This window comes from Notolepis coatsorum (assembly GCF_963971535.1).
Source record: "Notolepis coatsorum genome assembly, chromosome: 13".
NCBI classification, from domain to species: domain Eukaryota; kingdom Metazoa; phylum Chordata; class Actinopteri; order Aulopiformes; family Paralepididae; genus Notolepis; species Notolepis coatsorum.
Window position 1 is genome coordinate 24,786,484 of NC_140177.1, and position 64,961 is coordinate 24,851,444.

A 64,961-nucleotide genomic window follows, 5' to 3' on the forward strand; every position below is an offset into this window, starting at 1 on the left:
CCAGCTAGCTGTGCATTGCAGTAGTCGAGATGAGAGATGACTGTTGCAGGAGAAGTTGGGTGGCTACTTTTGTCATGAAGGGGCGGATCCTTCTGCTATTGCTATTTGCAGGGACAATGCACATGAATGAATAGTTATGGTCAGTTTTAGTTAGCCCGGCAAATTTTCAACTGCAACATTCTAATGATGATGAAACACTGGTTGCTGAAGTCATTGAAACCTATAAAGTTTTATAGAATTCCAAAATGGAAATTGAGGCAAATTAAATGGTGAAATGTCACTTATTACAACACAGTCTCATCAGAAAATGTAAATAATAAACTATTAGTACTAACAATCAAGTAACCATAGAAAAAAGGTACTTAATGTACGTTATGTTATAGCCATAAGTAATATATTTACATATTGCATAAGTAAGATATTTACGTTTCATATCGGTAAAAGTCCAAAACAGAGCTGGGAGTCAAACCAACAATGATTGTGGTCACAGGCGAGTGCTCTCACCCCTAGACACCCACTCTGATACAAACACAGCTCTCACCCCTAGACTAACACACCCACACTGATAGAAACACAGCTCTCACCCCTAGACTAAGACACCCACCCTGATACAAACACAGCAATACTATGATTATGGTTTGTTTTAACGTTTAATGGTTATGGTTAAGATATAAAGTTAGGGGTAACAGTGTGGTTAAGGTTAGGGTTTGGGTGAGGCTACCAGAAAAGTGTGTCTCAGTAGTCTTGAGGTAGAGGCACTTGCCTCCCATGTGAGCGCCCTGGGTTTGTTCCCCAGCAGGGGAACTCAAATGTTTTTTGAAAGCGGTAAAAGTTACATTTACTACATTACATTTCTGAATATGTAATATGTACTTATTAGTAATGCGTACAGTACACATTGTACATTTTCATCAATATATTACGTATGGCTATAACTTAACATACAATACCTTTTTCCTGTGGTTGATAAGTATTTTATTTACATGAAGTGAGATTGGGCTGAATTAAAGGGTTACTTTTCAGTCATGACTTTGAGTTCCCTGGAATCTAGAAAGGGGTCAGACTTCATATCGACATCCTTGTCATGATTAATGCTCTGAATTATCCTGAATTTAAATGAGGAGTCCTCTACCACCATTAAACAGACTACATGTAGGCAACATTTATATTAAAGGGGCACTTCACCAAAAAAACAATGCTGATGTCATGTGATGTCATTGGCGACATTAAATCCTTACATCATTTCATGGTGTTGTAATTAACACAACACAAGCATCCAATGTCCCCGATGACATAACCTTGTGTTATGTTAATTACAGCACCATGAAATGATGTAAGGATTGTCACATGACACCATGCAGCATTGTTTGCCCCTATTAATGTAGCATGTAGCCCCTTTCTAGATTTGATCGACCACAGGAAAAAGCTACATATTGTAGGTTATGTTACAGCCATAGGTAATATATTGATGAAAATGTACAGTGTGTATGTATTACAAATAAGTACATATTACATATATTACATTACATATTACACATTAAAAATCTTTAAACTTTTAATATTTTCAGTCGTGCAAAATAGTTTTGAGTTGTTCTCACATGTGTGAGATTATGTACAAAATAAATCAGCATTGTTTTTTGGTGATGTGCCTCTTTAAGAGAAAATATTCATAATTTCATAGTCTAGATTGAGTTACAATAGTATTTAACCTCTTTTTATTTTCTTCTAGTATAGCCTTGTGGGGGAAAAAAGCAATAACGTCAGCAGTAATTATAATTTATCAAAGGAGACCTTGTTTCTTTGATGGAGCTCAAGTGTCCTGTCCTTCCATTCAATGAACCCTGACCCATTAACCTGCTCATCATCATCATGCTAACATGACTGTATTGGTGTCACTTTTGATAGGATTACAATCTGCACCACGACTCCACGAGTCAAGTGTTGAATACTTGACTGTGCATACAGTAACTGTCTACTAGGAATAATAATAATAATAATAATAATAATAATAATAATAATAATAATAATAATAATAATAATAATAATAATAATAACTTTATTTGTATAGCACCTTTCATATTGCAGCTCAAAGTGCTTTACATATCAGTGTAAAACAAGCAGCAAGAGCAAAGCATAAAGTGGGATAAAATAATGCAGATATATTAATCAAATCATATCAGAACCTCACATTCCAATATGCTTCTTGAATTTCTGTAATCTGTTACAAAACATGATAAAAGTCAGAGTATGCACCCAGCGGATAGTGGGATGTAGAGATAAAAGTAAAAATAAGTAAAATAATAGCAAGGGTAAAATGAGCAGACATATAAAATCACAGTTTTTCACATTAGGATCTAACATCCCAACAGGCCACCTTGTTTATAGTTTGATTCAGTTTTAGTAGAATAGAAAATACATGAATGATGAAATGAGCACATAAAGTGCAGACATACTATAAAATCACAGTTGTTTACACTGTAAGAAAATAGTTCTGGATTACTGTTTAACAGTTCAAAGTCGTCTTTACCTTCTGTTTGGTATCCACAGTTTTAAACCTGACAGTCTTCCCTCTTGTTTGATACCCACTTTGACCCTTCGAACCTCCCACTCAGGGCAAACCTCCCTCTCAGGGCGCTGTTCCCTCTCTCAGGGCGCTGTTCTAGGCCTGGGAATGTCTGACTCCCACCTAAACGGACTACAACGTATGACGTATGACCGTGACGTATATCACGCCATACGTACCTTATGCATACTGCACCTGTGTATACTGTATACTAACTTACTCATAGTATATATTTAGATTCTAGTGTCTATTGTAACCATGTTTATTGTAATGCACAATATAACTGATACAGACCCTCATCTGCACCTTGATCACACTGCCTACTTGCTCATATGCGTATACTCAGAGATAATTATATTGTTTACACTGCCTATTTTTACCTACAGAGGTTGTACCCTGACTGGAGTGATATCCCTGGATGGGTCTGGGTTTTAAACAGTCTCTTGGGCCACATTCAGACTGCAGACAAAAGTGGCCCAAATCTGATTTCTTTGTTCATATGTGACTCAGATCTGATTCTTTCACGACAGTGTTCACAGCACAAATCACATGGAATCTGATCTTTTCTATTCAGATTTGGACCACTTTCATGTGTGGTCATAAATCAGATACATGTCTGCTTTTTTGCAATGCGACCTCAGTCTGAACAGTCACGGGCATCACTCTAGATTGAAATTCATCACAATTACTTTTTACGCCCATCTTTTGTATTGTTAATTTGTGCATGCAGGTCAGTTCAGGAGCATGACCAGTTCACTCTGGAATCTGATATTTAATTTAATTAAATCTGTATTTGTTCCGTTCATCAATGCATAGCTCCACAAAACCACAACAGCATCATTTCATAATAAAAACCACCTCCCAATTTGTACATTCCATGAGTGAAAAGGAGCAGGAAGAAGAAAACTTAGCCTGCCCCTTACTCAAAACAATAAATACACAATAGAAATAGATGGTCAATTACACATATTTAACAAGCAATACTTACAATAACATGAGAAAAAAAAAAGTATAATAAAAAAAAAAAAAAAAGTGAAAGCTATTACCCCTCAACTTCAAGTCTAAATGTTGAATGAATGAATGAATGACTTTTATTTATATAGCACCCTTCACAGCACGAATGCACAGGGTGCTTTACACTACAGAGCCTTGGTGCCGTCACCACGAAGGCTCGATCACCCCTTGTTTTTAGCCTGGACCTGGGGACCACCAGGAGGTGCTGATCGGCAGATCTGAGTGAGCGGGTGTTGGTGTAGGGATGGATGAGTTCAGTGATGTAGATGGGGGCCTGACCGTGAAGTGCTCTGAAAGTAAAAGTGAGGACTTTGAAGTGAATTCTATAGTATACCGGGAGCCAGTGCAGGGATACCAGAATGGGAGCGATGTGACATGATTTGTTTGACCTTGTGAGTAGCCTGGCTGCAGCATTTTGGACCATTTGTTTGTCTGTGGATGATTTGGTGAGACAGGTGAAAAGTGAGTAGTCAAGCCTAGAGGAAATAAAAGCATGCACGGACAGTTCTAGTTCAGAGTGAGATATGATGGTGCGTAGTTTTGCAATGTTTCTGAGGTTTCTGATGTTCTTTCTTTATACATTTTCTTGAACTGAAAGATATTTGTACAACTCTTTAAACCATTCTGTAGAGAATTCCATAGTATTACGCCACATACTGAAATACACATCTTCTTTAAAGTGGTCCTACATACTGATGCTTTAAAGTGGTCCTACATACTGATGCTTTAAAGTGTCCCTATATACTGATGCTTTAAAGTGGTCCTACATACTGATGCTTTAAAGTGGTCCTACATACTGATGCTTTAAAGTGTCCCTAAATACTGATGCTTTAAAGTGGTCCTACATACTGATGCTTTAAAGTGGCCCTACATACTGATGCTTTAAAGTGGCCCTACATACTGATGCTTTAAAGTTGTCCTACATACTGATGCTTTAAAGTCATCCTACATACTGATGCTTAAAATTACATTTCCTTCTATGGTTCTCGTCCTCAGAACTAGAAACAAACAACTTCTGCAAGCTTTCTGGCAATACTCAGTTTTGTCTCAGTACATAAATAATAATATTAATAATATTAATAATTTACTAATAATTTAAGTTAAATAATTCCTGACTTAATAAACAGACTGTTGGTGTGTTCTCTTGAATCCATATTATGAACCATTCTTACAGTTTTCTTCTGTAATATAACCAATGACTTTATGTTGTTCATGTATGTGTTGCCCCACAATTCTACACAGTAACTAAAATATGGCTAAATAAGTTAACAATACAGAATTCGCATTGCCTTTTAGTCTAACACATACTTTGCTTTGTTCACAACTGAAATATAATTTTTAGTTTTTACATAAATATACTATGTGAGATTTTCATGTCAAATTGTCAACCATTATTACACCCAAAAATCTAAATTCAAATACTCTTTCTATATAAATTCGATTTATAGACAGTAAAACCTTTTCATAGTTTTTTTTATTAGCAAAAACCATACACTTAAAGATATACCTATATTCAAACCATGTTTTAAGTTTGGTCATTTCATTTACAATGCTTTCTGCCAAAACCTATTATTATTATTTTACTCTGTACTACTGCTGCTAGAATTATTTTTTACACTAAGCTCAGTTTAGCAAGTTTTTCATAATTACTGTTTATATTGTACATATCTCACAGTCCTGTATATTGTGTGTTGTATATTGTGTCCTATATTTTTACGTTTGTTTTATTTATATACACCGTGGGGATGGGGGAACGCATTTGTATCGTTATTAGTTGAAGTTAGAATTGTATTTATTTATTTATTAAAATATTTTTTTATTTTATTTATTTATGTATGTATTTATATATATATATATATATATATATATATTTAAATATATATATACATATATATATACATATATATATATATTTTTTTTAAGTGTTATGTCATTGTGGCAGGACTCAGAATTTGTACTTATGTGATTTGATGCAACAATCTGAGTGGGGTGAAAATTCAAACCAAGAATAATGTAAAAATCTACTGATCTATTTACATTTACATTTAGTCATTTAATGCTTTTATCAAAAGCAACTAACAAATTGTGAACAACAAGTAATCTCTGGCAGCTAAGGCTACATCAGTACATTGTAATGTAGAGCTAAGCTCGTCAATGTCATTATGGAATACCTGGGTCAGGTGATAGGCCTCTGTCTAAGGGTCAAACAGACCTCTATAAAACCCTGTTATGGCTCCATGGCAGGATTAGGGGCTTGATACAGTGGCACTGCAGGATTACAAAACAAGGAAGACCAAGGAGGAGTGTGTCCCACCACAGCTCTCCACAGAAGACAGAGAGAGGAGGATCTTCATCCAGACAGCTGGAGGCTCGTCTGTCTGGAACATCTCGAGGAGTTATATCCTAATACAATCCATGTGAAACTTCTCACTGCGCTCTGGGCTCTGAAGGGGGGAATTGATATCCTCATAGTAAGAGACATGCAAGGGTCATGCAAGTGTCATTCGAGAAAGATCTTCAATAATTCAGACTCTGCTAAGGAGAGCAGAGAGTAATTTTTTGGTGAGCGGCCCAACTAACTAACCAACCATGTTTATGAAAAGAACCGACACCAAGCCGGAGAGCAACAAGAAGAGTCCAAAAGCAAAACCGCTATGTGAGTATGGGCATATCACTATACTATATCACTACTATATCACTATACTATATCACTATACTATATCACTATACTATATCACTAATTCAAAGTGAGTCAGAAGATCCTTAAGAACTTCTACTCATGCACAATAGAGAGCATCCTGACTGGTAACATGAATGAATGAATGAATGAATGAATGAATGAATGAATGAATGAATGAATGAATGAATGAATGAATGAATGAATGAATGAATGAATGAATGAATGAAAACTTTATTTAACAGATTGCAGAATGGGTACAATACAGTACGGCTCAATACACACAATTGTTAAGGGGATGCAGACCAGAGAAAGACGTTTGTCTTGTTTACATCAGGGTCCCCCATTTTCAATTCATAGTGACGTTTATGACATACACAACATACATTACATCATGACATTTATGGCATAGGGACATACATGACATACAGGTATATAGTACTGTTACATTTGTGACATATATGATATGCAAATATACAGTACTGTTACCCATAGATCCTGACAGTGAATATATACATATGATGGGGAGGAGACTGTACATTAGGAGGGGGTGGGAGGGTGGGAGAGAAATATACATACGGTGGGGAGAGAATATATACATACGGTGGGGAGGAGACTGTACATTAGGAGGGGGTGGGTGTGTGGGAGAGAAATATACATACGGTGGGGAGAGAATATATCCATACGGTGGGGAGGAGACTGTCTATTAGGAGGGGGTGGGGGTGGGGGGGTTTGGACATTTACGATGGCCAGTTTCGAATTGCAGCCTCCCGTAGGTGCTCTTTTAGAGCGGTTTTGAATGTGGGTAGGGATTCACATTCCTTTACAGCTTTGGGTAGGGCATTCCACATTGATGTGGCATAATTGCGAAACGTGTTTAGTCCCTTGTTTGAGACGAATCTGGGTTTAACATGATTTGTTGAGCTTCCTCTGGTGTTGTGGTCGTGGTATTCACTGACCTTTGGGAAGTATTTTGACATGTACATGGGTACCTTAGTCGTATAGTGTATCTTGTAGACCAGGCCCATTGCAAGTTGCTGTACTCTGTCGTCTACTCTAAGCCATCCTAGGTAGTCAAAGTGGGCAGGGGTGAGGTGGGTTCTAGGAGTAAGGTCAAGTAGTAGTCTGACCAGTTTGTTTTCTGATGTTTGTAATCTTGTTTTTAGCGCCTTTGAGGTGCTTTTGTACCATGAGGTGCAAGCATAGTCGTAGTACCCTTGAATGAGTGCTCCTGCCAGAGTCTTCAGGGTATTCTTGTTTACCAGAGAGGAGATCCGGTACAAGAATCTAGTTCGTTGGTTGACTTTTTTTATTACCTTGGATGCCATTTTGTCACAGGAAAGATTTGCCTCTAGGATGGAACCTAGGTATGTAATTTCATCTTTCCTTGTGACAATATTGTCACCCACTGTAACTGAGAAGCCGTCTGTCTTGTTGAGTTTGTTATTTGATCCGAAGAGAATGGACTCTGTTTTACCCAGGTGTAATGATAGTTTGTTATCAGCGAGCCAGGTGCAGATTCTGCTGAGTTCTGAGCTGAGGGTTTTTTCAACCTGTAACTTGTTCTTGTCAGAGACCAGCAGGGCTGAGTCGTCCGCGAACAAGAACAAGTTTCAGTCACAAGCTGACGACATGTCATTTGCATAAATTAGGAACAGTAGCGGTCCTAGTATGCTTCCTTGTGGAACACCACAGCTCACTGTGAGGGGGGGGGATAGAGTACCGTTTACCTCCACCATCTGTTCTCTCCCCTCAAGGTAGGATTGCATCCAGCTCACTGATAAACTGATCAAAACCAATTGCTTTTAGCTTGTCAATCGGAATGGAGTGTAGGTCCAGCATGACCATGCCACAGTATTTGCCCGCGTCCACCTCTTGTTTGATGTGGTCGTTCAAATAGAGAAGGCATGTGTGAGTGGAGTGGGATGTTCTGAAGCCAGATTGGAATTCGTAGATTCGATTTTTTTCCGCTAGGTACTTTTCAACCTGTTCGTAGACTATTTTTTCCATGACTTTCGAGATGGAGGTAAGAATAGAAACAGGGCGGTAGTTACCTGGGTCTAATTTGCTGCCCTTTTTGTGCAGAGGGGTCACTCACAATTTTGAAGTCCTTGGGGACGTGTCCCTGTTTCATGGAGAGGTTTATTATGTGTGTGATGACTGGGGTGATGGCGGCTGCTGAGTCTCTGAGGAATTTGGAGGGGATGTTGTCATGGCCAGTGGCCTTGTTAGGTTGGAGGGCACTCAGTTTTTTGAGTACCTCATCTGTTGTTACCATTTCCGGTTTGAAGTCGTCTTTGCGGACCCCTAGGTTTTTGTAGTATGCTACTATGTGTTCTACCCCATAATGCCCTGAGTGGGAGGGTAGTTTGTTTACATCACCTCCTGGTTTGGGAATAGCACCGTACACGGCCGCAGCAGACTGCAAAGAGTGGCCCGATCAACCGAATGCATAATTTTAAACTGGACTTTGAAGAAGTCTTTTATTCATTGCACACATTGACAATGTCGTCATGCAGTGAAACACAAATGCGATGGGCGGCACACACAGATACACACACATGCAATTTCTGGGTCGCCGATAAAATGTTCCTCTCTGCGTTTGACCAATCCCGTTGTCCTGCCCCCCAAGGGCAGCCAGGAGCAGACATGGGCTGCGGCGTGGGGCCGCGCCCGGGGACCAATCCCGGGGACCATAGAGTGACTCTTTCACTGCTTGTGCTCGGTATTCCGAGGGGCGGGACGCTCTTCAGGAAACATTTCCTGGATTTAAGGCGGCTTTTGGCTGGCACATGGGCGAAGAGAGGATGTCTTTGGTCAATAGACTGCTGTTGGCGCGCTTTCTTGCTTGCTGCATTTCGTCGTATCTCTGGTGGAGCTATGCCTGCCAGGATGTATAGACAGTCTGTAGGTGTTGATTTCAGGCAGCCTGTGATAAGGTGGCAGCTAACATTGAGGGCAGGATCCAACTTCTTGGCATGCGCAGCTCGCTCCCATACTGGGCAGGCATACTCGGCAGCTGAGTAGCAGAGAGCTAGTGCAGTTGTCTTCAGGGTCTGTGGGTTAGCAGTTAGCACCCCAGGTTGTGCCAGTGAGCTTGTGGATGATGTTGTTCCTCGCACTCACTTTGCACTTGGTCTTCTCAGTGTGGGTCTTAAAAGAGAGGCATCTGTCCAGGGTTACCCCTAGGTGGTAGACTGGGTGCTCACAGTGTTCAAGGGAGGTTCCTGACCAGCTGACCTTCAGTTGGTGCTTGGCTTCACGGTTTCTCAGGTGGAAGGCACACTATACTACTGTATATCACTATACTATATCACTATACTATATCATTATACTATATCACTATATGCTGAATCATTATGAATGAATGAAGTTTATTTCGAGCCATTTAGCATGTACAAAAAAAACAACAACACACAAATCAATTTACAAGTTAGCCCGAAAAGGTTAGGGCTGAAGCTACAAGCTTGTAAATGCCCTAACCCAGTGCATCATCTTAAATGTATCGCTGATCTTCGTTATCAACAAAAAATAAAATAATAATAATAATTAACAATCAAAATCAAATCAATCAAAATTTTGAACAATATTGATTCTAATCAATTTGTTTCTAAACACATGGTTAACGATCCATGGCATACTTCTCAAGACTAAGTTGCTTGTACATCCTTTTGAAATTAGCAGTATCTTTACTTTCTTTTAACTCCTCTGGTAGACGATTCCACAACTTCACCACACAGACAGATATGCACATGCTCTGGATAGTGGTGTGTACAGTCAGCTGTTTTAAGTTAAATCTCCCTCTTAAGTTATATCCCCCTTCTCTATCTCTGAAATATTTTGGATGTTGCCCGGTAGTAGATTATGACTTGCTTTAAACACAATTTGTGCAGTTTTGAATTCCACAAAATCGAAATATTTCAATGTCTGTGATTTAAAAAATAGCCCATTGGTGTGTTCATAATATCATACATTATTTACATTGCACTTTTTTGCATGGTGCTTATTGCCTGTAGGGTGCTCTTGTAGGTATTACCCCAAACCGCCACACAGTAATTTATTTATTTTTTATCTACTTTTTCTCCCATTTTCTATTTTTCTCACATCCCAATTTCGTATCGTCCAATTCTACCCTCCCCTGTCTCGAACGCTGTTAGGCCATGCCTCCCACAAGCCGGCTGCAATGTGGACGAAGCCTTACATCACATGTCCCCTCCGGTACTCGAGGAAGCAGCCGTCGCATCTTTTCACCTGCACAGCGCGATCTCTCAGTGGCGGGGGTCTGCGTGGGAGGGACACGCCGCCCCTGTCGCTTCCTGATTCTGCTGCGCAGGCGCACCAACCGACCTGTAGGAGTCGCTGTCCACAACGTCCGATCCCCACCCATCAGCTTCCCACCCCCTAATACTGCCCATTGTATTAGTATGAACGACCAGCCAAGCTGATAGCAATGTGGAGAGCTGGGCTCGAACCCAGCATCTCCTGCATTGGTGGCGAGCGCCTTGCCCACTACACCACCTAGCCGCCCGCCACACAGTAATTTAGATATGGCAGAATGAGCATGCAGTATAGTGTATGTAGTGATTTATGGTTCAGAATGTGCCTAGTTTTTCCCAGTATTCCAACACTCCTTAATGATGTGGCGAAGGCTGCAGGCAGCTCTCGGATCCACCTTTATGCTGATGACACCATCCTGTATGGTTCTGGCCCTTCCGCTGCCTCCACTCTTCAAGACAGTCTCACTTCCATCGAGCAGTCCTTTCATAACCTCCACCTTCGGCTTAACACTAAAAAGACCAAATGCATCTTATTCGATCGCAAAAAGAAAACCCCCAGCCCCCCCAAGATCCTTTGCGCTGATGACACCGAACTGGAGTTTGTCAAGTCCTACAAATATCTAGGGCTTTGGCTGGACTCTTCCCTTTCTTTCTCTGTTTGTTAGGGCAGCGGTGGCGGAGCCCAATAGCAGAACACAGGGAGAGAGAGAATGGAGCGTTTTAGGTAGGTTTTAATTCCTTTGGGTACCAAGCATACAAGGCAATAGAGAATATACAACGAGTAGTGACTCTTGCTTGAGGTTCTCAGGAACGTCCAAGCGGGTGGTACGTCAGGAGACAGCGTCGGCCGAGAGTGGTGGTCCTGGACACAGGGAGAACAGAGGTTAGGACATGGCAGGCAATACAGACAGAGCAGCAAGGTTGGGTACGTCCTCGTACCTAGGTTTGATAGGATAACACTGAGACGATCAGGAGCAGGATCCGTAGGGTTGATATCCGGGTTTGGTGATGAGCTGACGACTCTCAGCTGGGCTGATTGTTGCCAGATGACAGCGTGGGGATGATGGAGTCGGAAGCTGCCCATATAAGGGCGTGGAAGCAGGCGGAGAGATGGAGGCTCTCGCCGTGATTGTGACACTGTTCACATTAACTTCTTCAGTCTAAAGGGAAAGCCAGACTGGCATTTCTCTTCCGTAAGAAAGCTTCCTTCACACGCTCCGCAAAACTCACCCTTGTCTTGCCCATCCTGGACTATGGTGATGTCATTTATAAAATGGCTTCTTAGACGGCTCCACACAAACTGGACACTCTTCACCATTCTGCCATCCACTTTGCCACCAATGCACCTTTTAATACACATCACTGTGACCTTTACAAACTGGTTGACTGGCCCTCCCTCCACACCCGCCGACACCGACATTGGTTCCACTCCATTTACAAGACAATCCTGGGCAAGACCCCACCTTATCTTTCCTCCCGGCTCCACCTTTCTCATAGCACTTACGGCACAAGATCAAGCGAACTCATTAAATTAAACATCCCAAGATCCAAGACCACCTTCGGCTGAAACTCCTTTAACTTTGCAGCAGCTTATGACTGAACGCTTTTCAAGACACCCTTAAACTTACAGCTCTTACTTCACTGACTGCCTTCAAGAAAATACTCAACACGCTCTTAGTAGATCCCTCCTGCTCTTGCTGATACCCCAGTTTCACACTTGCATACACCGTCACACACAACATACAAGCACTCATTCATACTCGCACCTAGACACACGCATCTGTTTGCATGCACACGCACACACACACACACACACACACACACACACACACACACACACACACACACACACACACACACACACACACACACACACACACACACACACACACACACACACACACACACACATTCACATACTTTCACCCCCCCCTAATCCTCCCCTGTTTATTTCTGTTGTACATAGGCTGTGCATGTGTTTGTTTGTTATTTGCTTATGTGTATGATACTTAACTGTGTTTTTAATTTGTTATTGGTGTGTATGTGTATGTATGTGTATATATATATAATATATATGTATATGTATGTATGTATATATATATGTATATTTGTACTCCTGTTGGACCAGATCGACATTGTAAATAAGAAACCTGTTCTTCATTTTTTATCTGACTAAATAAAGGTTAAATAACTCGGACCTGACATGGTTGACATGGGGTTTCCAGCTGAAATTGTGGTCGATTATGTTCTAGTATACTCTTTCCAAGCTAACGCTATAAATGTTTAATTCCACCTGTCATAGTCACAGCACGAGCGTACTTCACTCCCCCTCCTTTTCCCCTCACATTCACCACACACTCCTCTTCCTCCTCCTTTCCATCCACCACGCACTCCTCCTCATCCTCCCTTCCTCCACGGAAGCCTCACGCCCTTATATGGCCAGCATCCCTTCACTTCCCGTCATTCAGCCCAGCTGCACCTCATCCCCCTGATTCACACGCTGTCACGCACCTCACTCCTCACAGCTGTATCCCATCCCCCGTTGATGAAGACCCTACTTCTACCAGACGACGCTGACCAGAAGTCGTCGTGGTGTTAAACATCACTACCTAGGTACAACGTCTCGGCCTGAAGCCCTGCTAACCTGCTCTTGTGATTATTCCTTGCTCTAATCTGTTTCTCTTGTGCCCCAGGACCCCCGTTCCAGTGCACCTTCCTGCCTGGACATCTCGTACTGCACAAGGAGTGCTCTTGCTCTCTCTCCAGACACAGACCTGTGTCTTCTGCCCACAGCTGCACTGGGAGTGCACCTGTCCTCACCCTCCAAGAACATTCGAACCCCTGTCTGTTGCACATTCTTGTTGTACTACTTGTCTGCTTGGGAAATACCATTAAAACCCCTTGAAACGCTCCATTCTCCTCTCCTGTGTTCAGCGATTGGGCTGTGTTCAAAACCCACTTCTCACAGAACACCATGACCAAGATGACAGAACCAGCTACACACAAGATCGAGGAATGGAGGAGATTTCAGAAGCAGTCCGTGAGTATTATCAACGGCCAGTCCGCTCGAGTAGACCAACTCGCCCTCTCCATAGACGCCGTCACTGCTCAGCTTACCGCTCTCACACTCGGCTCCGCGGAGCGAGATAGACAATACGACCGTTTCGAGGCATACGTCACGGCTCAGCAAGCCCCACCAGACTCTCCCCCCACTGCTGCGATTCCCCCGCACAGGGAGCCTCACGTCCCCGCGCCGGAGCGTTATGACGGAAGCGTCTCCAAATGCCGAGCTTTTATCTTTCAGTATTCGCTAGTTTTCGGACAACAATCACACACAAAGTCTTTGACCACCCTCCAGGTGGCTCGGATAGAGCCGCCGGCTTGTTTATGATCCGCCAAGGAAGTCGCAGTGTGAGCGAATACGCTATCGATTTTCACATCCTGGCAGCCGGCTCCAACTGGGGGGACACGCCACTGCGAGGGGTCTTCCACCAAGGCCTGAGCGACGTTTTGAAAGATGAACTTGCGTCCAAAGAGAGACCAAATTCCCTAGACGAGCTAATCCATTTGGCCAGGGAACTGGACATGCGTCTCCATGAACGCCGCCGAGAGAAGGCTAGCACCGCTCGTCCACCTATACCCTGCCCAACTCGCTCTCCCCGCGCCGTCCGCAGTGAAAGTAGTTCCCCCGAGCCCATGGACCTAGACCGCTCACGCCTCCCCCAACGAACGCCATCACAGGCTCGCTACGGGGGCATGCCTATACTGCGGCCAACTAGGTCACTCCGTTGCCTCATGCTCGCTTCGCCCAAACGACGGAGCTCGACAGTGACGCTGGGCGTCTGTTGGAGTCTTGACATCGCTCCCAGCTCCGGTCCAAACATGCTATTCAGCGCCACGCTGTGTCTCAATGGCCAATCACTCCCGCTGTCCGCCCTGGTCGACTCAGGGGCCGACGAGAACCTCATCGACGCTGGGGTAGTCTCCCGCTACCACATCGCTACGGACGCACTGCCGATACCCTGTGACGCCCGCGGGTTTAACGGAAAACTGCTCACGCGAATAACTCGCCACACCGTACCCCTCCGCCTCCTGTTATCCGGAAATCATAGCGAGAATATTCGTTTTCATGTTACCAGCTCTCCCCACAATCCCATTGTCCTTGGCATGCCTTGGCTCAAATTACACAACCCCGTCATCAACTGGCCTACCGACTTAGTGACCAGCTGGAGCGCTCACTGTCACATTGCGTGCCTACAATCAGCTCGGCCGCCACTAGGGATCGCTGGTTCCCACCTCCCCAACGAAACCATTGACCTGTCTGCTATTCCTCCTGTCTACCATGACTTAAAGGCAGTATTTACAAACAACAGGCTCTCTCCCTGCCTCCCCATCGCCAATACGACTGTGCTATTGATTTACTCCCAGGAGCGCCACTCCCCGCTAGTGGCCTGTTCAACCTCTCACGCCCAGAGAGGGAGTCGATGGAGAAGTACGTCCACGAGTCCTTGGCCTCAGGCATTATCACTCCCTCCTCCTCTCCTGTCGGCGCAGGATTCTTCTTTGTCTCCAAGAAAGATCGTTCCCTTCGCCCCTGTATCGACTACCGGGGTCTCAACAATATCACAGTCAAAAACAAGTACCCCCTGCCTTTAATTGACTCTGCTTTTGAGCCCCTGCAAGGTGCCACCATCTTCACAAAGCTGGACCTCAGGAACGCCTATCACCTTGTCCGCATCCGGGAAGGAGACGAATGGAAGACGGCCTTTAAGACACCACTCGGCCACTTCAAGTACAAGGTAATGCCCTTTGGACTGACCAACGCCCCTGCTGTCTTTCAGGCCGTTCTCCGTGATGTACTCAACCGCTTTGTTTTTGTTTATTTGGATGACATTCTGATCTTTTCCCGCTCCATGGAGGAGCACGTCCAGCACGTCCGCCGGGTCCTCCAGCGTCTTCTGGAGAATAAGCTGTTCGTCAAGGCGGAGAAGTGTGAGTTCCACGTCTCCTCCATCGGCTTCCTCGGCTACATCATTGAGGGCGGCAAGATCCGGGCGGACCCCGAGAAGATCAAAGCGGTGTCCGACTGGCCCCGTCCCACCAACGTCAAGCAGCTCCAACGCTTCCTGGGGTTTGCCAACTTCTATCAGCGCTTCATCAGGAACTACAGCCGGGTCGCGGCACCCCTCACCCAACTCACCTCGCCTTCCGTGCCCTTCGTCTGGTCCGACGAAGTGGACTCCGCCTTTGCCGAGCTGCGCCGGCGCTTCACCACCGTACCCATCCTCGTCCAGCCGGACGCATCCCGCCAGTTCGTGGTGGAGGTGGACGCCTCCTGTACCGGAGTGGGGGCGGTCCTTTCTCAACGCTCCGTCGTCGACCAGACACTGCACCCCTGCGCCTTCTTCTTGCGCCGCCTGACCCCAGCCGAGGTCAACTATGACATCGGAAACCTGGAGCTCCTGGCAGTCAAACTAGCCCTGGAGGAATGGAGGCACTGGCTGGAGGGATCAGAGGTCCCCTTACTGGTTTGGACGGACCACAAGAACCTCACCTACGTCCAGATGGCCAAGCGCCTGAACTCCCGCCAGGCTCGCTGGGCGCTGTTCTTCGCCAGGTTTATTTCACCCTTACCTACAGGCCTGGTTCCAAGAACACCTGTCATAGTCCACCTGTCATAGTCACAGCACGAGCGTACTTCACTCCCCCTCCTTTTCCCCTCACATTCACCACACACTCCTCTTCCTCCTCCTTTCCATCCACCACGCACTCCTCCTCATCCTCCCTTCCTCCACGGAAGCCTCACGCCCTTATATGGCCAGCATCCCTTCACTTCCCGTCACTCAGCCCAGCTGCACCTCATCCCCCTGATTCACACGCTGTCACGCACCTCACTCCTCACAGCTGTATCCCATCCCCCGTTGATGAAGACCCTACTTCTACCAGACGACGCTGACCAGAAGTCGTCGTGGTGTTAAACATCACTACCTAGGTACAACGTCTCGGCCTGAAGCCCTGCTAACCTGCTCTTGTGATTATTCCTTGCTCTAATCTGTTTCTCTTGTGCCCCAGGACCCCCGTTCCAGTGCACCTTCCTGCCTGGACATCTCGTACTGCACAAGGAGTGCTCTTGCTCTCTCTCCAGACACAGACCTGTGTCTTCTGCCCACAGCTGCACTGGGAGTGCACCTGTCCTCACCCTCCAAGAACATTCGAACCCCTGTCTGTTGCACATTCTTGTTGTACTACTTGTCTGCTTGGGAAATACCATTAAAACCCCTTGAAACGCTCCATTCTCCTCTCCTGTGTTCAGCGATTGGGCTGTGTTCAAAACCCACTTCTCACAGAACACCATGACCAAGATGACAGAACCAGCTACACACAAGATCGAGGAATGGAGGAGATTTCAGAAGCAGTCCGTGAGTATTATCAACGGCCAGTCCGCTCGAGTAGACCAACTCGCCCTCTCCATAGACGCCGTCACTGCTCAGCTTACCGCTCTCACACTCGGCTCCGCGGAGCGAGATAGACAATACGACCGTTTCGAGGCATACGTCACGGCTCAGCAAGCCCCACCAGACTCTCCCCCCACTGCTGCGATTCCCCCGCACAGGGAGCCTCACGTCCCCGCGCCGGAGCGTTATGACGGAAGCGTCTCCAAATGCCGAGCTTTTATCTTTCAGTATTCGCTAGTTTTCGGACAACAATCACACACAAAGTCTTTGACCACCCTCCAGGTGGCTCGGATAGAGCCGCCGGCTTGTTTATGATCCGCCAAGGAAGTCGCAGTGTGAGCGAATACGCTATCGATTTTCACATCCTGGCAGCCGGCTCCAACTGGGGGGACACGCCACTGCGAGGGGTCTTCCACCAAGGCCTGAGCGACGTTTTGAAAGATGAACTTGCGTCCAAAGAGAGACCAAATTCCCTAGACGAGCTAATCCATTTGGCCAGGGAACTGGACATGCGTCTCCATGAACGCCGCCGAGAGAAGGCTAGCACCGCTCGTCCACCTATACCCTGCCCAACTCGCTCTCCCCGCGCCGTCCGCAGTGAAAGTAGTTCCCCCGAGCCCATGGACCTAGACCGCTCACGCCTCCCCCAACGAACGCCATCACAGGCTCGCTACGGGGGCATGCCTATACTGCGGCCAACTAGGTCACTCCGTTGCCTCATGCTCGCTTCGCCCAAACGACGGAGCTCGACAGTGACGCTGGGCGTCTGTTGGAGTCTTGACATCGCTCCCAGCTCCGGTCCAAACATGCTATTCAGCGCCACGCTGTGTCTCAATGGCCAATCACTCCCGCTGTCCGCCCTGGTCGACTCAGGGGCCGACGAGAACCTCATCGACGCTGGGGTAGTCTCCCGCTACCACATCGCTACGGACGCACTGCCGATACCCTGTGACGCCCGCGGGTTTAACGGAAAACTGCTCACGCGAATAACTCGCCACACCGTACCCCTCCGCCTCCTGTTATCCGGAAATCATAGCGAGAATATTCGTTTTCATGTTACCAGCTCTCCCCACAATCCCATTGTCCTTGGCATGCCTTGGCTCAAATTACACAACCCCGTCATCAACTGGCCTACCGGCTTAGTGACCAGCTGGAGCGCTCACTGTCACATTGCGTGCCTACAATCAGCTCGGCCGCCACTAGGGATCGCTGGTTCCCACCTCCCCAACGAAACCATTGACCTGTCTGCTATTCCTCCTGTCTACCATGACTTAAAGGCAGTATTTACAAACAACAGGCTCTCTCCCTGCCTCCCCATCGCCAATACGACTGTGCTATTGATTTACTCCCAGGAGCGCCACTCCCCGCTAGTGGCCTGTTCAACCTCTCACGCCCAGAGAGGGAGTCGATGGAGAAGTACGTCCACGAGTCCTTGGCCTCAGGCATTATCACTCCCTCCTCCTCTCCTGTCGGCGCAGGATTCTTCTTTGTCTCCAAGAAAGATCGTTCCCTTCGCCCCTGTATCGACTACCGGGGTCTCAACAATATCACAGTCAAAAACAAGTACCCCCTGCCTTTAATTGACTCTGCTTTTGAGCCCCTGCAAGGTGCCACCATCTTCACAAAGCTGGACCTCAGGAACGCCTATCACCTTGTCCGCATCCGGGAAGGAGACGAATGGAAGACGGCCTTTAAGACACCACTCGGCCACTTCGAGTACAAGGTAATGCCCTTTGGACTGACCAACGCCCCTGCTGTCTTTCAGGCCGTTCTCCGTGATGTACTCAACCGCTTTGTTTTTGTTTATTTGGATGACATTCTGATCTTTTCCCGCTCCATGGAGGAGCACGTCCAGCACGTCCGCCGGGTCCTCCAGCGTCTTCTGGAGAATAAGCTGTTCGTCAAGGCGGAGAAGTGTGAGTTCCACGTCTCCTCCATCGGCTTCCTCGGCTACATCATTGAGGGCGGCAAGATCCGGGCGGACCCCGAGAAGATCAAAGCGGTGTCCGACTGGCCCCGTCCCACCAACGTCAAGCAGCTCCAACGCTTCCTGGGGTTTGCCAACTTCTATCAGCGCTTCATCAGGAACTACAGCCGGGTCGCGGCACCCCTCACCCAACTCACCTCGCCTTCCGTGCCCTTCGTCTGGTCCGACGAAGTGGACTCCGCCTTTGCCGAGCTGCGCCGGCGCTTCACCACCGTACCCATCCTCGTCCAGCCGGACGCATCCCGCCAGTTCGTGGTGGAGGTGGACGCCTCCTGTACCGGAGTGGGGGCGGTCCTTTCTCAACGCTCCGTCGTCGACCAGACACTGCACCCCTGCGCCTTCTTCTTACGCCGCCTGACCCCAGCCGAGGTCAACTATGACATCGGAAACCTGGAGCTCCTGGCAGTCAAACTAGCCCTGGAGGAATGGAGGCACTGGCTGGAGGGATCAGAGGTCCCCTTACTGGTTTGGACGGACCACAAGAACCTCACCTACGTCCAGATGGCCAAGCGCCTGAACTCCCGCCAGGCTCGCTGGGCGCTGTTCTTCGCCAGGTTTATTTCACCCTTACCTACAGGCCTGGTTCCAAGAACACCAAGCCAGACGCTCTCTCCCGGCAGTTTGTCCCCGAGGAGGGTCCCGCACACCCCGACACCATCCTCTCCACATCCTGCTTGGTGGCCGACGCCACCTGGGAGATCCAGTCCATCGTCAGGGAGGCTCAGCGTGCCCAGCCGGACCCAGGTAATGGCCCACCTAACCGGCTTTTTGTCCCCGACCTTGTCTGCTCCCAGGTGCTCGAGTGGGTCCACGCCTCCCGGTTCGCCTGTCATCCTGGGATCAACCGTACCTTGTCCCTGCTGAAGCGACACTTCTGGTGGGTCACCATGAGGGAGGACACCCGCGACTTCGTCCTTGCGTGCACCGTCTGTGCCCGTGGAAAGGCTTCCCACCAACCACCAGCCGGGCTCCTCAGGCCGCTCCCTGTTCCCGGTCGGCCTTGGTCGCACGTCGCCCCCTGGACTTCGTCACCGGACTGCCTCCTTCACACGGTAACACTGTCATTCTCACCATCGTGGACCGGTTCTCAAAGGACGTGCATTTTGTCGCTCTCCCCAAACTCCCCTCTGCTACAGAAACCGCGGACCTGATGGTGCTCCACGTCTTCCGTCTCCACGGGATCCCGGTGGACATCGTCTCCGACAGGGGCCCGCAGTTTATCTCCCAAGTATGGAAGGCTTACTGCCGGTCCCTGGGGGCCACGGTCAGCCTCTCCTCCGGGTTCCACCCGCAGACCAACGGTCAATCGGAGCGGGCCAACCAGGACCTGGGATCCGCCCTCCGCTGTGTGACCACCCGGGACCCCTCCGGCTGGAGTACGTTCCTGCCGTGGATCGAGTACGCCCACAACTCGCTGTCCTCCGCGGCCACAGGTCAGTCTCCCTTTGAGTCCTCCCTGGGCTATCAACCCCCACTGTTCCCTGCACAGGAAGAGGAGATCGCCGTGCCTTCGGTGCAGGACCACCTTCGCCGCTGCAGGAGGATATGGGAGGACACGAGGGCTGCGCTGCTCCGCACCGCTGAGCAGAACCGTCGCTTCGCCGACCGCCACCGGACTCCGGCTCCCGACTACCAACCAGGTCAGATGGTTTGGCTCTCATCCCGAGACCTTCCACTCAAGTCCTTGTCCCGCAAACTCACCCCCCGTTTTGTTGGTCCATATAAAATCCTGTCCGTTATCAACCCCTCGGTCGTTAAGCTTCAGCTCCCCGCCATCATGCGCATTCACCCCTCCTTCCATGTGTCGCAGCTGAAGCCGGTTCTCTCCAGTCCCCTGTTTCCTCCTGCTCCAGAGCCTCCTCCTCCGCTGATCATCGATGACCACCCGGCCTACATCGTCCACCAGCTGCTGGACGTGCGTCCCCGTGGTCGTGGGTACCAATACCTCGTGGACTGGGAGGGCTACGGCCCAGAGGAGCGCAGCTGGGTCTCCCGAGGGATGATCCTGGACCCTGAGGTTGTCCGGGATTTCCATCGCCGTCACCCGGACAAGCCTGGGGGTCCGCCAGGAGGCGCCCGTCGAGGGGGGGGTCCTTTCACGATCAGAGCTCGTGTCTGTCAGATGAGGAGCAATCAGCGCGGCTGCAAGAGATCACCTCATCAAGCGTTCCCTACTTCAACTGGCAGAACCCGTCATCCAACGTTGCAGTGTTAAACTGCCTACCGAGGTACGACGACGCTACCTGAAGACCAGCTGTAACTACCCCTGTTTATGCTTGCCCTAACCTTCTGTTTCTTGTGCCCCAGGACTTCGCTCCAGCGTCCTTCCACCCTGACATCTCGAGCTCCAGCGTCCTTCCACCCTGACGTCTCGAGCTCCAGCGTCCTTCCACCCTGACGTCTCAAGCCCCAGCGTCCTTCCACCCTGACGTCTCGAGCCCCGCAAAGAGGACTCCTGCTCGCTCTCAAGCGCAAGACCTGTGTCCTCTCTCTCTGGCTGCCGACAGCTGCACTGGAGTGCACCTGCTCTCATTCTTCTCCCCCCCAAGAGCATTATAACCTCTGTGTTGTTCACATTCCTGTTTCACATTCCTGTTATACTCTGCTTGGTTGGGAAGAATAATTAAAGAACCCTAAACCGCTCCATTCTCTCCTCCTGTGTTTTGCTATTGGGCTCCGCAAGAACCCCCCATCCTCACAGTTCTTAATTTTTTATCTGGCTAAATAAAGGTTAAATAACTTGGACCTGACATGGTTGACATGGGGTTTCCAGCTGAAATTGTGGTCGATTATGACTCCTAAGAATGTGTTCTAGTATACTCTTTCCAAGCTAACGCTATAAATGTTTAATTCCACCGGGTTATTCAAATGTAGGTTCCGTTTATAGTATACTATATCACTATACTACTGTATATCACTATATTATATCAATATACTACTGTATATCACTATACTATTTCACTATACTATATCACTACACTATATCACTATACCTATCACTGTACTATTTCACTGTACTACTGTATATCACTATTCTATATCACTATTTCACTATACTATATAACTATACTATTTCACTATACTATATCACTATATTATATCACTATATTATTTCACTATACCTATCACTATACTATATCACTATACTATATCACTACACTATATAACTATACTATTTCACTATAGTATATCACTATACTATATCACTATACTATATCACTATATTATTTCACTATACCTATCACTATACTATATCACTGTACTATTTCATTCTTTGCACAAACACATTATCTTGATCCAGTAATCTTCTTAAAATATCTTCATAGACACTGTTATAAGTGTGAGTATGCTTTCCAGTAGCGGCCGCTGGGTACTTCGCCACTAGGGGCGCTATACCAAATATTTTGTACAGTACAGTACAGTACCACGCAACACTCATGGCAAGACGTGAGCGATTCGACTCACGCTCACTGCAATGAATCGGCTCTTATGAACGAGTCGCTCAGCTGTTACTACAACAACACACAACCAGTCAAATAAAGTATAGTCTAGACTCTAATTCACAACTTGAAACACAATATATAAATAGAAAAGTTAGAAACAAAACTCGCCCGTCTACAAACACAGGCAGATCTCTCCCTCTCTCCTTCTCTCTCTCACACACAGCGCGACGTGGAATCGATTCGTTACACAATCAGACCTATTATATACCAAGAATAACTTCAGTATGAGTACAGGGCTGTACACATATTTTGCATATTGTTAAACGAGCCAAGGCTAGCTATTAAACTATCGATATGAATCGAAAATCTGGGACCCTGATGTAAACAAGACAAACGTCTTTCTCTGGTCTGCATCCCCTTAACAATTGTGTGTATTGAGCCGTACTGTATTGTACCCATTCTGCAATCTGTTAATAAAGTTCTCATTCATTCATTCAAACATAGACGATATTGAACAAGCCATAATCCACGTATTTTCAATCCGAGAGAGCTGCAGTAGTTAAATCAATGAGCCATCGATAAATAAACAATCAGCAATGTCTCGCTTCATGAATGGCCAGCAGTAGTACTGCTCCTAAAAAAACGATTTACAAACGTTAACGTTAAGCAGAGAGAGAGAGAGAGAGAGAGAGAGAGAGAGAGAGAGAGAGAGAGAGATTTCTTCAACCTCGAACCTAAATTCCTTAGCAACCCGTGTTACCAAGTAAACAAATCACGGAACGATAGCCTAGTACTACTAACGTTAGCTCCCAGAACGATAGCCAGTTAGCCCGCACCAGCCTAGTACTAGTACTAACGTTAGCTGCCAGAACGATAGCCAGTTAGCCCGCACCAGCCTAGTACTAGTACTAACGTTAGCTCCCAGAACGATAGCCAGTTAGCCCGCACCAGCCTAGTACTAGTACTAACGCTAGCTCCCAGAACGATAGCCAGTTAGCCCGCACCAGCCTAGTACTAGTACTAACGTTAGCTCCCAGAACGATAGCCAGTTAGCCCGCACCAGCCTAGTACTAGTACTAACGTTAGCTGCCAGAACGATAGCCAGTTAGCCCGCACCAGCCTAGTACTAGTACTAACGTTAGCTCCCAGAACGATAGCCAGTTAGCCCGCACCAGCCTAGTACTAGTACTAACGTTAGAGAGAGAGAGAGAGAGAGACTCACTGTTTAGTTGAAACGTCCAGGGCAGGAGAGCTTGATATCCGCCATATAGCTTGTTAGCCAAGTGTTAGCTCAGCTGAGCTCGTCGACGTTAGCACAACACTCAACAAGTACATTCCTTTGTCCATTTCCGCTCGAACAGACTGCAAACTACCTGGCGTTCTATCGCCATGCTCTAAGACAAACTCTAACCTTAACCAACTTTGAAAGAGTGCCTAAGCTTAACAGTCTAAAGAAAGAACTTGCAGTCACGGCACGGCACGCTCTAAGACAAACAACAGTCCTAGTACCAGGAACCAAGCTAGAATCTAGAATTGGAACATTAGAAATTGGATTCGGCCAATCAGAGATCGTCTCTGTGAAATTCTGCCATGGAAAAAAATACTGGCGTCGGCCAATCAGAGAGCGTCTCCGCGAAATGCGGCTATGGAAATTCTCACGGAAGTTCACGCTGCTTTCTAGACCGCTTCAAATCGCGCTCGGATTCCAACATAATAGTCATATTTCAACGCACAGCGCCGTATGCACTGATTGGCTGTGACGGAGACAGCGATCAAACTGTGACGCGCACTCAGAGCGCTATTGCGTATAGCCCGGGCCGAGAAATACAAAAAAAAAAAAAAAAAAAAAAAACGTGATGTCACTTCCTGCTCTGGAAAACGATGTTTTTTTTATTTAGATAATAACGTTATATTGTGCATTGGAAATACAAACATACTTAAAATGAGTAAATATTATTAATTTTAAACATGTTTATATTATTTATAGGGCTATAAAACACAAAAACGAAAAAGTTTTATTGTCTTCTTCTCTGATTTAACAGCAGCTGGCCAGCAGGTGGGTCGGCGCCCTAGCGCCCCTAGTGGTAGAGCCGCCACTGATGCTTTCCCATTCTGATCTTTTCTCTCTGTCCGCGCTCCAGGGAATAAGCCTCAAACGAAGGTGGGATGTGGAGAGGTCCTCAAGCAGATGCCCCCAACGGAGAAGGCGAAAAGGGAGACGGGAGGGGAGGCGAACCAGGGGAACCACGTGAAGTCCACCATGGTGGAGGAGAACCAGGGGAACTACGTGAAGTCCACCACGGTGGAGGAGAACAGGGGAACCACGTGAAGTCCACCACGGTGGAGGAGAACAGGGGAACCACGTGAAGTCCACCACGGTGGAGGAGAACATGGGGAACCACGTGAAGTCCAGGGGTCAGACTTCTTATCGACATCCTTGTCATGATAATGCTCTGAATTCTCCTGAATTTAAATGAGGAGTCCTCTACCACCATTAAACAGACAGACTACATGTAGGCACAATTTATATTAAAGGGGCACTTCACCAAAAAACAATACTGATGTCATGTGATGTCATCGGCGACATTAAATCCTTACATAATTTCATGGTGTTAGCACAACACAAGCATTCAATGTCCCCGATGACATAACCTTGTGTTATGTTAATTACAGCACCATGAAATTATGTAAGGATTTAATGGCCTGGATGACATCAAGACATCACATGACACCAGCATTGTTTTTTGGTGAAGTGCCCCTATTAATGTAGCCTACATGTAGCCCCTTTCTAGATTCTATCGACCACAGGAAAAAGCTACATATTGTACGTTATGTTACAGCCATAGGTAATATATTGACGGAAATGTACAAGGTGTATGTATTAAAAATAAGTACATATATTACACATACAAAATCTTTTAACTTTGAATATTTTCAGTCGTGTGCAAAATTGTTTAGAGTTGTGGACGTGTGTGAGATTATGTACACAATAAATCAGCATTGTTTTTTGGTGGTGTGCCTCTTTAAGGGAAAATATTCATAATTTCATAGTCTAGATTGATTTACAATAGTATTTAACCTCTTTTTATTTTCTTCTAGTGTAGCCTTGTGGGGGGGGGGGGGGCAATAACTTCAGCAGGAATGATAATTTCCCAAAGGAGACATTGCCTCTTTGATAGAGCTCAAGTGTCCTGTCCTTCCAGTCAATGAACCCTGACCCATTAACCTGCTCATAATCATCATGCTAACATGACTGTATTGGTGTCACTTTTGATAGGATTACAATCTGCACCATGAGTCAAGTATTGTTGAATACTTGACTGTGCATAACTGTCTACTAGGAATAATAATAATAATAATAATAATAATAATAATAATAATAATAATAATAATAATAATAATAATAATAATAATAATAATAATAATAATAATAATAATAATAACTTTATTTGTATAGCACCTTTCATACTTTCATACAAATTGCTTTACATCAGTAAGAAATAAGACATAAAATCAGTGTAAAACAAGCAGCAAGAGCAAAGCATAAAGTGGGATAAAATAATGGAGATATATTAATCAAATCATATCAGAACCTCACGTTCCAATAGGCTTCTTGAACTTCTGTAATCTGTTACAAAACATGATAAAGGTCAGAGTATGCACCCAGCGAATAGTGGGGCGTGGAGATAAAAGTAAAAATAAGTAAAATAATAGCAAGGGTAAAATGAGCAGACATGTAAAATCACAGTTTTTCACATTAGGATCTAACATCCCAACAGGCCACCTTGTTTATGCTTTGATTCAGTTTGAGTCAAATAGAAAATACATGAATGATGAAATGAGCACATAAAGTGCAGACATACTATAAAATCACAGTTTTTTACAGTGCAATAAAATAGTTCTGGATTACTGTTTAACAGTTCAAAGTCGTCTTTACCTTCTGTTTGGTATCCACAGTTTTAAACCTGACAGTCTTCCCTTTTGTTTGATACCCACTTTGACCCTTCGAACCTCCCACTCAGGGCAAACCTCCCTCTCAGGGCGCAGTTCCCTCTCTCAGGGCGCTGTTCTAGGCCTGGGTGTGTCTGACTCCCACCTAAACGGACTACAACGTATGACGTATGACCGTGACGTATATCACGCCATACATACTTTATGCATACTGCACCTGTGTATACTGTATACTAACTTACTCATAGTATATATTTAGATTCTAGTGTCTATTGTAACCATGTTTATTGTAATGCACAATATAACTGATACAGACCCTCATCTGCACCTTGATTACACTGCCTACTTGCTCATATGCGTATACTCAGAGCTAGGGATGCTCAATATTGGCTTTTTTTTTACCGATATACCGATATTGTCCAACTCTTAATTTCTGATACCGATATCAACCGATATATGCAGGGTTTCCCCCCCCCCAAAAACTGAATAATTTCAGGTAATTAACATTACATATCTCTTGTTGTGTAATTAACACAACATTATGCATACTTTGACAATAAATAAAATAATAATTTGTTCTTACTTGCTTGCCTGGGTAAATAAAGGTTAAATAAATGTAAAAAAAAATCAATCATTTTTTAAATTTTTTTTTTGAAAACCGATACCGATATTTTCCGATATCACATTTTTATGCCAATATCGGCCGATAATATCGGTAGGCCGATAATATCGGACATCCCTACTCAGAGATAATTATATTGTTTACACTGCCTATTTTTACCTACTACAGAGGTTGTACCCTGACTGGAGTGATATCCCTGGAACAGTCTCTTGGGCCAAATTTTATTTCTTTGCTCATAATGTGACTCAGATCAGATTTTTTTCACAACAGTATGAACAGCACAAATCACATGGAATCTGATCTTTTCTATTCTGATTTGGACCACTTTCATGTGTGGTCCTAAATCAGATACATGTTGCAATGCGATCTCAGTCTGAACAGTCATGGGCAGGGACATGCACAGGATTTTTAAGGGCGCTTTTCGGGCGAGGGGGGGCCCTTTTTATGCTTTTTGGGGGTTTTGGTGATCAAATATTGAATATTGAACTATAATAATCAGTGCAGGAGCTCACTTATCCTTGAAAGACACTTTTATCACTGACTTAAAAGGCCCATACATCTCCATAAATGTTCAGGGGGGAGGGAATAAGTGCTTACCCTACAGACCCCAAGAAGTGCTGTAGGCCTATATTCTGTATTGTTTAATATAAATGCATTTTTTTATTTCAATCCCGATTTGTATTTGAGATTCCCAAATCCCATCGGTCTTGATTTCTTTGTGTCCCTCAATGAGTGTAATACCAGCATTCAACTGTATGCGCCACAACGGTTTCTATCATCATCATCATCACCACCCACGCTATGCATAAAATATATACGTCCGCGGAGAGGCACGCTGAGGAGGCCGTGCAAACTGCAATGGAATATGGGGCATCTCTCTCTCTTTACCTAATATTTTGATTCTATCCTGACATTTTTCAGTTGGAAGGGCAGTCTATATGCGTAACGGTAAAAAAATATATATATATATATATATTTTTTTAAAGGGCACTTTTTTATGAGGCTCAAAAGGGCAGGTGCTCAAGCACCCCTTGGGCTCTATGTGTGCACATGCCTGGTCATGGGCATCACTCTTGACATTTATCACAATGACTTATTACGCCCATCTTTTTTATTGTTAATTGTTAATGTTAAATACAATTTGGGTATTTGTTCCATTCTTGGCAATGCATAGCTCCACAAAAACACAACAGCATCATTTCATAATAAAAAGCACCTCCTAGCCTGCCCCTTACTCAAAACAATAAATACACAATATAAATAGATGGTCTGTCAATTACACATATTTAACAAGCAATACTTACAATAACATGAGAATTATTATAAAATAAGTTAACAATACAGAATTTGCATTGCCTTGTAGTCTAACTAACACATACTTTGCTTTGTTCAAACAGAAATATTATTTTTAGTTTTTACATATACTATGTGAGATTTCCATGTCAAATTGTCATCCATTATTACACCCACAAATCTAAATTAAAATACTCTTTCTATATCAATTCCATCTATAGACAGTAAAACCTTTTCATCCTTTTTTTGATTAGCAAAAACCATAAACTTAAACTTATTCAAACCATGTTTGGTCATTTAATTTACAATGCTTTCTGCCAAAACCTATTATTATTATTATTATTTTACTACTGCTGCTAGAATTTTCTTTTGCACTAAGCTCATTTTAATTACTGTTTATATTGTACATATCTTGCAGTCCTGTATATTATGTGTTGTATATTGTGTCCTATATTTTTACTTTTGTTTTATTTATATACACCGGGGGATGGGGGAACGCATTTGTATCGTTATTAGTTGGAGTTCGAATTTTTTTCTTTCTTTCTTTCTTTCTTTCTTTCTTTCTTTCTTTCTTTCTTTCTTTCTTTCTTTCTTTCTTTCTTTCTTTCTTTCTTTCTTTCTTTCTTTCTTTCTTTCTTTCTTTCTTTCTTTCTTTCTTTCTTTCTTTCTTTCTTTCTTTCTTTCTTTCTTTCTTTCTTTCTTTCTTTCTTTCTTTCTTTCTTTCTTTCTTTCTTTCTTTCTTTCTTTCTTTCTTTCTTTCTTTCTTTCTTTTTATTTATGTATTTATTTATTTTATATATTATATATGTTTTTTAAGTATGTCATTGTGGCAGGACTCAGAATTTTTACTTATCTATTGGTGATTATTTGATGGAACAATCTGAGTGGGGTGATAATTCAAACCAAGAATATTGTTAAAATCTACTGATATCCATTATGAAACATGACATAAATATCAATAGGTCTTCTTCAAAATCCAAACAAATGCTTACAGTAGCCCATCCCCCAGACTCTGACTCCAGACCAACGTGAGGATACAGTATTCACATTTACATTTAGTCATTTAGCTGATGCTTTTATCAAAAGCAACTAACAAATTGTGAACAACAAAGTAATCTCTGGCAGCTATGGCTAAGTGGCATTGTTCGTCTGACAGTGTTGAACATCAGTGCATTGTAATGTAGAGCTAAGCTCGTCAATGTCGTTATGGATTACCTGGGTCAGGTGATAGGCCTCTGTCTAGGGGTCAAACAGACCTCTATAAGACCCTGTCTTGGCTCCATGGCTTGATACAGTGGCACAGCAGAATTACAAAACAAGGAAGACCAAGGAGGAGTGTGTCCCACCACAGCTCTCCACAGAAGACAGAGAGAGGAGGATCTTCATCCAGACAGCTGGAGGCTCGTCTGTCTGGAACATCTCGAGGAGTTATATCCTAATACAATCCATGTGAACCATCTCACTGCGCTCTGGGCTCTGAGGGGGAGAATTGATATCCTCATAGTAAGAGACATTAGGGTCAAGCTTAGCAAGTGTCATTCGAGAAAGATCTTCAATAATTCAGACTCTGCCAAGGAGAGCAGAGAGTAATTTTTTGGTGAGCGGCCCAACTAACTAACCAACCATGTTTACCGACACCAAGCCGGAGAGCAACAAGAAGAGTCCAAAAGCAAAACCGCTATGTGAGTATGGGCATATCACTATACTATATCACTATACTATATCACTACTATATCACTATACTATATCACTACTATATCACTATACTATATCACTATACTATATCACTAATTCAAAGTGAGTCAGAAGATCCTTAAGAACTTCTACTCATGCACAATAGAGAGCATCCTGACTGGTAACATCAACTCCTAGTTTGGGAATAGCACCCCACACGACCGCAGCAGACTGCAAAGAGTGGCCCGATCAACTGAACGCACAATTTTAAACTGGACTTTGAAAAAGTATTTTATTCATTGCACACGTTGACAATGTCGTCATGCAGTGACACACATGCGATCGGCGGCACAGACAGATACACACTAGTGCTGTCAATCGATTAAAATATTTAATCTGATTAATCGCATGATTGTCCATATAACTCGCGATTAATCGCAAATTAATCACATTTTTTCTTTTCTTTTCTAAATCTACCTTAAACAGATATTTTTCAAGTTTTAATACTCTTATCAGCAGCCATTTAACACAAAAGGATGACCCTCATGCATTGCAAATTTGCATCAAATTCAAAACAGAGTGATGCACAAAATAACTTAAAAGAAAATAATAATTTAAAACAATGAATAAAGTGTGCATGAAATAATAGGGGAAAGAAAACATTAGGACCGTGTTACATTCACCCACACAAGGGCTGAGGAGTCAGACTCACCGCCCCCTCTCTCTCTCTCTCTCTCTCTCTCTCTCTCTCTCTCTCTCTCTCTCTCTCTCTCTCTCTCTCTCTCTCTCTCTCTCTCTCTCTCTCACTCACTCACACTTTGAGTCAGAAACAAACATAGTACCAAGAAAATAGTGGCGGTAACAGAATTGTGCGTTAACGCGTTAACAACGCGTTAACTTTGACAGCCTTATACACACACATGCAATTTTTGGGTCGCCGATAAAATTGTCCTCTCTGCGTTTGACCCATCCCGTCGTCCTTCCCCCCAAGGGCAGCCAGGAGCAGACATGGGCTGCGGTGGGGGGCCGCGCCCGGGGACCAATCCAAGTGCTCCTGTCCGTCTTCGCCAGAGACTCAGCATTAGCGATCTGTTCTGCATGTTTTTCCATTGGGTTTATCTTATTGGGAGGGGAAACCGAGCACGGGAGGAGAACATGCAAACTCCACACAGAAAGGCCTGGGAGATACCCCACCTGGGTAACTGGCGACGCCGCAACCAAGCGGGAATCGAACCCTGGACCTTCTAGCTGTGAGGCGACAGTGTACTATTATTTTCACTATACTATATCACTATACTATATCACTATATATCACTGTACTATTTCATGCTTTGCACACACACACTTTACCTTGATCCAGTAATCTTCTTAAAATATCTTCATAGACACTGCCATAAGTGCATAATATGCTTTCCCATTCTGATCTTTTCTCTCTGTCCGCGCTCCAGGGAATAAACCTCAAACGATGGTGGGACGTGGAGAGGTCCTCAAGCAGATGCCCCCAACGGAGAAGGCGAAAAGGGAGACGGGAGTGGCGGAGAACAGGGGGAACTACGTGAAGTCCACCACGGTGGAGGAGAACCGGGGGAACCACGTGAAGTCCACCACGGTGGAGGAGAACCGGGGGAACCACGTGACGTCCACCACGGTGGAGGAGAACCAGGGGAACCACGTGACGTCCACCACGGTGGAGGAGAACCAGGGGAACCACGTGACGTCCACCACGGTGGAGGAGAACCAGGGGAACCACGTGACGTCCACCACAACAGAGGAGCAGAACACGAGACAATGCAGCGTGTTCAAGGAGGCCATCTACAACCTGACGCACTCCAAGAGGGCGATGGACGATCTGGCGCATGGGCGTCGGGTGGCTTTCTACGAGCTGAGAGGGGAGATCGGCTCCGGGCACTTCTCGCACGTCAAGCTGGGCGTTCATGACCTGACAAAAGGTGAGATGTTTGACCCTTTTGTTACATGTGGCGATCTGCGGGCCATCGTAGATTTTTTCCGATGTGATCAATTTCAAGGATTTTATTAAGTGAATGCTGCTGCAAAGGCAGTTGCTTTGGTCCCAGACTAATTATTGTGTTAATTACAGCTCGATGAAATTATAGGGTAGCAGTCCCCTATAACACAAGGCATTGCTATCATCTACACTGTATAAGTAGTAGGTATATAGAAAGATTATATGCAGGTATAGTCAGACAGATATGGATATATATGTGGTATATACAGCACTATTGTACATGCTATCATACAGAGTTATGGTAATACGTAGAATATTCTAATCTGTAGATGCTTCGTCGCTATGTCATTTCCGTCCATGTAATGAGTTTACGTAATTGGGAAACATTGTGTTGCCCTGTGATGAGGCTTCATCTGACATCATCACTGTACTGGTCATGTGTCCTGGGGGTGGGGGTTCATCATGACCTGATGGCCTCTCACAGCGGACACTGGAGCCTATGGAGGTCAATGGCAACGTCCATACTTGCCTTGTCAGTCTAGTGGAGTCCAATCTAGGTCGTTCCAGATGTCAGAGGACAAGGCTAATCTCATCCAGCAACTAGATTAGACGCTAGATTGTCTTGAGCCTCCGGCCTGTGGCCTGTGTGACACACTGTACTGTAGGCTGACGACGCTGCTGACTGAGCAGATGTGGACTGATTAAAGCAAGGAATAACGAAGGGAGAAAGAAAGAAACATAGAAAGAAACATAAAGAAAGATAGATAGATAAAAAGATAGAAAGAAAGATAGAAAGATAGAAAGAAATATATAAAGAAAATGAAGCCCAGTGAACACTTCTTCATATACCATGACACCTCACTCTGTGCATCTCCTTGTCTCCTCATGTATTATAACAGAGAGAGTCGCGGTTAAGATCCTACACAAGATGCGGCTGGACAAGCAACAGGGGAAGCACGCGCTCTTCGCCTCCGAGGCCTCCTGCATGGAGAAGCTGTCCCACCCCAACATAGTGCGCCTGTACGAGGTGGTGGAGACCCCCAAGAGGCGCTACCTGGTGATGGAGTACGCCAGCGGAGGAGACCTGTACTCCCTAGTCACCACCCGGGGGCGCCTGTCGGACCTGGAGAGCAAGCTCATCTTTGCCCAGGTCCTGTCTGCAGTCGAACACATGGTGAGTCAGAGTACAGTGATTGATTGATTGAACATTTTATTAACAGATTGCAGAATGGGTACAATACAGTACGGCTCAATACACACAATTGTTAAGGGGATGCAGACCAGAGAAAGACTTTCGGGTAGGCGGGGTGGGGAGGGGGGGTAACTGTACATAGGATTATCGACTAAACCTTACTTGGTCCCAAGAAGAGGGTCTTGTGTATTATTGGGTTTAATAGGACATTTATTGTACATTGGAGGGGGTTGCATTAGGACATTTACAGGGGCCAGTTTCGAATTGCAGTCTCCCGTAGGTGCTCTTTGAGAGTGGTTTTGAAAGTGGGTAGTGATTCACATTCCTTTACAGCTTTGGGTAGGGCGTTCCACATTGATGTGGCATAATTGCGAAACGTGTTTAGTCCCTTGTTTGAGCCAAATCTGGGTTTAACATGATTTGTGGAGCTCCCTCTGGTGTTGTGATCGTGGTATTCACTGACCTTTGGGAAGTATTTTGACATGTACACGGGTACCTTAGTCGTGTAGTGTATCTTGTAGACCAGGCCCATTGCAAGTTGCTGTACTCTGTCGTCTACTCTAAGCCATCCTAGGTTGTCAAAGTGGGCAGGGGTGATTTGCATAAATTAGGAACAGTAGCGGTCCTAGTATGCTTCCTTGTGGAACACCACAGCTCACTGGGAGGGGGGGGGGGATAGGGTACCGTTTACCTCCACCATCTGTTCTCTTCCCTCCAGGTAGGATTGCATCCAGCTCACTGATAGACTATCAAAACCAATTGTTTTTAGCTTGTCAATCAGAATGGAGTGATTGACAGTGTCGAAGGCCTTTTGTAGGTCCAGCATGACCATGCCGCAGTATTTGCCCGCGTCCACCTCTTGTTTGATGTAAGTAAGTAAGTATTTATTTATAAAGCACCTTTCATACATGTCATGCAGCTCAAAGTGCTGTACACAAACATACGCATACCGTACTTTTCGCACTATAAGCCGCACCCGAACACACACATCCGGGTACAGTAGGTAGCAACGTTAGCTCTCATAACGTTAGCCAGTTAGCAGTGCCGGGTACAGTAGACAGCAATGTTAGTTCTCATAACGTTAGCCAGTTAGCAGCGCCGGGTACAGTAGGTAGCAACGTTAGCTGTTATGGTTTGTAACCGACCCCAATCGCACAACACAAGACAGGTATGAGAGTAAGCCAAAACAGGGCAAAACTTTATTATAGAACAAAAGGCGGAACAGTCCCTTTATGGGAGAACACAAAAAACACTAGAGTCAAGGAAAACTGGAAAATGCGGCACTGAGCCTTTAAGAGGCGAACAGGCTAAGGGACTAGGGCTAAAGGACAGGGCCAGGGCTAAATGTCAAGGACCAGGACCAGGGGCACTGGAGAGGGGAACAGGGGAGAACACAAAACACTAGAGTCAAGGAAATAAGGAAAATGCGGCACTGTGCCTTTAAGAGGCGAACAGGCTAAGGGACAGGGCTAAGTGTCAGGGACAAAGGCTAAGGGCCAGGGCTACGGGCCAGGGCTGCTTACAGGAATGAGGACAGGGTTCCGACGGCGGAGGCCTGGCAAGGGGACAGGGGCCCGACGGCGGGGGCCTGGTACGGAGACAGGGGCCCGACAGCGGGGGGGCCGGGCACGGAGACAGGGGCCCGACGGCGGAGGCCTGTCACGGGGACAGGGGCCCGACGGCGGAGGCCTGGTACGGAGACAGGGGCCCGACAGCGGAGGCCGGGGGGAAGAGGCGCCATCCTCCCGTGGAAATAGGGAGCGATGACGCGCCGGCTTGATGTCTGGAGTGGGAACACTGGCAACCTCCCGTAGAGAATTAGAGAGCGAAGGCGGTGTCCCACTCCAGGCACGGAGATCCTCTTCCTCCTCCTCGGGGGGGCCGGGCACGGAGACTTGACTTGACTTGACTTGAGACAGGGGCCTGACAGCGGAGGCCGGGGGGAAGAGGCGCCATCCTCCCGTGGAAAATAGGGAGCGATGACGCGCCGGCTTGACGTCTGGAGTGGGAACACTGGAAAACCTCCCATAGAGAATTAGAGAGCGAAGACGGTGTCCCACTCCAGGCAAACGGCGACAGGTGGTGATGGCTGCCACATCGTCTCACGCCGGAGACGCGGCAGGTGATGGTAACGTACAGGATGGTAACGTACAGAACTCCATGAACACAGAGTGAACACAGATACAGAACGACCCGACCAGGACTGGAAGGGAGGTCCAGGTATATAAAGCCCTCTGGGGCGCTAATCATAAACTATGACAGCTGCGTGAAGGTAATTGAACAAGAAAGTCCAAGGGTGGGGGCTGGTGAAGAGTAGAGGAGAGTAAATCATCGCAAGGGTGGGGGCTGGTGAAGGAGAGTAGAAGGCAGGGAAAAGTTCTCACAAGGGTGGGGGCTGGTGAAGAGTAGGAGGCAGGGAAAAGTTCTCACAAGGGTGGGGGCTGGTGAGGTGAGGAGACAGGGAAAGGTTGTGAGTACAGAACTAATGTTGCAGCGATGCACAGTTGTTTAACTTGGTTACTTGTCAAACATAAATTACTCTGCTCACTCCTTGTATTCACTAGGAATATTCTTGTTACAAAGATCCCCTCAATTTTATATAACAATTTATCAATAAGGGGAGGTTGGGTAGGAGGGGTGGGTGGGGGACACTGTACACCTGTACAAACAAAACTGTACATTGGAATATTGACAAGACCATACTTGGTAATTTACTGTACATTGGAGGGGGTTGTGTTAGGACATTTACAGGGGCCAGTTTCGAATTGCAGTCTCCCGTAGGTGTTTTTTGAGAGTGTTTTTGAAAGTGGGTAGTGATTCACATTCCTTTACAGCTTTGGGTAGGGCGTTCCACATTGATGTGGCATAATTGCGAAACGTGTTTAGTCCCTTGTTTGAGCCAAATCTGGGTTTAACATGATTTGTGGAGCTCCCTCTGGTGTTGTGATCATGGTATTCACTGACCTTTGGGAAGTATTTTGACATGTACATGGGTACAATGGACTGTTGACCAATGGCAAACAAGGTTTATAAACAAGGAAGTCATCCCGCTCACGTTGTACAAGATCCTATATTGTGGCTTATAAGCACTTGTGAAATGCCTCCTGTCCAATCAAAATGTGTGGTCGGAAATACATGTTGTATGAACCATATACATATATAAAGGCTAGATGACTCACCCACGCTGCTGGCCAATGGAGACCGACATTGCCACGTGGCGGCCATCTTGCCACAGGCAGCACGCCCACTCATAACATGAATGTCTATGGTGCATGTATTGAAATAATAATAATAATAATAATAATAATAATAATAATAATAATAATAATAATAATAATAATAATAATAATAATAATAATAATAATAATAATAATAATAATAATAATAATAATAATAATAATAATAATAATAATAATAATAATAATAATAATAATAACTTTATTTATATAGCACTTTTCATACAAGATGCAGATAAAATAAAAATAAAACAATGAATAATAACAGATTAAAAGAAGAACATAAAGTAAACCACACAGTCTAAAATCACAAGTAAAGAAAATGGATAAAATCGATTATTAAAGAAAAATTATAAAATATAAAAAGAGTTGCTAATTAAAAGCAATATTACAAAGGTATGTTTTCAACTGTCATTTAAAAATGTCCACTGAGCCAGCCTCTCTAATACTTTTTGGGATTGTGTTCCACAGCTGTGGTGCATAGAATTTAAAAGCAGATGCCCCAATTTTCCTTTGGGGCACCCCAGGAACGATTAAAAGACCAGCTGTGGAGGACCTTAGGGCTCGTGAGGGAGGGGACATAAAAGGACAGGAGATCGGAAATGTACGAGGGTGCTAAATTGTTAAAGGAAAACTCCAACATTTTGGGAAATTAGCTTATTTAACATCTTCCCTGGAGTTAGACAAGAAGATACATAACTTTTTTGTCTCTGTGCGTGCATTTTAGCTTTGGGAATAGACGCTCCGTTAGCATAGCTTAGCTTCATCACTGGAAGTGAGTAGGGGCCGGAGCCTTACAGTGCCTTACAGTGTATTGCAAGGTCTGACATTGACCAAACTTGATATGCATGACCTTGGTGGGCTCTAGGTCAACTCCTGAAAAGGGGGTCAATGTCAGACTTTGCAATCAAAAGTTAGGGGGCTAATAACCCTTGCCATAATTTCAGTGTGCCCCCTAACTTTTGATTGCAAGGTCTGACATTGACCCCCTTTTCAGGAGTTGACCTAGAGCCCACCAAGGTCATGCATATCAAGTTTGGTCAATGTCAGACCTTGCAATACACTGTAAGGCACTGTAAGGCTCCGGCCCCTACTCACTTCCAGTGATGAAGCTAAGCTATGCTAACGGAGCGTCTATTCCCAAAGCTAAAATGCACGCACAGAGACAAAAAAGGTATGTATCTTCTTGTCTAACTCCAGGGAAGATGTTAAATAAGCTAATTTCCCAAAATGTTGGAGTTCCCCTTTAAGAGCTTTAAAAACAAGTAGAAGGACTTTAAAATCAATTCTAAAAGATACAGGGAGCCAATGCAACGCTGCTAAAACTGGAGTAATAAAATAACCATAGCTTGCAAAAATGTCAACCGATTTTCAAACGGTTTGGTCAAAGATGTAGTTATCATACTCCTGCAGTGCAGGATCATTGATGGAAGGTCTCCCTTATGTATTTCAGTCCTATTATCTGGTGAAGTAATACTGTCTCGTATCTCTTCTCTGTCTTTCCAGCACGATAAGAACATCGTCCACAGAGACCTGAAGGCAGCCAACGTCTTCTACACGACCACCCGCTGCATCAAAGTGGGCGACTTCGGTTTCAGCGCCGTCTGCCGCCCGGGGGACGTCCTCACCACCTTCTGCGGCTCTCCTCAGTACGCGGCGCCTGAGTTGTTCAAGGACAAGAGTTTCGTCGGTCACTACGCCGACATCTGGTCTCTGGGCATCCTGCTTTACTTCATGGTGACCGCCAGCCTGCCGTTCACCGCTCCCGACATGCGGAAGCTCAAAGCCTGCGTCCTGCACGGCTCCTATTCCATCCCCGCCCACGTGTCCGAGCCCTGCCGGCAGGTCCTGAAGAGCGTCCTCAGGTTCCAGCCGGCCAGTCGTCACAGCGTGACGAAGATCATGGCCAGTGATTGGCTGAAAGGCGTGGAGTATCTCCAGGCTTACCCAGCCTCCCAGCTCATGCCCGGCCACCTGGCCGAGCCTTGCGACTGCGCCCTCAGCTCCGATGAGCTGGACGTCAAGGCGGCGCTGGAGGAGCTGGGCATCGCCGACATCCACCTCCTCAGCAACAAGTATCCGGGCCTGAGGACCCCCATCACCGGGGCCTACCGGATCCTGCTGCACCGCATCCAGAGGAGGAAGCACGTGGAGGCCGTGGGCTACAGCACCATGAGTTCCGAGGAGTCCAGCAGCGTAAGGAGCTTGAGTCCGGGGACGACATGGGTGACGGATCAGCTGTCGTCCACCCTTCTGTAGCCTCGTGTAGATGGAGGGATAGTCATTATCTGTACATGAGGCAGGACAATTACTGCTCAAATGACCGTGACAGCCTTTTCTCCACTGCTGTAATCATTTGGCTTCTGTCAAATCCATTCTGTGCGTGACAGATATATTTGAGTGAGTCAGAGATTGTTTTTGATAAGGTAATGGAATGTGAAAGGAAGCATGGTGGTGGAAACGTGTGATTTCCACCAACTAGACCACATCGGGGATTTAGCTATTCTCCAAGACGGTAGAGCATCATCCAGATAGATGGAGACAAGAGATAATGGAGCCACAGGGCCTGCCTTGTTTATTCAGTGTTATTTTTTTTAAACATTCAGGGATAGGCCTACTATAATTATATATTTCTACAAATACATATTTCTATAAATATGACATGCCATTTTATTTAAAAATAAAAGTAAATAATTATTAAATAATGTATACTGTATACTGTAATTGTCTCTTTTTTGTGTTATAAACTGAAAACCTATAAATAAAGTATATAAAAAAAAACTATCTATCATGCCTTGTGTTGTGCAATGTAACATATTGTATTTTTGATAACCATAGCGGTCATGTATTTCATTTCAGATATGAGGAAGAATTATATTACTGTTTTGTTAAAGGAAATGCAACATGCAGGATATTGTGGACAAAGTATAAACAAGGGACCTTTTAGGGACCAAATTAGGTCCTTTATTAAGTCCTTAGCCTCTTAAGCCCGATGGGTCTGGTACCGGTCCCAAAATGACATTACATCATAAATCAATCTCTCTAGACTGTACATAATGTTGAATTTTTTTTCTCCAAATGTATCGAAGAGTAAAGACCATAATCCTGTCAAGACAGCAGTCATAGTGTATATTTTCAACAATACGTTTGTTTACCAATAGGGTAAAGTGTTATTAGTGTAGAAGGGTGGATTATCCCTGCTTATGGGAGTAGTAGTACACAGCCACCTGGTAGCAGGATACTATAGAATTGGATCTATATGTACCCCTGTCTTTGGCCCGGAACGTCGTTCTGGAGGGCGTGCAGCAGGAGTGGATGGGGCCCAGGATTTACTAACCTGGGGGATGGTACTCTGGTCTCCCTCGCCTTCCAAGGCGGTCAGCAGTAGCTCCCCACACACTCTCACTTCCCCCAGTACCTCCGACAGCCCTCCCACACCCGGTGACTGTCAGTTCAATAGTGTTATTGGGCTTCCCTTTAAGCAATACTTTTCCTTGACCACCTGTATAGACCCTTTAATTAATGTGCTGCGAATGGGGTGGAAGGGTTAAATAGTTATACCAGTCACAAGTATTTACCCAGGGGTTAGGTTAGCATATATGGAGGAAACAGACACACACACAGTGCTCCCAATTCTGTCTACTTTATATGAAGCCTGGTCAGTTTATCAGTTACAAGTTGTACTTCAGATTATTCAGATAGCACATATTCATAAACGGCACCGGGTGCTCTCACTGGTAATGTAGGGGAACACTATTCCCATCATAGGCACCGCGTGCTCAATACATTAATAATAACCCCGCTTAGATTAGGGGAGACCCAGGCACAAAGTAGATGATATGCAAAATCTGCATATGGCTCGCTGATAACAAACTATCATTACACATGGGCAAAACAGAGTCCATTCTCTTCGGTTCAAATAACAAACTCAGCAAGACCGACGGATTCTCAGTTACGGGTGACAATATTGTCACAAGGAAAGACGAAATTACCTACCTGGGTTCCATCCTAGAGGCAAATCTTTCCTGTGACAAAATGGCATCCAATGTAATAAAAAAAGTCAACCAACGAACTAGATTCTTGTACCGGATCTCCTCTCTGGTAAACAAGAATACCCTGAAGACTCTGGCAGGAGCACTCATTCAAGGGTACTATGACTATGCGTGCACCTCATGGTACCAAACCACTACACCAGAGGAAGCTCAACAAATCATGTTAAACCCAGATTCGGCTCAAACAAGGGACTAAACACGTTTCGCAATTATGCCACAACAATGTGGAACGCCCTACCCAAAGCTGTAAAGGAATGTGAATCCCTGCCCACATTCAAAACCGCTCTTAAAGAGCACCTACGGGAGGCTGCAATTCGAAACTGGCCACCGTAAATGCCCAAAACCCCCACCACCTCCTAATAGACAGTCTCCTCACCACCGCATGTATATATTCCCTCCCCGCCGTATGTATATTTCCCTCCCACCCACCCACCCCCTCCTAATGTACAGTCCCCTCCCCATCATATGTATATACTCTGTCAGGATCTAGGGGTAACAGTACTGTATATTTGAATACCGTTATGTCACAAATGTATCAGTACTAAATACCTATATGTCCCTATGCCATAAATGTCATGTATGTTGTGTATGTCATAAATGTCTATATGAATTGAAAATGGGGGACCCTGATGGAAACAAGACAAACGTCTTTCTCAGGTCTGCATCCCCTTAACAATTGTATGTATTGAGCCGTACTGTATTGTACCCATTCTGCAATCTGTTAAATAAAGTTTTCATTCATTCATTCATTGGGAATTCAAATAATAATAATAATAATAATAATAATAATAATAATAATAATAATAATAATAATAATAATAATAATAATAATAATAATAATAATAATACAAAAATACAAAAGAAACCAAGTAAATGTGGGCCCACGTTACCAAATAAAACCTACTAAAGCCGGCTTATATTGTTTGGGGTACCCCTTAGACACTGGTCGTTAGCGTTCGCTTGAATGGACATTGCTGTGGGCACACGAGGTACCGTTCGTACTTAGCCAAGATGGCGGACCCACTCCTATCACCTCTCGTCCAGGTGACAAGATGGCGTCGGGCGATCCCGCAAGCGCAGCCAGCGGGCTGGGGTGAACAGCATGGGCAGTTTAAGTTTAAGTTTATTTGGATCCCCATTAGCCACAGCAGTGCTGGGGCTATTCTTCCTGGGGTCCATAACACATAAAATACAGTTACAGACTTATACACTCACAACATTTACATGTCAAGATGTCATACAGACAATTAAAACAACAATAAAAACCCTTATACACTCATAACATTTACATGTCATACAGACAATTAAAACAACAATAAAAACCCTAATCAAATTCATAATACAATATACAAATTTATACTCCTTATGAATGAATTCATAATACAATACAATAATACCTACTCATAATTAATTCATAATACAATACAGCATAATATACTATTTAGCTTTTACATACATTATCTATGTTCATATCAGCCAATTATACAATATTTTAATAATATATCCCTATCAGACACATGCCTTTTCATCCATATATACATATCTCTTTATCAGACACATACATTTTCATTTACGTTCACACTATCTATTAGGGAATGTCAATTTCTTTGGTTGAAAATGTTGTTTTACCACGATTTTGAAACGACATTTACTATTCTCCTGCTTAACATGTCTGGGAAGAGAGTTCCATTCCTGCATACCACGGAACATGACAGTTCGCTTCATTGCATTCGACCTCACTTTTGGAAGTGTAAAACCTTGTGCAGAAGCATGTCTGGTGGAATGGTTGTGTCTGTCGAGACTTATTGATAAATTGTTATATAAAATTGAGGGGATCTTTGTAACAAGAATATTCCTAGTGAATACAAGGAGTGAGCAGAGTAATTTATGTTTGACAAGTAACCAAGTTAAACAACTGTGCATCGCTGCAACATTAGTTCTGTACTCACAGCGAAGCGCTATACGTGCTGCTTTGTTTTGTACCATTTGTAATTTTTTCAGTTTATTCGTCGTTACATTCGACCATACTGCAGGACAATAGTCAAGATTTGACAAAACCAGAGCTTGAATTACCTGTTTGATAGAATTTAGTGGTAACAAATGAGCACATCTTTTAACAACAGAAATCCCTCTTCCCATTTTCACTACTATATTGTTTATATGGTGTGACCATGAAAATTTACTGTCTAATGTTACCCCTAGGAGTTTAGTCTCCTGGACTTGATTAATTACCACATCACTTATCAAAAGTTTCAAGACTGGGTTCGTTCTTAGAGTATGGTTTGAACCGAAAATGATGCTACTTGTCTCTGATATGTTTAGAACTAGTTTGTTATTCTTTATCCATTCCATCACTGATTGCAACTCTGCCTTTAGGACCGTATTTAATTCATTGGCTGTTGAGGCTGATGTGTAAATCGTTGAATCATCCGCATACATAGAAATATAGGACTTATTTAGGACAAGAGGCATGTCATTTGTAAATATGGTGTAGAGAAAAGGCCCAAGGCAACTTCCTTGGGGTACTCCACACCTTACTGTTTTAACTTCTGAGTAACTCCCATTAAAAAAAACTATTTGTTTCCGGTTTGCTAAATAAGTTTGCATCCAAGATAGTGCAGATCAGTGCATGTGAGCGGATCGGAGCGTGAGCGGCGCGGGGCGCGGAGCGGCCGGTTTTGACGTGAGCGAGGAGTGGGTTTTAAAATGAGTCGGCGCGACGTCCGGAGCGAGAGTTCTCCTCCGCTCCAATCCACTCCAGGCCGCTCACAGTGGTTTAACACTGTTGATGTAATATATACATGCAGTACAATGTCAAAGCAACAGATGGCGATGTACAAACATGAAGGCCATTTTCAACCAATGAGAAGGGTTCAGGCTTCGTCACTGTAGAGACGCCCACCATAGATATCTATGACGCCCACACTCACTCTCCTGTTAGAAAAGGTATCGACGCCATTGTTGTTGACGTTAGCTTACATGCTAACGTTAATGGCAGCGACCATAGCATTGTGGCTCGGCTAGCCTATCATCGCTTAATAGAACTAGTGAATGGATAAACAACGTTATTTAACATTGCAGAATGGCTACAATTACAATGCGGCTCAATACAAACAATTGTTAAGGGGCCCAGGGGGTGTAGACTGTTGTAGTTTGAGCTCATTTACACCATGCTCCAAAAAAGAAAAAGAAAAACTGCCGAGCGATCTGGCGCGGGGAGCGGGGAGCGCTCGATTCAAGGTGAGTGGGGAGCGAGCGGAGAGCGACTTGGGGGCGGGGTCAACATGAGCGATTAGCGGAGCGGACCAAGCTTTAAAGAGCGAAGAGCGGATTTCTCGGCCGCGCCGATCCGCTCACGTGGTCTGGTGCAGATGAGGAGAAACCGTAACATTCAAGTTTTTTAAGTAAGAATTTGTGATCTATGATGTCGAATGCTGCAGTAAAATCAAGCAAGACAGCTCCAACCATTTTCTTTTTATCTCTCTTTCAGCCAATCATCCGTCATTTGGGTTAATGCAGTCGCTGTTGAATGTCCTTCACGATATGCATGTTGAAAATCAGTGGTCAATGTGTTCAAAGAAAAGTAGCTTTTAATCTGTTCACTTACTATTCTTTCCATCAGTTTACTTAAAACTGGCAGTAAACTTATGGGACGACTATTAGATCCTGAGAATGGCAATTTCAAATTTTTTGGCAGTGGTATTACTTTGGCAGTTTTCTACTGTTGCGGATACAAACATTCACTAAAGGATTGATTTATAATATGACAGATAGCAGGGGCAATTAAATCAGGGACCAATTTCAGAAGTTTCAGAAGTGGTGAACTGGAGGAGCGTGTTGTGGTGGCGACCTCTGCTGGTGGGAAGAGGCGTCCTCTGCGGCGTCGGGGAGACGTCCACTGCGGCTGTTGTTTGATGCTGGCGCGCGAGCTAATACTGTTTGGCTACCCTAAACACAGCTAAACTGCGGGTCTGAGTGCACCCTCCTGCTATCGGTTGTACTACTAACGCAACGTGGCTGACTGTACCACCGGTCTTCAGCGTCGCGCGCCCGGTAGTCTACTGGAGTCAGATGGAGCCGTTAGCAGCATGCTAATACACCGCACACTTACTACTATAACCCGTTAACTATGGACGTTAGTCCTTCGTTCTGTATCGCTTACTCACACACTATCGCTGGTACTTCTAGGATAACATGTCAACTAGCAAGTACTTCTTATCACCCGTCGCTTTCCAACGGGGCTCTTCAACATCACTCCTTCAACGGGGCTCTTCCGGAGCACACGCCCGTTGCGACTGTTCATGGTCGAGTTCACTGCCGAAGAGAGCTTCCTGGTGCTCTGGCTCCCAGGTAATCCTCTCTTCCTCGTTGCTTCCATCTCTCCTCCGCTCCACCTGCCACCACTGCCACCACTGCCCCCTGCTGGCAACTGCAACTGATCCCACTATAGGACCACTTCAGCACGGGAGAAAGATGCTTCAATGTTATGTTAGTGATCCATAATGAAGCCGGAGAAGAGTAGCACCTCACCTCGTTATTAGACCGGGCGAGATATCAAAAGGAACACTGTTTATCACACTTTATACACACACAGGGAAAGTAACAGTTAGTCAGCACTTCTGAATACTTAGCAGAATATTCAGAATGCTACATTAGTGAGATTTTAATTTATGGAATGTGTTTATAATTTAGCGAATATCCGCCATTTTGAATTCGCTAAACATCACAGATTAAGAAGAGGGCATCCAGAGCTCTCAATGAGCATTGAAATTTCGAAAAACTATACCTTTCCCAGCCGATTCCAGCTTCCTGCAAGCAAATTACTTCTGTATGACTTTTTTAAATGTACCGTATCTTATTTCTCTGGATTCTCTATCACAAAACTGAACGTTATTGGCATAGATTGTAGCACAGTTAGTGTGTCTACTTTCTGTGAACATTTAGCAACAATCCCGTTGCAATCCGATCCAAAATGGCAGAGCCATATCCATTATAAGAATGGAACTGTACAGTAGATTTCATTCACGGTTCTTCCTGCACGCCTTGTCCAAATTGAACTCTGCCATTTGAAAGAGGAGATTTGGCCCAATCCATAGATGTGCGAGTTGGCTATAATAAGGAGTTCTCGAAAACTTCTCAATTGCAAGTATTTTAAAAAGTGCTTCCTTGGGATGCTGTATTTTATTGATAGTTCCTCAAAAGACATCAAGACCCCCTCTTTGTAAAGGTCAGATATTTTACTTATTCCTTCTTTTGTCCATAGTTTGAATCCAGCATCCAGTTTGCCTGGTTTAAATGACACGTTTCCCCAAATTGGGCTGAATTGCGACATGTCTTTACCTCGTACCATACATTGATCATGTTAAGCACTATGGGGTGTGTAGTATATGTTTCCTTAAGTATTTTGGCTCAGCTGAATACATGTATAAATGTAGTGGTAGTTGCACTGAGCATGCTTCCACTTCCATCCATGATGAAGGGTCTCCCTTAGAAAAATAAAACATTACAGTTCTCAATTATGCAGCCAGATAATACCAATGAAGGTTAGGGACACACTTCCCCCTGCATCAAATGGAAGGTACAACAGAGACAGGCGGACACTAGGACAGTTCTTACGCCATATACATTTTGAAATGAGAGACGAAATCGTGCCGAACATTCCTACGGGTGGTGCCAAAGGGATGTTTTGAAATAGGTATAAGAACTTTGGTAATATGGACATCTTTAATATGTTTATCCTCCCTATTACAGAGATGGGCAAGCACATCCACCTCTCTATAGATTTGAATGCTGAGTCTATCATAGGTTCATAATTTATTGATGCTATATTTTCTATTTGTGGTATTATTTTGATGCCCAGATATGTGAAACTGTTCGAGAGCTTGAAAGGAAATGTTTGTTGGTCAGCGGATTGTCTCTCGTTATCATTAAGCAGCATAAGTGATGATTTTGAGGCATTCAGTTTATATCCGGAGATACTACCGAACTGACCAATCATATCAAGCAGTGCAGGTATAGACGTGTCTAGGTTTTTTAGGAACAAAATGACGTCGTCCGCAAAGAGGGCTATTGTGTGATAATTGTTACCAGGGTTCAAGGGTTAGTTCAATTAAAAGAGGAAACAATATTAAAACAGTAATGATTAACAGTTAGTTAATTAGTGCTTATTTTTTTTTGTTTTAAATTATAATAGCCTCATGAGCCAGATGATCTGTTAATCTGTTAATAAAGTTTTCAATCAATCAATCAATGGATCTAAATTTATGTTGATCATCCAGGATTCATCTAGCTACGGGTCTCCTGTATATATACACCACTGTCATGGTAACAGTTCTAGGACTCAGGTCATGCCACGTCTGACCTCTGACCTCAGTTGATTTATTGAAGCAGTTGCTTCCTAGATGCCTGTGTGACCTCGTATTCTCTGCTTCCCCATCTCCTGAAGGTCATGTAAATGGTGCATTTATATAAATGGTAAATGGTGCATTTATATAGCGCTTTTATCCAAAGCGCTTTACAATTTGTTCCTCACATTTTTACCCATTCACTCCCACATTCACACACCGACGGGAGAGGCAACCATGCAAGGTGCCGACCTGCTCATCGAGAGCAGTCAGGGATATACATTCTGAGATATGTATATATACATTGTAAAATATACAGGCAAAAATATACAGTAAAATGTACAGTAATAAGTGTAAAATTGTAAAATGTCGATTTAAAAGTAAAAGTCCAGGAAGATTTCAAAGAGTTGTACTGTCACTCTGTGCTCAGTGATGCAGTGAGGCACAGTGATGCGTTATAAAGTCTGATGGCTGTCGGAATGAAGGACTTCCTGTGCCGTTCTGTGTTGTATCTTGGGGACTTAGTCTAACACTGAACTTTCATTCACAGATATCTTTTTTTTTCAGACATAATTTAATATAATTTTTTTTACTTTATTTTCATGGCTTCCTGCAAGCGTAGAATAGAGTTACTCTCCTGTAAGGGAGCCAGCTGTTCTCTCTGTTCCCGTGCATGCTGGAGCATTAGGTAAAGCATTCGTCAGCCAGACGAATCTGTTCAACCCAGATTGGGCTCAAACAAGGGACGAAACATGTTTCGCAATTATGCAACAATAATGTGGAACGCCCTACCAAAAACCGTGAAGGAATGTTAATCCCTACCCTCGTTTAAAACCGCTCTCAAAGAGCACCTACGGGTGGCTGCAATTAGAAACTGGCCCCTGTAAATGTCCAAATCCCCCCCCCCCCCCCCCACCAATGGACAGTTTCTTCCCCTTCGGATGTTGTATATATTTTTTATGATCTCTTTTTACTACACAGTCCTGTATATCTGTTTGTCGTGTATGTCATAAATGTCATGATGAATTGAAAATGGGGGACCCCGATATAAACAAGACAAAAGTATTTTTCTGGTCTGCATCCTCTTAGCAGTTTGTTTTGTATTGAGCCGTACTGTATGCCTATTGCTTAATAACAGCGGAGCAGTGCTGCCGTTGCTTCCGCGTTTTCCCTGATTGGCTGCGACACGCCCCGCGGCAGGCGCGGCAACCGCAGAGCTTGCGGCATTATGTAACCGCCCTAATCCGCCATGATTTTCATTCGAAGCTCAGCTCACCTGGCAGCGCAGCGGTCCTGCGGTCCTGCGGTCCGTTGTTGACAAGTTCGAATCCCATAAAAAAAATTTTTAACGTGTATTCTTTCGCCGGTTAAGGTTAGGCATGGTTAAGGTTAAGGTTAAGGTTAGGCATTGTTTCGGAGTTGGTTAAGGTTAGAACGGTTAAGTTTAGGCGCTGTTAAGGAGCTGGTTAAGGTTAGAGTTTGTCTTAGAGAATGGCAATATTCTTTCTATGGTTAAGGTTAAGGTTAGGCATGGTTAAGGTTAAGGTTAAGGTTAGGCATTGTTTCGGAGTTGGTTAAGGTTAGAACGGTTAAGTTTAGGCGCTGTTAAGGAGCTGGTTAAGGTTAGCGTTTGTCTTAGAGAATGGCAATAGACAGCCTATTTCCGCACTGCCGCTCTCCCGCGTTGCCGCGGTCACATGGTCAAATTGTCACATTCTTGCACTCCTCCGCTGTTAATTAGTAGTACTGAGTAATACTGCTAATCGGATGTATGTACCGAGTTGTAGTATTAATATGTACAGTGATATAGGTATAAAGACACTATGGTAGTAAGTCATACTGGCCAGTGGTATAGAGTAGGTAAGGCCCGGGATATGTACAGATATAGATAATCTATCTATAATCTATAATATAGTATAGTATGTAAAAAGAATTGCATGCAGATATATACAGACAGATGTGGATAAATATATATACTGTCTTCTATATATATGTATACGGTATATACAGCATTATTATACATGCTATGCTAATCCACCCCACCCCCTAGCCCCAGAGGTCCACAATGGAAATAAGCCTTTTGGTTTTATTGTGTTTACCACTTGCCCCGGGCCCTCTAGAGGACGATTTGCCCACCGGCGCGACGCGCCACTTTGCCGACCTCTAGCGGCTCGGGTCTGCATTTTATTTAAGAGAATATATATAGAATTAAAGCACTATTTGTTGCCTGTCGTTTGCCCTTTCAGGTGACAAAATTCGTTCAACGGTTCTCGAGTTACATGCCGATATGTGAGGCATGCGCTAAAGTACACGGCAGAGATTTTTTTCCTTCGATTACCACCCACGACTCCCGGGGCTCTAGCTCCGTCAATCATTTGACGATCTCGAAAATTATTGGACAGGTTTGTAGCCAATGAGTGTGGCTTTCCAATGCAAATCAGGGATCTAGGTGAAAAGTCACAAGCGAAAACAGAAGAAAAAAAAAATACGCAGAATGCATTGAAGTCAATGAGGAAATGGTTTACTGGAAAGCTTTTTTTCTTTTTCACAGTTTATCAAAATCGCTCCTAATCACTCATTTCTGAATGGATTTTTATGAAATTTGGACATGTACTACATAAGCTCATAACTCAAGTTCAGACGACCTATGTTACTCTATTTCATTAGCACTAAAAGTGATCTTTCTTTATTGTATCAGAAACTTCAGAATGTTATCTTTCAAACGAGACCAGGCTTATGCATGTATAAAGTATAAAGATACGCTTTTCAAAAAAAGGATGCAGTCCTAATGTTCAAGTTTAAAAATGGCCACTTTTCTGGGCGCCAGTTAACACTTTCTGCACCAAACACGTAATATTAGTTACGTGTTTGTTTGCCAGCGGTTGAGCGCCAAACACGTAATATTACGTTTTCAGATCTTTTGATCTTTTTCCCCTGATCCCTGTTCTAAATCATCATCCGGGTCATTCTAGCCGTCCCTGGGTCGTTTGTATAAGTTGGAATTGCAATGCCGATCGAATATCACCAGGTGGCAGTATCATCTGTGTCTGAACTGGAATTGCATTGGCGTGGATACACATCTTCCTTTTTTCTTTTTTTTTGTTAGGGGCTCCTCCTCCTGCTTGAACAGAGATTCACATTGATCGCCTCAAAATTCCGTTGCCTAAGCGTATTTTACCATCAAAACGTTTATAGACATATATACTGGTAATCGCAATGGCGATGCGATCACTTGGAATAATAATTTTTGGAATACCTTCTGGCTAAGGTAAGGTATATTCTATGTCTATTTTACCGAACCTGAAATGTGTTCTAATGATCACAGTTCTGTGTTTCACCGGACGTAAAACATGCTTGGCAAACACGATCACAGTACTGAGTTAAAATGACCCCCCCCCCCCCCCCCTTGATGATGAAGATACATATGTACATGTTATATACCTTTGATTTGGGAGTATTTGGAGGTTCAGGGAATCAACCAGAACGAGTCGGGCTTATGGCACATAACACGTTTTATCTCGCGATCTATGAAAAAAGACTGGATTATCATGGAAATGCGCGATGTTTAGTGTGTAATAATAAACTACAAACTACAGTGTGTAGAAACAAAAAAAATCCATGTTGCACTACAAGTAGTGTCTGTCAAATGAGCCACATCATTGTCTCCACACAGGGTGTCGTTTTGGTATGGCACGCGCCATACCGTGGCAAATTAATATTTATAAATCTTTTTTTTATTTAAATCTTTTTTTTATAAAAAATCCGAATGTTGATTTAGAATGTCAACATTATGAACAAGGTTCGAACTATTCGGTACAGCCCTATCATGTTTTGATATAGTCAATTATCTCACTTTTACTATCTAGGTGACTTGCACTATACAGTAGGTGACTAACTCAAATATGCCGCAAAAAAATAAGGGGGGAAATGGACATACGGACGTTTTTTAGTCAAAGGGCAGCAGAGACAAGTGATACAGGGTAAGGTCTTACAATGGCTTAGTGATTGTAACAGTGCAGTTCAGCATTCAGTAACCCATTAGTTATGATATTACATTCTGCTCAGCATAATTTGTATGCAAAATATTGTGGTTCCCTGCTTTAGTCTGTTGACACATTTATATACTAAATGCTTTGTAGTCCTGTGTCATACCTAAATGTCATATAAGCAGGCACGTGCACACATAGAGGCTAAGGGGTGCCTGAGCACCTGCCTTTTTGAGCCTCATCAAAAAAGTGCCCTTTTTTCTTTTTTTTTTTTTTTTTTTTTTTTTTTTATCGTTAAGCTATAGACTGCCCTTCCAACTGAAAAATGTCAGGATAGAATCAAAATATTAGGTAAAGAGAGAGAGATGCCCCATATTCCATTGCAGTTTGCACGGCCTCCTCAGCGTGCCTCTCTGCGGACCTATATATTTTATGCATAGCGTGGGTGGTGATGATGATGATGATAGAAACCGCTGTTGAATGCTGGTATTTCACTCATTGAGGGACACGAAGAAGTCAAGTCCGATGGGATTTGGGAATCTCAAATACAAATCGGGATTGGAATAAAAAATGCATTTATATTAAACAATACAGAATATACAGCACTTCTTGGGGTCTGTAGGGTAAGCACTTATTCCCTCCCCCCTGAACATTTATGGAGATGTATGAGCCTTTTAAGTCAGTGATAAAAGTGTCTTTCAAGGATAAGTGAGCTCCTGCACTGATTATTATAGTTCAATATTCAATATTTTATCACCATAACCCCCCAAAAAGCATAAAAAGGGGGCCCCCGCTCGAAAAGGGCCCTTAAAAATCGCGCTTGCGCGCGCTCGGTTAATATATACACACAACTGTGGTGCCCTTTTCAGCCTTTGAGCACCTGCCCCTCTAAAGTCCTGTGCACATCCCTGCATATAAGTGAATTGTATAGAAACAACTCACCAAAAGTTACTATTGCACAACTGATTTGACAAAAAAATCCACCAAGGGGGGAAACCCTCCCTCCTTGCCATACCTTGGCTTTTACTGAAATTACGCCACTGTCTCCACAGCTATAATACAGAACACAGCCCTGCAAACATAGTGAAACACCGCGGAAACAACTATTTTAAGCTGGCCATCTAGCGGTAGAGATGGGGACTAAGCGTGGCGCTGAAAGTGTTAAGAGGGTACCTCAATGATTTTTTAAATGTATTCCTGCTGGGCAGTTTTATATGTATCTTTTATGAATTATTAAATAAATTCAATTAAATTCAATCATACAGAGTTATATGGGTTATTATAATGCAGGTGTATAAATAGGTATATAGAAAGGATTATATGCAGGTATATTCAGACAGATATGGAAATATATATGTGATAAATACAAGTATACTGTGTATATATACAGTGTATACAGCATATTGTGTTATATGGGTAGACAATAGTTTGTGGTAGGTAGTTATGTGTAAGGCAGTTCAAAGTTCGTACAGCATGGGTAACAGAACCTTGAGTGTAGGCAATGAGAGCATAGGCGCCCACAAAGATGGAAAAGGCAGTCATTTATACACGACGTTGCACCCTGTGAAGGAACCTGTGCGACTGTGAGAAAATTCTGTGATCAGATACTGCTGAAGTGCAGGTTGTAAATCAGCAGCCTATATTGCCTTACATTCTTACAGACACAGATAGCCTATAGTTCTGGACCCTGAGGCACTTCCCTTCGTCAGACATATTGATGTGGGATATGCCAGTGGTCGAAAGTAACTAAGTAGTTTTACTCAAGTACTGTACTTAAGTTAATTTCCGAGCAGCTTGTTGTAATTTTCATTTTAGGGAAATTACTATTAGTGTCTATAGGCCAAGGCACCAATATGTGGAAGTTATCAATCTCTGTAGACGGCTAGGTCAGACACAGTCAGATCTTATCGCCCCCTGCCTTACACATAACTACCTACCACAAACTATTGTCTACCCATATAACACAATATGCTGTATACACTGTATATATACACAGTATACTTGTATTTATCACATATATATTTCCATATCTGTCTGAATATACCTGCATATAATCCTTTCTATATACCTATTTATACACCTGCATTATAATAACCCATATAACTCTGTATGATTGAATTTAATTGAATTTATTTAATAATTCATAAAAGATACATATAAAACTGCCCAGCAGGAATACATTTAAAAAATCATTGAGGTACCCTCTTAACACTTTCAGCGCCACGCTTAGTCCCCATCTCTACCGCTAGATGGCCAGCTTAAAATAGTTGTTTCCGCGGTGTTTCACTATGTTTGCAGGGCTGTGTTCTGTATTATAGCTGTGGAGACAGTGGCGTAATTTCAGTAAAAGCCAAGGTATGGCAAGGAGGGAGGGTTTCCCCCCTTGGTGGATTTTTTAAATTGTATTTGAAATCTTTATTTTGAACATGTAAATAAATACAAACAATATCAAATCAAAACAAATCATTGATCTCAAGAAATTAAATGAAAAGATAAATAAATAAATAAATAAACAAAAGTAAAACATAACTCAATTTACATGTTCGAAAAGGAGTTATTTGCAATCTTACGACCACTGAGATCGTGCGATCACATTCAGGAGTTAAACGGCGAGTGAACACAGTGATAACTCTTTGAGCAATTTGTTCTTCAAATTAAATCTGTCTCGAAAAGAAACAGAAACCCATAATTAGACGAATGCTGTCGAATGCCAGCAAATGCAAATTGGTTTATACGATGCGACCCTGAGGTACTCCCCTTCATCAGAGATGTGTCTCGTCTAGTTTGATGGTTAAAATTCATAACATTGTATGGTATAGTGTGCGTAAAGCAAAATGGTGGAAGCTGTCCAAATACAGTACAGCACCTCGACGGCCACAGTTTTGTCTTTTAATAAAATGGCTTGTATTTGCAATCTTACGATGCGAGAATTTCCACATTATATACACTCACTTCACGCTGGATATCAGGTCAGATCTGATCACCACGTCTTTTTGTTTCACAGATCCCTTTAAAAATGGGCGCTGTGAATGCACTTCAAACGTGACGTATATTTGTTGTCCAGTAAAACACGATGTTGTCCTCCTGAACTCTTAAAATGAGGACAAAATGGTCCCTGAATAAGGGACCGTTGTTTGGTAAAAAGTATAAAACCATTGTGGTAATTCAGATTCAGATTCAGAGTGAGAAAACAAAGATATGGACAATAAACAAGATATGAGAACGTTAACACAAAGGGAAAGGTTATAGGTTTATCATAATTTATCAGTGGAAAAACACATTTGAAATGAGTCGACAACCTATACACAAGCTAAATAACAACATCTTCAATATACAAACTAAATGGAATTTGAAGTCAAGGGTCTGAATGTTATTTCTCCGGGTATCTCTTGAGAAAATAATTCACATTTGAAAATGTGTGCCTATGAAAGTGTTTTTCTTTGTATTAATCCGGTATATTATCTTGGCGCCTTGTGAAATAAATTAGAGTGACACAGTCCAATGACTCAGTTACCGGGCAGCCCGGTAGACAGAGAGAGAGGAAGAATGGGGAAGACATTCGGCAAAGGTCGCCGGGTCCGGGAGTCGAACCCGGGACGGCCGTGTTGCGACGCAGCACAGTATGTGGTGCCCCACTCGGGTGCCCCAATGTACGTTACGTTACGTTATGTTATATATACATACATACATACATACATACATACATACATACATACATACATACATACATACATACATACATACATACATACATACATACATACATACATACATACATACATACATACATACATACATACATACATACATACATACATACATACATACATACATACATACATACATACATACATACATACTGTACATACATACATACATACATACATGCATACATACATACATACATACATACATACATACATACATACATACATACATACATACATACATACATACATACATACATACATACATACATACATACATACATACATACATACATACATACATACATACATACATACATACATACATACATACATACATAAGTAACCATCATCATACTATTTCCGTGTTTCAATCAGGATGGGTGGCTTGGCCTAGTGGAAAGGACACTCACCCCCTACCTAAGTACTGTTAGTTTGACTCCTGATTGTGTGTTTTCTTTTTGGACTTTCACCGATACGAAACGTAAATATATTACGTATACAATATGTAATTATATGACTTATCAAATCAAAAATCAAATCAAATCAGATTTATTTATAAGGCCCGACAACACACGTTAATGTCCCCATGGGCCGTACAGGTCTTCTTTAAACAAGTCAAGAAGAAAACATAACAATAAGTCAACAACAGAACAAGAGCACCATAAGGTCCAAAGAATTTAAGATAAATGCAAATAAATGAAAGAATGCAAGCACTCCCAGACATACCCCACGCGAAGGTAAGGAAAAACTCACTAAAACCTAACAATAGGGGAAAATTCTCCACAGGTAGTGTGGAGGAGAGAAACCTTAGAAGGGCCATTCAAGGGGGGCATCTCCCTTCTTAGATGTCTGTGATAGTAGTGTTGCAGACTAACAGTTGGTAAGCATGGCTATAACATAACGTAACATACTGTACATTATGTACCCTTTTCCTGTGGTTGATACATACTTTATTTATATTATTTGAAGCAAGATGGGGCTGCTGAAGCAGGCTTGAAGCACCTACACATTTGGTGAGAGCATCTTCAGGTTATCTCAGTTGTTGTAGCCTAGGCTGCACCAGACAGTATGCATCACACCAGACAGTATGTATCACACCAGCTAGTATGCATCACACCAGACAGTATGCATCACACCAGACAGTATGCATCACACCAGACAGTATGTATCACACCAGCTAGTATGCATCACACCAGACAGTATGTATCACACCAGACAGTATGTATCACACCAGACAGTATGTATCACACCAGACAGTATGTATCACACCAGACAGTATGTATCACACCAGACAGTATGCATCACACCAGACAGTATGCATCACACCAGACAGTATGCATCACACCAGACAGTATGCATCACACCAGACAGTATGCATCACACCAGACAGTATGTATCACACCAGACAGTATCACACCAGACAGTATGCATCACACCAGACAGTATGCATCACACCAGACAGTATGTATCACACCAGACAGTATGCATCACACCAGACAGTATGCATCACACCAGACAGTATGCATCACACCACACCAGACAGTATGTATCACACCAGACAGTATGCACCACACCAGACAGTATGTATCACACCAGACAGTATGTATCACACCAGACAGTATGCATCACACCAGACAGTATGCATCACACCAGACAGTATGCATCACACCAGACAGTATGCATCACACCAGACAGTATGCATCACACCAGACAGTATGCATCACACCAGACAGTATGTATCACACCAGACAGTATGCATCACACCAGACCGTATGCATCACACCAGACAGTATGCATCACACCAGACCGTATGCATCACACCAGACAGTATGTATCATACCAGACAGTATGTATCACACCAGACAGTATGCATCACACCAGTACCAGACAGTATGTATCACACCAGACAGTATGTATCACACCAGACAGTATGCATCACCACCAGTACCAGACAGTATGTATCACACCAGACAGTATGCATCACACCAGACCGTATGCATCACACCAGACAGTATGCATCACACCAGACAGTATGCATCACACCAGACAGTATGTATCACACCAGACAGTATGCATCACACCAGACAGTATGCATCACACCAGACAGTATGCATCACACCAGACAGTATGCATCACACCAGACAGTATGTATCACACCAGACAGTATGCATCACACCAGACAGTATGTATCACACCAGACAGTATGCATCACACCAGACAGTATGCATCACACCAGACAGTATGTATCACACCAGACAGTATGCATCACACCAGACAGTATGCATCACACCAGACAGTATGCATCACACCAGACAGTATGCATCACACCGGCACTGGTGCCCCAGAGAAAATAGCTTTGTCCAAGTGAAAGCAAAAGCAATGCTGGGAGAAGTGGATCAAACTTCTCAAGTGCCAACTAGCAAGGCACCATAAAACCCTCTTGTTGATTTACAGTGAGACTTGGCAGTGGGTGGAGGAGTAAATGGATCCCTCAGGGCGGACAGCTTCCCTCAGCCTCTCCTTGGCCCTTTGTGACTACGCCGGGGCTGTGGAACAGACACATGTGTTCATCAAACCTCACAATTCACCCCTCGATTGCAGGAAAGTATTCAGGGTAGAAATGATATTTTCCGTAAGAATCACCTTTCTGGATTTCTTCCTGTCGATCTTCTGCATCAAGTCTTTGACCCACTTCTCTCGGGGGTCAGCACAGAACAGGCGCCCCTTCTTCAATGTGAACCTGAAGGGGACAAACAAACAAAAAATGTGGTTTTATGGTTTTATATAGTACCTACTTATACACCTGCATATAACCCATATAACGCTGTATGATAGCATGTACAATAATGCTGTATATACCACATATATATTTATTCTTACTGTGTATATATATATATATATATATATATATCCACATCTGTCTGTACATTACTTACGCCTGCTACCCCTTCTGGGGCATAGGCCATCAACAAGTGATCTCCAGGCATCTCTGTCTGTACATACCTGCATATAATCTTTTTTACACATCTGTACTATATCTATATCTGTACATACCCCTTACCTACTCTTACTAGTTACACAGCTGGCCAGTATGATTTACTACCATAGTGTCTTTATACAGTGATGTCTGTATCACTGTACATATTAATTCAACAACTCTGTACATACATTTGATTAGCACTATTACTCAGTAGTACTCTTTTATATATTTTATAACCAGTTTAATCACCTGTACATTGTATATTACTATTGCACTTTACTGTTACATTTGCACTCTGGTTGGATGCTTTCTTTTCATTTGTACTGTACTGTGCAAAATGAAGTGGATCTAATGTAATTTAATGTAATGTAATCTAGTCTAGTCTAGTCTAGTCTAGTCTAGTCTAGTCTAATCTAATCTAATCTAATCTAATCTAATCTAATCTAATCTAATCTAATCTAATCTAATCTAATCTAATCTAATCTAATCTAATCTAATCTAGTCTAGTCTAGTCTAATCTAATTGAATCTAGTCTAGTCTAGGTTGGATGCCAAACTTCTTTTCATTGTACGGTACTTGTGCTGTATAATGACAATAGATCTAATCTAATGGAGTTTCCAATAGCACCTGTATACACTCACACAACAGCGGGGATGTTGCAGGCTCCGTCCGTCTCTTGCCGCCTGTAATTCACCACCATCTTCCTCGCCCCTCTCCCCACTCCTGCAACGTACTTCAGACAGCAGTCCTCATAGGAACCTGCAGGAGCAGAGATCACGCAGAGTTGCAGCGGTGGTGTCCACGACCAGGGGCGTAGCTGGGGGGGGGGGGGTAGTTTAGGATGATTCCAAGGGCCCAGCACTGGGGGGGGCCCCCAAATTTTTTTTTTTTTTTTTACTAGACATCACTCAGGTGTATTATTGATGCTCTCATTGATACTATGTTTGTTTCTGAAGTGTGTGTGTGTGTGTGTGTGTGTGTGTGTGTGTGTGTGTGTGTGTGTGTGTGTGTGTGTGTGTGTGTGTGTGTGTGTGTGTGTGTGTGTGTGTGTGTGTGAGATATATAGAGAGAGAGGGGGGGCTTTGGTAGACTATTGCATTGGTCCATTCATTGAAGATGAACGCAATGCGACATCCTTTACTAGGCTCACCCACCAACAGTGCAGGTGCTGAACTGCTGATCCGAATGTATAGGTGAAAACCATATTATGCGTTTTCATCAATAAAAAATGGCCCAAAAAAAATCCGCTCGCGCGCTTACGCGCGCTCTCATTCACTGGGGGCCTACAAATACATTCTTTCATGGGGCCCAGAATCTGGAGCTACACCCCTGTCCACGACCATAGACCAATAGAAATGATCACGGTGGTGTCCACGACCATAGACCAATAGAAATGATCACGGTGGTGTCCACGACCACGACCAATAGAAATGATCACGGTGGTGTCCACGACCACGACCAATAGAAATGATCACGGTGGTGTCCACGACCACGACCAATAGAAATGATCACGGTGGTGTCCACGACAACGACCAATAGAAATGATCACGGTGGTGTCCACGACCACGACCAATAGAAATGATCACGGTGGTGTCCACGACAACGACCAATAGAAATGATCAGATAAGATAAGATGTTCCTTTATTGATCCCCTTGGGGAAATTCAGGCATCATAGCAGCATGTGGAGGGGGGGGGGGGGGGGGGGGTACAGGTATAGTAAAAACAACACAAGCAGTGTAAACAAATAGGTCAATATAATTTACTATCTAACTAACTGAAATATATATTCACAGTATTCACAGTGTCACGACCACGACGACCAATAGAAATGATCACGTTCGGGAGTTAAACGGCGGGTGAACACAATGAAAAGTCTTTGAGCAATTTGTTCTTCAAATCAAATCTGTGTCTCGAAAAGAAACAGAAACCCATAATCAGAAGAATGCTGTCGAATGCCAGCAAATGCTAATTTGTTTTACAGGGTGTGGCGATATGTTCCTTGGCATTGACCTGGACCTCATTGAACGTTTTTTTTTACCTGCAGTTCTTCCCCGCTTGTTGCCTAGGTCAGGAGATAGTCAACCTGTGGTTGATTTTACAGCCCCTTACCTTGTGCCACCGTGAGACAGAGACACGTCAGGATGAGCGAGAAGAACAGCACACCGAACCGCATGGTAGCTCTGCAAAAGAGTGCAAACGGAGAGCATGGAGATGTTTGCACCGGCCCATAAACCTTATCAACGGAAGCTTATAGCTTATCTTCCCACACACACTCCCACACTATCCCCCGTCAACTTTCGAACTTTGAACATTTGGGACGAATGTCTTGCAAATAGTCTCGTAAGGGAGGTTTGCTTTGTGCACCTGAAGACACATCCTTTGTTTGTGTTTTAGAGCTCTCTTTTTCAGATTCAGATTATTTTTGTAGCTTGGTAAAAGGTAATCCTCCTTCTTTGGACAGTTGGTCACTTTCTCCCCTTTTTGTGATTCTCAATGTTCTTTGACAAAAGAGTCAACTCAATTACATTCTATTCCCTCATGTTATTTTATAGCTTTTCCTGAAGTCACCGAGGACCACAGTGGTCATTCACTTGACAGCTAATGAGGATCCTAATAAAACAAAACAAGGAAACTCCATTTCAAAATCTTACAGAGAAAAAAAACACATACAGACAAAATGCTGTAAAAAAAAAAAAAAAACATTTGACATGGCTGTAACATTACTATACGACAATGTCATGTATTTATTATCGCCTGCAAAAATAGAACATTCTAATAATGTATTTTATTTGTACTCACCTCTGATTCTCCAGGATAGTACAACGTCTCTGCAGGTCTTTCCTTGTGTGTGACGTGTGTGTGCAGGTGAGACCGTGTGTGTGCAGGTGAGGCACTGTGTGCAGGTGAGGCTTATAAAGGCAGCATGGGGGAGGTTCATATTTCTACCCACCTTTGCACCGGTGTTTTCTGTTTTTTTTACTTCATGACGTAGATCCAACTTTGATGGGGTTTGGTTTTTCAGGTCCTTGATTGTCATATGGAGCCATTTGTTTAAAGCACACCATAAAACAGGCCATAATTGCACAATGTGGGGGCGTCATATCCTATCCGGTTTACGGCTTTAGCCCCGTAGACTTCTGCCGGTCCCCTCACAATATACATTGAGTTCAGCAACTTTTCTCCCGTCAAATAAACAACTTTATTGTCACTTTTTTCTTTCCAGAATATCAAACGTGGGTCTAACAGATGCCACGTTGATACTAATGGAGTTATATGTCTCATTTCATGCCCCATATCTAACAGATTAATGTATTGGATTTAGGCGGAGCTAAATGCTAATCTGGCTAACGCTAACCGTAAACCTTTACATGAAATACAGCCCAAAAACCTTAGAAAAAAAGTGACGATAAAGTTGTTTAATTGAGGGGGAAAAGTTTCTAAACTCAATGTATTGTGATGGGACCGGAAGAAGTCTACGGGGCTAAAGCCGTAACCGGATATGACGCCCCCACATTGTGCAAGTGGAGAATAATGCTTTCTTTTGCGAAATCGGCACATTCCTCTCCTGCTATTCTTCCTCTGATAATAGTCCCTAATACATTGGTTCCATAGGAGGTGAGTTGTATTCATTCAAGTAATTGAGGGCTCACCGTACGAAAATTAACTACTGTAAAACCTATAGTATTCCTGCGTTTTCCCCCCGTACACACTATAGAGATTTACCACAGAAATAGTATTTCTGTTTTCTATAGTATTCCTGTGTATAGCGATTCACCATAATATTTCTATAGTAGAATTCCTATAGTATTCCTGCATATAATGATTCATGTTTCTGAGTTGATATTGTGGAGAGCGAAGTGAATGGTAGTCTCTGAGTGAGGGCTTAGTGACTGAAATACCCTGCAAATATTATTCTCCAAAAACATGTCACTAAGTAATATTAGCATCAGATCCATCAGATCATTTATGTTTTTTTTGTGTGTGCTTATTTTCTCCAGTGGATGGTCCTGTTACATAGACAGTGCACTGCTTACACTGCAATCATAACTACCCACTGTACCTCAAACTATAGTCTACCCATATAATACTGTATGTACAATAACACCTCATATATTGTATATATATTTATCCACATCTATTTGAATATACCTACATATATTCCTATGTACATACCTGTATACATACCTGTATATACTATATCTATATCTGTATATATTCCTTACTTATTCTTTCTAGTTATACCACTGACCAGTATATGGCTATACCGCAGTGAATTTATACCTGTATCACTGTACATAATAATACTGTAACATACATTACATTAGCATATTTACTCAGTAGTACTCATATATATAAATATATATATATATATTCCATCGTAATCACTTCAGTTTCAGTTTATTTAAAAAGGACAGTAATTAATCAACATTACTGTAAATGTTCTAGTTTTAGCCAGCAGGCTAATTTCACAACTGTAGTCCTTTTGGCAAGATGTTATAAAACCATACACCTAAAATAGAAGCATTAAAAGTAAAACACAATATTTACAACACAGTCCAACATGATAATAGTAAAAGCAATAATAAAATACACAATGAACTGATTAACATGTTTGATTTAGCCATAGGCCTTGAATTTCTTTTGGTACAATATACTTGTACATTGTATATTGTTAATCGCTGCTGTTGGGACAAAACCTCATAACTCCAAAAACCCAACTTTTCAGCAGATGAAAAAAACGAACACAGATTTGAGGGTGAATAGAGTTAGGAGGTTTAGACAGATGATCGGTTTAATGCTTTCCCATTGTTTAAACTTTGTAAAACCCACACACTCATATGGAGGATGATCTACAGAGTTGATTTATATAAAAAAAAAATATTAAAAAAAATGGAGTTATGAGGTTTTGTCCCGACAGCAGCGTAATGCACTTTACTGTTACATTTGCACTCTTGTTAGATGCCAACTTCTGTATTGTACTTATGCTGTACGGTGACAATACATTTGAAACTAATCTAATCTAATCTAATCGAATTTAATATAATAATAATAATTATTATATAACTTTTTAACTGTTTACAATTATTATATTACTTTTTAACTGTTTACAATTGGAAAGAGTCAAATCTATAGAAAGCTGGCGCAGAATTCAATGCTTTCTTCGCCCGAGGATAATTATACCAGAGAGTCTGGAACATGATGAAGGTTTCAAAGTCATCAAACCGAGAGTTTGACAGCGTTGTTGGGAAACAGTCAATCTTCATGCAGCCAAGGGGGTTTGAAAGACAGGCCTAAATGTACTATTGCATAATGCCTACTTCATTCAAAAGTCAAGCTTTATTCATGAAACCCATGCTCTTGTGTAACGGGACAAAAGGGATGTCTCCTCTCCACATGTTTTCTTGCTGATACAAAATTTGCAGAAATGCATCTTCTCAAAGCCAGACATGGCAAGATTATTGGCTTCGTTTCGGGGGGGATTTTGTCAAATCAAATCAAATTAAATGTATTTGTAAGGCCCGACAACACACGTTAATGTCCCCATGGGCTGGACACGTCTTCTTTAAACAAGTCAAGAAGAAACATCACATAAATCAAGAACAAAACAAAAACACCATAAAGTCCAAACGATTTTAAATAAATGCAACACTCCCAGACATACCCAACGCAAAAAGGTAAGGAAAAACTCACTAAAACCTAGCAATAGGGCGGTCAGGTGGCGTAGGAGATTGCGCTCGTCACCAATGCAGGAGATGCTGGGTTCGAGCCCAGCTCTCTGCGTTGCCACCAGCTTGGCTGGCCGTTCACACTAATACAATTGGCAGTATTAGGGGGTGGGTAAGCTGGTGGGTGGGAATCTGGCGTCTACAGGTCAGGTCTCGGCGCTTGCTAAGCGGGGCAGGACTTGGTGGAGATAGTGTGCCCTCCCACGCGTTACACTTCACCAATGAGAGTCCTCGCTGCCAAGTGAAAAGACGTCACTGGCTGTCGGTGCACGTCTCGGAGGAAGCGTGCGATCAACTCGGGACCAGGGGCGGATTTAGGATTATAGGAGATCCGGGGCTTAGCCCAGATAGGTGCCCCCCCTTTTTTTATTTTATTTTCTTTTATTATTATTTTTTTTTCAATTTTTTTCTTTTATTATTTGCAGGCAAGGGGTGGCAGATTTTTTTTGAATTTAATTAACCTGTACGTGCAATTTCCTGCAATATAGAGCCTTCAATCTTGACCAATAAAGCTGCTCTTTTCACTATAAAACTCAGTTAACCATAACGTAGTTATGGTTAGATTTATATATTGGGGGGGGGGGGGTATATCATATTTTTCATATGATCAAAAAGTGGTGGAGCAAGAGCATACCTTTGCTCCCCCAAGTTCAATAGTGGGAGAGCAGAGATGCTCCGAATGCTCTTATGGCCAGGCGTCTATGATTCACTGATACAAAGTAAAATAGTGCAGTGCAATAAAATAGTTAGTAAAATAGAATAAAATAATGCAATAGTGCATTGCAATAAAATAGTTATCATCGTATTTTTTCAGGAGGCCGGTAAGGAGTGCATTACAGTAGTCGAGTTGGCTTGAGATAAAGGCATGGATCTGGTTTTCAGCGTCCTTTTGATTTATAAATGGCCGTACTTTAGCTATGTTTCTAAGGTGGAAGAATTACGTTTTTGTCAACTTGTTGATTGTGATTTAAAGCTTAGGTCTGAGTCTACCATGACACCAAGACTTAACTCACTCAAATACAGTTAGCAGCTGGATAGACCACAGATGGAAATTAGCTTCTGCTAAATCTGGTGCAAACATATTTTCATGTAACAATGATGAATTGTCAAAAAAAAAAAGAAAAAAAAAATTTAAATAGATTCAGGGCTTTTCAGAAAACATTCGGGGCTCGAGCCCAAGTAGCCACCCCCTAGCCCCGCCCCGAGTCGGGACGCCCTTGTACCGACTCGTAGGAGAACATGCATACAGCAGCCAGGTAGGGGAGGGGGGGGAATTGGCACAGCGACTAATTGGGACGGGGAGAAAATCAGAGAAATCAGAAACAAAAACTAAAAAAAAAAAAAAAAACTAGCAATAGGAAAAAAATGCACCACAGGCAATGTGTAGGAGAGAAACCTTAGAAGGGACGTTCAAGGGGGGATCTCCCTTCTTAGATGTGATAGTAGTGTTGCAATAAAACAGGCGAAACAGTTGGTAAGCATGCACTCATATGCATAATGAAACACAGATAAGTGCATGCAATAGCAATTGAACATTTTTAAAGATAACTTTTTTTTTGCTGATGGTGGATCTATTTTTTCACCTGCCAGCGCGGACTCTCATTTGGCGAGGAGTAACGTGTGGGAGGCTCACACTGCCCCTGCCAATTTCCTGTCTTTGCTGTGCAGGCGCCCCAACCGACCTGTAGGAGTCGCTGTTCACAGCGATCAGACTACCATCCATCGACTACCATCCATCGACTTCCCTCCCGCTAACTCTGCCAATTGAGTCAGTATGACGGCCGGCCAAAGCCGGAGGCAATGCTGACAGCC

The 64,961-nt window shown here is 43.5% G+C and overlaps 2 protein-coding genes across 2 annotated transcripts; one reads left to right on the forward strand and one right to left on the reverse strand.

Annotated features, from left to right (window-relative positions):
* Positions 1-29,906: 29,906 nt before the first annotated feature.
* Positions 29,907-38,609, forward strand: LOC311239296 (serine/threonine-protein kinase NIM1-like; the record flags this gene model as incomplete). The annotated part of the gene is made up of 4 exons (XM_084327603.1): positions 29,907-29,964; positions 31,405-31,905; positions 32,822-33,096; positions 37,857-38,609. The coding sequence occupies 4 exons, from the start codon at positions 29,907-29,909 to the stop codon at positions 38,607-38,609; spliced, it is 1,587 nt and encodes a 528-aa protein (XP_084183729.1).
* An 18,013-nt stretch (positions 38,610-56,622) lies between these two features.
* ccl25a (chemokine (C-C motif) ligand 25a) lies at positions 56,623-60,299 on the reverse strand. The gene is made up of 5 exons (XM_084327361.1): positions 60,223-60,299; positions 59,533-59,603; positions 58,064-58,181; positions 57,086-57,182; positions 56,623-56,988 (listed from the first exon to the last, which is right to left on the reverse strand). Exons 2-5 carry the CDS (start codon positions 59,594-59,596, stop codon positions 56,953-56,955), a joined length of 315 nt encoding a protein of 104 aa, XP_084183487.1. The 5' UTR covers positions 59,597-59,603; positions 60,223-60,299; the 3' UTR covers positions 56,623-56,952.
* Between the last annotated feature and the right edge of the window lie 4,662 nt (positions 60,300-64,961).

Coding starts and splice junctions, on each gene's coding strand:
- ccl25a (XM_084327361.1), bottom strand. CDS start 59,596: ATGCGGTTCGGTGTGCTGTTCTTCTCGCTCATCCTGACGTGTCTCTGT. Junction 58,182..59,532: donor CTGTCTCACGGTGGCACAAG/GTAAGGGGCTGT, acceptor CTGCTCCTGCAG/GTTCCTATGAGGACTGCTGT. Junction 56,989..57,085: donor ACAGGAAGAAATCCAGAAAG/GTGATTCTTACG, acceptor TCTGTTCCACAG/CCCCGGCGTAGTCACAAAGG.